This window comes from Ailuropoda melanoleuca, chromosome 10 (assembly GCF_002007445.2).
Source record: "Ailuropoda melanoleuca isolate Jingjing chromosome 10, ASM200744v2, whole genome shotgun sequence".
In the NCBI taxonomy this organism is placed as follows: domain Eukaryota; kingdom Metazoa; phylum Chordata; class Mammalia; order Carnivora; family Ursidae; genus Ailuropoda; species Ailuropoda melanoleuca.
Genome location: NC_048227.1, coordinates 100,099,571 through 100,170,564, shown reverse-complemented (window position 1 = coordinate 100,170,564; position 70,994 = coordinate 100,099,571). Strand labels below are relative to the sequence as shown.

The following is a 70,994-nucleotide window of genomic DNA, read 5'->3' as shown; positions in this document are numbered from 1 at the left end:
TCCCGTGCCATTTTTCACACACATAAATACACAAACATACATAGTAACAAAAATAGAAATATTTCATCTTTACTGAGGTGTTTTTCGACTTCACTGAAAAATAAATAATGAACATCTTTGTGCGTTGACAAATATACCCCTCCAGCAGATTAATGGATGCATACTTTTTTAGGTGGGCAATCCTATCTTTTATTTAACCAGAGCTCTCTTCTTGCACATTTCTGCCATTTGCATCATTTTTCAATTACCAACAGCACCACAGGAGACATACTTGCAACAAATCTTTGCACCTCATTAACCATTTCTCCGCACAGATTCCCAAGGCATGGGCATTCCAAGACTTTCGATACATTTTGCCAGATTGCTTTCCAGAAAATATTATAATTGTTCCAGTGTTTGCCAATTTTTATAGGTGATAAATCACTAAAATTTTTTTCATGGATTTATTAGGCATTTGAGTTTTGTATCTTCCTATTCATATTCATTGTCCATTTTTATAGAGGTATCTCTTATTTTAGAAGTCTTTATATTATAGGGATATTAACTTTTGTGATATGTATTTTTTCCCAGCTTTTTATTTGCCTTTTATTGAAATATGGTGTTTTGCCTTAAGCTCAGACTCAGTTAGGAATGAGTTTGATTTTGGAATGAATTTGGCTAACACTCCTGCCCTCTCTTGGCCTCCTTCTGCTTCTTATCTTATGGTCACTAAATGGCTGCTGTGGCACTAGCGATCAAATCTGTGTTCCAGGCAAAAGGAGGAAGGGTGGAGGAAGAGACAACACCAGCTGACTCTTGCTTATGCCCATTAACCAGAACTGGTCACATGGCCACTCCCAACAGCAAGTGAGGGGCAGGCAACATAAAGAACGGGAGATGGGGTGATGTGAGAAATTCACACTGTCTGCCATAGAGCAGTTTTCAGATTTATGTAGTCAAATTGGTCTATATAGACCATCTTCATTTACCATGGTTCAACTCAAGACTTTTTGACTTTGCAATGATGTGAAAGTGATAGACACTCAGTAGAAAGCATACATCAAATTTTTAAGTCGGATCTTTCCCGGGGCTAGAGATATGCAAACAAACTCTCTCACGATGCCGGGCCGCTGCATTAGCTCCAGTCAGCCTGAGACCTGGGACACCCTGACAACCATTCTGCACCTATACAAACATTCTGTTTGTCACTTTCAATATAGTAATTCAACACAATACACGAGACATTCAACACTATTATAAAACCAGCCTTTGTGTTCGATGATTTCTAAGTGTTCCGATCACATTGAAGATAGTCCAGGCTAAGCTGTGATGTTTGGAAGGTTAGGTGTATTGAATGCATTTTCTTTTTTTAAAAAAGATTTTATTTACTTATTTGACACAGAGAGAAAGAGAGAGCAAGCACAAGCAGAGGGAGCACCAGAGAGAGAGGGAGAAGCGGACTCCCTGCTGAGCAGGCCAGATCCCAGGACCCTGAGGTCATGACTTGAGCCAAAGGCAGACGATGAACCGACTGAGCCATCCAGGTGCCCCGAATGCATTCTCAACTTACAGTGAATTACCAGGACATGACCCTGTTGTAAGTTGAGGAATATCTGTATTTATTTCTCTGGTTCATGCTTAGAAAGTTGTTCCTCAACTCAAGGAGGTTTCCCAGTACCAGTTACCTATACTTTTTTTATATCGTTTTTATGTTTTCATTGTAATATGAGATAGAAACCAAATCAAAGAATTTTCCCCCCAAATAACCAGTTCGTTGTCCCCATATCATTTTGGAGGCTTTCTCTACTAATTTGATATATGTTTGTTCACTAAGCTATTAGATATACTTAAGTCTAAGTCTTACTTACTGTTCCAGCCCATGGATGCAGTCAGCTATTCCTGTCTACGGCTAGTACTTCAGTTAAGGTAATATCATACATTTAACACTGTAGACTTTTCCAAAATTTCTTGACTTTTTTGAATGTTTATTATTTGGATGAATTTTTAAGCATTCTGTTAAGTTTTTTTTTTAAAGACTTTGTTTGGGGGCTCCTGGGTGTCTCAGTCGTTAAGTGTCTGCCTTCAGCTCAGGGCGTGATCCCGGATCCCTGGGATCGAGCCCCACATCAGGCTCCTCTGCTGGGAGCCTGCTTTTTCCTCTCCCGCTCCCCCCGCTTGTGTTCCCTCTCTCGCTGGCTGTCTTTCTCTCTGTCAAATAAATAAATAAAATCTTTAAAAAAAAATAATTTGTTTGTTTGAGAGAGAGAGAGTGAGTAAGGAAGGAGCAGAGAGAGAGGGACAAGCAGACTCCCCACTGAGCATGGAGCCAGACATGGGGCTTGATCCCAAGACCCTGAGATCATGACCTGAACCAAAATCAAGAGTTGATGCTTAACCAACTGAGCCACCCAGGCCCCTTATTCTGTCAAGTGTTTATATGATTCTATTTTGATTTCAAGAGGAATTGCATTAAATTTGTAAGTTGAGAAGAATTGGCAACTGTACAGTTAAGATTGGGGGAACCAGGGATATGATGTCATCCAGCCTTCTTTCCTGTGTGTCAGTAAAGTTTTATGATCATCACATAATGACATCTTTATTTTTCTTCTCTGTTTTGAATTTTAATCAGTTATAGCTAATATATAGGAAAGCTAATTATTTTTATAAGATTGCTTTTACAGCTGACTATATTACAGAACCCCCAGTTTTTTCTAGAAGTTTTCCTTACTTGTTATTCATCTACTTTATCTGCCAGACCCTGAAAGAGAGGTGTCACGTGCAGCTTTCCGATTGTTACCTGGCTTCCAGTTATGGTTCTTACCATAGTTTTCATTACACAGTATTACATTGGCATTTGGACTCACGAGCCTGATTAATGTGATTCTTCCCGGAGAGATAAATCGGCTCTCACTCTGCTGACAAAACCAAGTTTCAGAGACAGCAGCGCTGAGTTGGCAGAGCTACAACATAAGCCTTCTTGGAATTTCTACCTCGTCAGTAGGGCATGAATTTCTTTTACATCATCTCCGTTAGATGTTAATCCAACTTCCGCGCCCGAAGTCCTAGTGATAGGAAACAATATAATTCAAGGTCCTCATTCCATTCGGGGGACATTTCAAAAATTTTAAAGGTTTTTATTTGAAACAAAATCTACCTAGTCTATCTTTTCCCCATGGTTCCTGAGAGGCTCTACCTCTTTCTCTAGCACTTACCCTCAACTCTTTTTTCCTAGACAACATGGTTAAGATTTCCTACCTCCCAGTCACTGTCCCCTACACCTGCCCTGCTCCCTGGGATGCTGAGCGGCCAGTCCTCACTAAATGGTCCAACTAAAGGGTCCGTGTCTTTTTCACAGGAAGCACTCTAGGCCAAATCTCCCCCATCCTGCACTTGGTTATTTTCTGCAAATTTGATTTGTCTTTGTTAAAGCCCATTTTATTTGTTTTAGACTTTTGAGTCTGCCTAAGCCATCTTAAGACATTTCTCTCATTCATCTCACTCATTCAATAATGAAAGCTTCCTGTTCTGTGACATCTGTAAGATGCAATAGGCATGCCTTCCCGGGTCTAGGTTCAAGTTGCTTACAAGTATGTTAAAATGGCCAGGGTCAAGGAGAGAGACCTGCAGCATGGCCTCGGGGGTTCCTTCCAGGTGATACGTAAATCAAGACTCTTTGGGTACCAGGTGCTCAGCCAGCTTCAAAAACAACCAACCTTATTAATAAAGTTATGAAATGAGGGATTTTGTCAAAAGTCCTCTGAAATACGAGTACAGTAGTATCCAGAGTTCTGGTTGACCCACCAGGCAAATGGTCGTTTACGGGCGCAGCACTGAGTGGAACAGGGCAGACAGGGAGAGGCCAAGACCTAGCCTAGGATATGGCCCTGGAGTGACCTACGTAACAGGCTGGGGGTAGGGGTGGGAGCATCAGAACTCACCACAAGTAAAAATGGGAAATATAGAGGAGACTGGGGGTTGCAGTCAGTTAAGTGTCTGCCTCTTGATTGCAGCTCAGGTTGTGATCTCAGGATTGTGAGATCGAGCCCCGCGTCCAGCTCCAGCCTCAGCAAGGAGTCTGCTTCTCTCCCTCCCCACACTCGTGCTCTCCCTTTCTCTCTCTATAATAAATAAATAAATATTTTTTTAAAAATGGGAAGTATAGCCAGCTGCTTGGCTCCTGGCAACCATGTGGGTCTTGGCTTCCAGCGGGTGTGTGAGCGGGAAAGCATGTGGCGCCATGTGTACAAGATTCAGTGGTTTACTCGAGTGGGACAATTTTATGAGAGAGGGTGCGTTTTTCCAACTCCGGCAAAGAGGCATAAGGGGTAGCGACCGCACCATGAAAGACTCCTCCAGGGACAGTGTGGCAGCCAGAGGAAGGGGAGCTGAGTAGGACACCTTAGAGGACAGCTTCAGGACACGCAGGGAGAGAAGAGCAGAGTTTCGAGAGAGAGGGATTGGCTCAAACAAGTGCTGCGGATTGGGCGAAGCAGGCAGTAGGTGGGGCTCCTGCTGGGCAGCGTTGCTGGCCCACAGATGACTGTCTTTGGGTCTGATGATGATCCCGGTTCACTTTGCTTTGGCCAGGACCAATGGACCATGTGACATGAAACACAGAAACCTCTGCAAGTGGAATCGCCTGGAGCCAGTTGTCTGAGAAGCTGAGGATGTGATCGGCAGACTGAATTCCTCCAGTAGCTACAGCTCCCAGGACTACAGCACGTGGAGCTCCTTTAAGACAAATCACGTGTGAGATAGGATGTGCCTAAGCCAACTGGTTGCTCCACGATCAGAAGTCAAGATGGACCTCCTGCTGGATCTGTCATTAGGAGCATTTGAGTGAAATCCTTCTTGGACCCAAGATGATCTGCTCCATGACCTCAAAAGGTCACTCCCATTTCCATAAAGTCATGCAACTCTGAGAAAAGCAACCAAATAAGGATAAATATATAGCAGGGCTTGAAATAGTAAATCTAATTCTACTGTAAGTCAGTCTATTTTGGTTTCTCAACTATACCAATTCAGAATGTGCTTTGGGGACGCATTTTTCTTCCTAATTGACTGGAATGAAGTAGATTATTCATGACCATTTTGGTCCCCGACCCCAAACAAATAGCTCTCTTTCTTCTCTCTTAGAATGTGAAGAATAGCTTTAAATTTGACATGGGAAAGTGAGACATTATTTTTGGCTTGAGTAGAATGAAAGCTTCGACCCCTGAGTGGAATCTGGTCTTCACTCTTCCGACCACCCAGTAGATTCAGATGAACGACAGACTGGAGACATGAAATTTTAGATCTGCCCTTTAGCCGCAAGAGAAAGGCGAGGCACTGCTTTCTACCCTCTAAACAGAATAACCTCGTTTCTCCAAACTGAGCTAGAACCAGAATTTGGGGGAGTAGAAACAATCCTAGTGACCAACTAGGTCAGTCTTTCTCAAACAATAGTCAAAGGTACACAGGATACTCCTAAACAGAGGGTTCTTCGGCCAAATCGGTTAGTCACTGCTTACTGTGTTCTCTTGACGACTCTGAGAAGCCCCAAAGCGAAGAAACCTGTTATATTTTGTTTGCCAAACTTATTTGATCACAAAATCTTTCCCCCCCCAGGTAACACCTAGCAGCTTCTGGAACTGGCACGCTATGAAAGATACTTTCTTAGTGCTGATCTGTGCTGAAGATTGCTGATCTATGCAATCCTCCCTCTTATGGAGAAGGCAAAGGAAGCCCATATTAAGAGATATGGAGACAATGATGCCCTGTTACTGGCAGGGTTGGCTTCCAGACTACTAGTCCAGGTTCTTTCTACCTTTGTACCTTGGTCGTAGCTTTGATGTATCCCCTAGCACATTTTCATTGTCTGGAATTTGAGGTTTATTTATTTATAGTGCACTCTGCCATGAATCCATCAAATGCTTTGAATGTTTTAAAAAGGGCATTGGGTCCTGGTACGGTTGACCTAAATAAGACATTATTTTTTAAATGGCATGTAATTTACTATATGGTGAAATATTTTATTGTGCTATATAATTACATTCTAAGAGGTTATTACTTTTATATGCAAGAATAAATCAAAGCGGTCAAATCTCAGTAAAATATGTTACTAAAATGAAAGTATACGGCCCAGTGAGAAGTAATGGTAGGCACTTCTTTCGTAACACAGAGAGAACAATAGTTGGTGAGCCAAAATTACAGAAAAAATGGTTGCAAGGCCACAGACGTATTCTTTTAAATGTAAATTCAAGGAGTTTAAGCATGCTGCACTCTTCAGAAGCAACATTTTTCTGACTTATTCTCTGAATTCCAGAGGCGCTTTGAATCTCTACGCACTTCAGCACCACACACTCGTTTCTGACACTCCAGCCCTGGAGACTTTGAACTTTCTCCCATTTTTTTTTCTGTCTTAATACAAGATAGAGTACCCTTAGGTGGGATGTTTTAAAAACTGGCTCCTAGCCTCTGAATATCATGTTTCCAAACCCAATACTGGCCCGGGTGGTACCATGTTGTGGACCAGAACAGGCGGCCCTTTCCAGAGGCAGTGGGTACCCTGCACCAGGGCACCAGGCTCAGTGAGCGGAACACAGGCTGGTTTCCAGCCCCTGTCCTCTGGGATGCAGGCCCATGTGCTTATGAACAGGTCACACACTAAAGGCAGGGGCCCTATCTTCTTCCCTCCCTCTCCTCCAGCTCTCACCTATACTCACATACAGACCCACCTATCGACCCAGCCTTCGTCCCGACCTGACGGTGTGGACTCTATTTATGGACTGTGGACCTCTCAACTCTTCTCGCTGACTCAGCACCAGAAGCCCCCTGACTCTGTCTCAGCTGGGCTCCTGATCATGGTCTCTTCATTTTGGCTGGGTTGTGCCTTTGCATTTAGCGGTTACCATCTCTTGGTCTCTGGTTCTGCGGAGGGTCAGGATGCTGTTATCCACGGGCCAATCTCTTGGTGGTGCTAGGCTTCCCACCTGAAGTACTGAACTCCCTCCTCTTCCCTGGATTCTGGAACACCATGTTAATTGCTTAGACAGCCTATTTCATCGCACAACCAGACCACCAGGACTGCAGACCTCTCTTGCCAGGCCCCTGTAGGCATGTGCTTTGTCCCCCAGAACAAACCTGCTCACTTCTGAATCATTTGTGGAGCTTCCGTTGTTGAGCCTACTTCTGGGAAATAGCCCCTTCCCTCTACGTTCCAAGACCTGGACTGTCCAGGCTCAGCACGGGTGCAGACCAATCTCCTGGGCATTCTAGATCCACACGGTGCAACTACAGTTGAAGTTCAGAGGAGTGACCTGAAGCGCCGTGGGGGTCACAAGCAGGAAATAAAGATGTTGCTTTAGTTCATATTTTACTTGTTAAGGCAGAAAGTAGAAGAAACGTGGTTAGGAAGAATATCAACCCCAAAGGTGGAAACGGAAAGATGCTTTGATGAAATTGTCACTGACTTAGAAAATGGAGGGTCATGGAACTCTAACCTCCAACAAGCCAAGGGCTATGCGTCTTTCCTTCACAGGGTAAATCCAGCGCGAAAGACCATGATAGGTATTCAGTTAAACCTTGCTGAATGAACGAGAACTAAAATCAATCTAACCATGGTCTTTGGTCAGAAAAGCTTCAGTAGTTTATGTAGTCTTTATCTTTAATACATCTATGAAGTCTATAATCTTTAATACATCAGGAGAGAATAATTCAGAAAAATAAATACAATAAGCCCAATAAGCATTAATGAAACATATGTGCCTGTGTATGAAATACTGGCAAAACGAAATGCATAGATGGAAATATATTTGACTTTTGGCAATCTTAAAGGGTTTTCTCTGACTGGGACACACATGGGACTAAAAATAAGAACGCCTTTTATTGCCAGAATACTTGACAATTTACAAAATGCTTGAACACATGTGAGCATATTTGATCCTCACAAGACAGAGGAATGTCGTTAAAGGAAATTATATGCATCGCTCTTTTATAGGAAAATATCTGTGGCTCGTGAAATAGAGCAGCTTTCAAAAAGATTTCTGGTCTGTCATTAACAGTAACAATCCAGCTGCTAACGTAAAAGAAGATAGGAAAGATACTCTCTACCATAAAGAAAAATTGAAAGGAGGGCAGTTATAATGGCAACTTGCATTTACTGTGATGAAGACATACTTCTATTATTCAACCCAGGGCAGTTATAGAATACTATTCTAAGAGATAAGTAATGAGATGCTGGAAGTGAGTAATAAGAAGCAACATTTGAGGGGCGCCTGGGTGGCTCAGTCGTTAAGCGTCTGCCTTCCGCTCAGGGCGTGATCCCGGAGTCCTGGGATCGAGCCCCACATCAGGCTCCTCCCCGGGAGCCTGCTTCTTCCTCTCCCACTCCCCCTGCTTGTATTCCCTCTCTTGCTGGCTGTCTCTCTCTCTGTTGAATGAATAAATAAAATCTTTAAAAAAAAAAAAAGGCAACCTTTGAAAGTCAAGTCTCAGCTCACTATGAGGAATTATTACCATACTTCACACTTCTATTGCACTGTATCGATTGTAGTGCACTTCAAGGTAGCTATGACTCTGGTTGTCCCGAGCCGATATTGGGAAGAATTCAAGAGGCTCTGATAACATCAAACTGGGGGATACAAATTTGGCAAGGGCCCTCAGCCAGCCTACCATCTCTCTGTGGGACATATGCTTCTCGCTCTTACTTCCTCGCTATCCAAGAGTGTTGCCATTGGATATCCTGTTGAAGAGTTTGGTGAGTTACTCTGGAAACCTACATAATATTTCTACTGAAACAGAAAAAAAAATCTCTCTCTTTAAGTGATGTGACACATTTTTAAAGTATTTTTATGCTTTTTCTTCCTTTTTTCTCCTTTTCATAAAAGTAATGTAAGTGTCTTGCTAATTTTTTTTCAAACATGACAGAAATACTTAAAACTGTTGCTTTAATCAGCATTTTGCTTATGAGGACAGAAAGATGCAATACAATTAAAAAGTTTCACTTCCCCCCTTCCTTCAAGGTAACCTCTGTTAATAATTCCACATAAAGCCCAGCAGATCTTTCCTCCTGTGTGCACACTTAATTAGGCAATAACTTTTAAAGATCTCTGCACTCTATTTTTGACAACCATCTTATATCAAGTAGCAGTGAGAAGAATGACCAATATATGACGCTTATCAGGTTTTAAAAAAGAATTCAGCCTCATATTTTAAACAGGGAGAAATGGAAGCTCCAAAGAAATGTTTTAAAAATAGATGGGGAAAAAAGCCTGTCAGTGTTTGGAACTAGAGAGAGCAAGGGTACCCACATTCTGGGAACTGTAATGCTAACAGGCTTTCTAGCTGTCAAAACTTGAAATAGAATCTACAGGGGCCCAAGCTTTGAAATAAGAATGTGGTCAGATGCATAGATGGTATGGACTTTCAGCTGACTAAAACAAACACCAAAATAGCAACAGTCTGTCTCAAGATGAGCTTGCTTTCCCAGCAGCCTCTTTGCTTGCAAGACATTTCTATTACATTTTCCTAAAAGGGAATCATGCTTCCATTGAAACAACAGTCCTGCTCACACCGCACAGAGCACCACACTTCTGCAAATTTCTGACCACGGCCCAAAGAACAATCCCTATCTTGCGGAGACACCGTGTTCCAAATATCTGTCAGTCGCCTGTCTGGAGCTTGCATCACACATTCTTGGAGAAACCAGTCTAGGTAGGATTTGACGGTCCTGAGAGCAGGCCAGTTAATTCGATTGCACCGGAAGTACCTAACTGTGTGAACCGCAGAAATAGGAAATCTTGGTTAACATTGTCTTTCAAATGCGTTTTCTTTAAGCGTCCTAATTTGGGATGCCTGGAATGTGGTTCTAATCTCAAACCAGGAGAGACTATGGACTCTAAAAAATAAACTGAGGCCTTCAGAGGGGAGGGGGGTAGGGGATTGGGATAGGCCGGTGATGGGTAGTAAGGAGGGCACATATTGCATGGTGCACTGGGTGTTACATGCAAATAATGAATCATGGAACATTACATCAAAAACTAAGGCTATACTAACATAACATAATAAAAAATCATTTTTAAAAAATACACAAAAAACAAAAAATTAAATTAAATTAACTGAAAAAGAAAAACAAACAAAAATAATCTCAAGGCCAGGGACTCCCCATCCTGGCTTCATGCAGGCTTCCCAGGCCTTGGAATCACTGTCTTCCCAAATCGGGAACAGAGCAAATTGCAGGAGCCTAGGGCCAGTGAGGAATGGGGTTGGAAGCTCCCCACACAATAAGGTCACCTTGTCCAATGGGCTCAGTCTCTCCTCTCAAGGTGTGTATCTGACAGGGATCCTCAAAGTGCAAATTGCCCACCTCCTCAAAGATGACCCATTGGTTTGCTTTTGTTGCCTCTTCGCCCTCTGCATTCTGGGAAATCGAGTTTACATGTAGGAAGGAGGAACGTTGTCCTTTACTTTGGGGGTTAGAATGAAGGCAGATGTTTGTGAGCTGCAGCCCTTGGAACAGAAGCAGACAGGGGTCCAGCAGAGGTTGTCCTTACTGCCTCAAAATGGAAACAGGCCCTAGAGCATAGGAAGCCGTAACATTCCTAAATGTAAGCAGGTATTCTCTCTCTTCTGTCCCTTACAGTAAATCGTAATTTAAGCATGTATTCTCTCTCTTCTGTTCCTTACAGTAAATTGAAATATAATTCTTAAAATAAGAAATTTCTGTGGTTTTGTGGGTGAGGGTGCAGGAAAGAGACCGGCAAAGATGGGGAGTTAGGGAGCCTGTACATTTTCTCTCTGAGCAGTCTCGGGAGAAGAGAATTCCAAGCGTTAAAGTGGACGGTGTGGCTTTGAGAGGTGTGAACTGTAAGAGTGAAGCAGGGAGATGACCTCTCTAACCAACAGCATCAGCGTCACCTGCGAACTTTAGACATCAAAGCTCTCAGGCCCCACACAGACCCACTGAATCCCAAACTCTGGGAGTGAGGCCCTTCTGGGGAATTCCAGTTATCAAGCTCAAGCTTAGGAAACACTGGGTGATGGATAAAGACTTGGACAGAACTGCTTTCATTCATTCATTCATTCATTCATTCATTCATTCATTTATTTTCTATTTACTTTTTGACCCCCCTTCACTCATTTCTCCTACCCTTTACCCCCCGCCTCTGGCAACCACCAATCTGTATTCTATGTCTATGAGCTTATTTTTTTGTTTGCTCTTTTTTAAATTTTTATTTTGTTTGTTTCTTCTTTTAGATTCCACATACAGGAGAGATCAGACGGTATTTATCTTTCTTTGTCTGACTTATTTCACTTGACATAATGCCCTTGAGGTCCATCCGTTATGTGGCAAATGGCAAGATTTCATTCATTCGATGGCTGAATAATATTCCATTAAATATGTATACCACAATTTCTTTATCCATTCATCCATTGATGGACATTTAGGTTGTTTCCACAGCTTGGCTGTTGTAAATAATGCTATTGTAAATAACAAGGGGGTATAGCATTTCAAGATAGCGTTTTCACTTTCTTCAGGTAAATATCCAGAGTGGAATTGCTAGATCATATGGTAGGTCTATTTTTAATTTTTTGAGGAGCATCTGTACTGTTTTCCATTGTAGCCGCATCAATTTACATTCCCAACAACAGTGCGGGAGCACAGCCTCAGTGACACTTGTTTTCTCGTCTTTTTTTTTTTTTTTAAGATTTTATTTGACAGAGAGAGACACAGAGAGAGAGGGAACACAAGCAGGGGGAGTGGGAGAGGGAGAAGCAGGCTTCCAGCGGAGGAGCCTGATGTGGGACTCGATCCCAGAACGCCGGGATCACACCCTGAGCTGAAGGCAGACGCTTAACAACTGAGCCACCCACGAGCCCCTATCTCTTGTCTTTTTAATAATAGCCATTCTAACAAGCGTGAGGTGATTCTCACTGTGGTTTTGATTTGTATTTCCCTGATGATTAATGATGTAGAGCATTTTTCATGTGTCCATCGGCCAGCTATGTGTCTTCTTCGGAAAAATGTCTATTCAGATCCTCTGCCCACGTATGTGGGTTTTTTTCTTTTTGCTATTGAGTTGTATGAGTTCCTTATACATTGGATATTAGCCCCTTATCAGGTATGTGATTTGCGAATATTTGCTCCCATGCAGTAGGTTGTCTTTTCATTTTGTCGATGGTGTCTTTGCCGTGCTGAAGCTTTTGGCCTGTTGTAGCCCCACTTATTCCTTTTTGTTTTTGTTGCTTTTAGAAATAGAGCTGCTTTTATGTCCTAGCTCTGCTTTTTAACAGCTGTGGGAGTTGAGTAAGTTAATTAGTCGGAGTTTATGAAGAAAATTAAATAAGATTACATATTTGAAGCCCTTAGCACAATGCCAGACATATAGAAAGCACTCAATAAATGTTAGCTGCTGTGACCACCCTTTTGTAAGAGGGAAAGGAGAAAGGATGAGTCCTAAAGACCGAAAACAAGTTAGCACAGCATTTACCAGTTTAAACGGCCCTTTCAGACCCTGTTCTTGTGTTCCCAAGCCACCCACAGTTTAGATAAATTCTGTGCGGTTTCATCAGAACAGAGCAGTCATTCTCAACCTCACTGATCATCCAAACCGCCCATGGAGCTTTTTAAAAAAATATTACTTATTTATTTCTTTTTGGGCAGAGGGAAAGGGAAAAAGAATCTTAAGCAAGTTCCACATTGGGCGGAGCTCAATCTCAGGACCCTGAGATCATGACCTGAGCTGAAATCAAGAGTCAGAACCTGGGGCGCCTGGGTGGCTCAGCAGGTTGGGCGTCTGCCTTCCGTTTGGGTCATGGTCTTGGAGTCATGATCTTGGGGTCCTGGGATCAAGACCTGTGTTGGGCTTCCTGCTCAGTGGGGAGCCTGCTTCTCCCTCTGCCCTCACCCCACTCATTCTCTCTCTCTTAAATAAATAAAATCTTTAAAAAAGAAGTCAGACCCTTAACTGAGCCATCTAGGCGCCCCTAATTTTTAAAAATATTTTATTTATTTTATTTTATTTTTTAGAGAGGAAGTGAGAGAGCCCCCTGTGGAGCTTTTAAACTGCCCTGCCTGGACCTTCAGAGCAATCATCTTCAGCAGTAGGTCCTGGGAATCTATAATGTAAAATCTCCCATAGGCAACGCTGCAAAACAGCTACTGGAATGGAAAGGTATGATAGCTAGAGCTAACATGTACTGAATATCTGTTTGTGCCAGGCACTATGCTAACTTCTTTATTTACATTGCTTCCTTTAATTCTCACAGCAACTTATAAGGCAGGTACTGTCAGTTTCTTTTACATATGAGGAAACTGAGGCAAAGAGCCTAAATAACTCAGCCAAGTTCACATAGCAGAGAAGGACTTAGGACCCGAGCCCAGGTTTGAGCTTCTAATTGCAATTAACTAATGCATTCATTTACTCATTGACTCAAAATTTATTATGTGTGACCAGGTAAGGAGTTGAGAGCCAGAGAATCTAAAATTGAATAAAAATCTCCATCCCCATCCCCAAAAAAGTACATGGCTTTTGTGCGTGTGTTGAGAATGAACAAATGACAGATTGTCTCATTTAAAAGATGATGTCATGTGTCGGTGTTTGAGATGCTGAAAAGATTTTCTGACTTCCAGCCTCTTCCTTTCAGTGACCATTTATAGAATCCACCACCGTTGGCAAATCAGCCTCCCAGACTGTGAGGCCCAGGCCCGTCTGGGGGCCGCCAGCACCAGCGTCTCCCCGCAAGAAGGGCTCTAAGGCGGTCCGTGTTAGCAAGCCCCTCAGGGCGGTCCTCAGCTGTCCCCGCTGGGTTGTCTCACTTCAGTTCAGTGGGATAGCCATCCACCTCTCTTGATAGGTCCGTCAATCAAAGCGCGGGGAAGGAGGTGTATCACAGCGGAGCTGTCGGGTTGGCTCTTTTCCACGGATAAAACCTGTCACTTACACCTAAAGTGAGCACTGTTACGAAATTTCCCAGCAAAGTACAGAGAGAAGACAGAGACCTGCTTTTTAGAATCGTGAAATATTAGCGCTGGTTAAATCCCTGGACGTAACGGAACGCTGATCAGAAACCGAGCTCCAGGGTCTCGAACTCGGCTGGCCCTGGGCTCCCGGCTCAATCTGCTACCGCTCACTGCCTCCTAGAGTCAGAGCCGAGCACTGTTTCAGATAGACACAGTATTCTGGTGCAGCGGCCATCACCTTGGGGCCGGCAAATGGTCCAACCTGGAGGCGGCCTGGGAGGACTGCACCCCCACCCCCCGGGGCTGGGGTGGGGACACCACGTGCAGCCACCACATTTTCCTCCTCCGGCGGCGGCGGAGGAAAGGGGGTCTGGGGTCAGCGGCCATTTCCCCGGACGAGTATTCAGAACGCACAGGCAGAGGTGCTAGCGGAACCTTTCTCCTCCGCTCGTTCTCGCTTCCCCTCGAGCCCAGTTGGCGTCGGACGCAGTAGTGGAAGCTTTTTAAACATGGAGACGGCCGGTCCCGGATCTGGGCCGTCGTCCTCGCGTCTCGAGGCACCGGGATCCGCAGACGATCCGCTTTTCCTGGTGAAAGGTGTGGTGTGGTGAGGTGCTGGTGTCGGGGAGAGCTCTTCCGGGGCCTGCGCTGGAGCCGCTATTCCCACACTCAGCCCGCGCTGGGAGACCTTCCCTGGGGCTGCCCCTGAGTTCAGCTGGTGGGGATCGGCCGTTCAGAGGTCGTGCGGGGTGGAGTCTCCCCTGGGCGCGGGGGGCGAGGGGCTGATCCGGCGAGGTATTCCGTGTGCTGCATTCCCCCCATCCCCTCTACAGTTCTCTCGTGCCTTCCCCTTTCTAACTTCCACTAGCTTGTTTCCCGTCCCCCCTCCCCGGCCCGGGAGAAACTTCAAACTGTCCCCGGGAAAAGGGGAAGGGACCCTGGGCCAATTCTCAGCACATGGGAACGATCCTGCAGAATGATCTCATGAGGTCACGCAGCTTTAGCACCGCTGTCGTTTACCTTTGGCCAGAGCTGCCTAGCTTTCGTTTCTTAAATTTCAAAAAGTGACTTAAACTGTAATTTAAGAAGTGTCTGAATTTACTTGGGTATGTCTTAACTTAAGGTTTCTTTTTTTTTTTCTTTAATCTCTCTCCTCACACTCCACGCCCCACCCCCAAAACTCTTGGCAGGTGGAGTTTTCCTTGGTACTGTGGCTGCAGCAGGAATGCTAGCCGGATTTGTTACAACATTATCATTGGCTAAAAAGAAAAGCCCTGAATGGTTCAATAAGGTTTGTGACACGGAAATCTACTCGTAACATTGTTACTGTTTGCAGATAATTGGCAGCTGTTGGGCATAGGAGAAGTAAAGAAAATGTTGGTGGCCTTTCATATTGTCTTAAGAAGTACACCTATATACACCTCATAGATTCAAGAAGTGTACAAATTAATCAGTGGTGTTTATTTTCATTTAGAAAGAAGTATTTAGGGAAGTCTGGGTGGCTCAGTTGGTGGCTTAAGTGTCTGCCTTCAACTCGGGTCATTATCTCGGGGTCCTTGGATCTAGCCCCATGTGGGGCTCTCTTCCCAGTGGGGAGCCTGCTTCTCTCTCTTCCTCTGTGCACTCTCTCTCAAATAAATAAATGAAATCTAGTTATGTGCTTTCTTTTTCTTAAATTTTAACCGAACAAGACTTTGTAAGTTCATCCAGTACATTTCCTATTCACAACATGACTAAATCTAAATCTGGGTAATTCCCTATCAGTTGTAAGAGGCCCCAGTATTTTATGTACCACGAAGAAAAAAAAATGACTCCAGTTAAATTCTTGACACAATACTGATTACCAGAGGCGTTTCTTTTTAATTATTTAAGTAAGCTCTGTATCCAGCATGGGGCTTGAACTCATGACCCCAAGATCAAGAGTCTCATGCTCTACTCACTGAGCCAACCAGCCACCCTCCTGCCAGAGGCATTTCTATTTCAGAAATGTTAAATTGTTGAAGTGCATCTTATCATTGTTGAAAAACATGGGTCAGCTCCTTGAACCCAGAGATCACACATACTTTGTGCTGCTGCAGCCCTGTTTCCCAGAAAAGTACCTGACACCTGATTGCTCAGTCCATTTGGGTTGAATGACCATAAGCTACTTAAGGCAGAAAAGTCTTACTGCATGAGCAAGATTGAGTAATCACTCATGTGGTCATACCCTCAGTTGATGAGGATTTTTCTCCTCATTGACTTGTAGTTACTTGTTTGCATGTGTTATCCTGTCTCTGCCCTCTCCATCCCATATGGTTTATTTATCCATCATTTCATTGCTTCAGATGTTAACTTGGGATCTTTTATGTGTCAGACATGTGCTACTTAGGTGCAAGAGATACAAAAATGAACAAAACATCTGCCCTTCAGGAAGCTAGCATCTGGTGCAGGAGACAAATATTAAATATTGACACAATTAACTATATAATTATAATTTGATGTTTGCTTGGAAGATCAGTGTTACATGAAAAATCATAAACCAGTCGAGTTCCCTCTCCACTTATATTTTTAATAATCTGATATCATACTTAAGCACTGTAAATACCGTAAAGGAAAAAGACCACATTTAAGGTGCTTTTGGTCCCCATCTGAACACTCAAGGCTTAAATGGTACCCAAATCACTGTGACGAACCTTGTGGTCATTTCCCCCCGTATTATAGAATATTTTCAGTGCAGAACTGTATCTTGTAGAAGGAATCATAAAGCCTAACTGAAAGTGATGCTTTAATAGTAGAATTTGTGTTGATTTCTAAGCCTCAATTGCCAGGTTAACCTTTGGGTAACAGACCTTTCTGAGAATCTGATGAAAGCTAGGGATTCTCAGGAAAAAAACACATACCCACATTTACAACTTGGCATTCTATTTTGTGGTTCTAAGATTTGATTATCACACATGCCCTATCAAACACAGTGGTTTTCAAGCTATGGTCCAGAGAATCCTAGGGATCCTTGAGACTCTTGGGGGTCTGTAAAGTCAAAACTAAATAGTCATAATAATACTGAGACATTTGTACTAATGGTATAGAAGCACGTGGGGGTGAAACTGCTGGTGCCTTAGTGTAATCAAGGCAGCGGCACCAAACTGTACCAGCAGTCATTTTGTTCTTCGTTACTATGCATCTGTAGTTTAAAAAAAAAAAAAAAAGCCCTCATTGCATAAGAATGTCCTTGTTATAGCAGTAGAATTTCTGATTTTATTAAATCTTAACTCTTGATTATACCTCTTTACTATTTCATGTGAGGAAATGGGAAGTATGCATAAAGCACTTCTGATTTATACCAAAGAAAGACATTTTTCTCCAGGAAAAGCAATTGTGTGATTAAGTTGCATGCTGAACTAGCTGCTTTTTTTCACGTAATACCATATTTTATTTGAAAGAGCAACTGACAAACTAGTTATTCCGAAGTGGGTATTTTGCAGACATTTTCTTCAAAATGAACAAAATGAGCCTGTGTCGTCTCTTCAAGCAAGCACTTGTTGGTATTTGTTGCCAATGATAAAATTGGAGCTTGCGAGTGAAAATTAGATCTTAGAAAACTTGTATCTGCCACTGTGAGCTTGATAGGTGCTTATACAGAAAGGCTTTTCTGATGAGATTGGTAATGATATTAATGATGTGAAATTTTAAATATTTAATAAGTGGTGTCAACATTGGAAAGATCTCCATAACTTGGTAAATCAATATTTTCAGAATGAGCATAATGCATGGATAAAAGGCCCATTTGAAATACAAAATAGACTAATGGATTTTAATGTCACAAAGTAAAAAAATTCATCGGTGTGACTTCAGATTCCAGAGTGCACGCAGTTTTTTGGGAAGTTTTGGTGGCACATCAAAGAAGGAAGGCTATTAAAATATTTGTCCCTTTTCCATCCATCTCCATAAGGCTGGATTTTATTCAGATTCTTCAGTCAAAAAACATATTGCAACAGATTGAATACAGAAGCGTTTATGAAAATTCATCTGTCCTTTGTTAATCCAAACATTTAGAAGATTAATCAAAATGTAAAACATTGCTTCTTTGCACGAAATTCTTTTGTTTTGTCAGGTAGTTGTTTTCATAAAAATAGGTTTATATTAATCTATACTGGGTTTATTTTTAAATGAATTAATACTTAAAATTTAAGAATTTCTTAGTTTTAATTTCTAATATATTAAATATTAATAAGTATAATCCACATAATCAGAAGTCTTTAGGATCCAAGTATAAATGGATCCTGAGACCAGGAAGTTTGAGAACCACTGTTCTGGGTGGTTAAATATATTGTGTAAAGTTTGCCTCCCCTCTGGGGAAACATCTGAATCAGAGCATTACTATTGATCCAGACTCTGTTTGAGAGGCTCAGAGGTTCTGGAGCAGTTAATGCATTTACACTTAGCAAGCGCCAGTTTAAGAATACCACTTAGGCAGTGTACTTTAGAGTCGCTGCCTGGCAGTTTTCTCTGACATTAGTAGTGATAATAATTTCTAGCATCTGAATGCTTACCATGTGCTAGCTGCTGCTGTAAGGGTTAGGGTTCACTGAACCCCCATCACAACCCCAGAGATACTGTTAGTATGTTGTCCCCATTAAACTGAGGAACATGGATTAAACAACTTGCTCACCCTGGCATTCTTTCCATCTTTGATTATTTTTGGAGAAGAAATTATACTATTTTTAGCAATTTTTTGTTTAAATAGACTTCTGTCCACTAGCCTGCAATCTAGGCATTAATTATAATACAGATTCAGAGTGCAGCTCAGGATTTTAAAAATGATCAGCTTTTACTTGGGGACTGTGTGCACTGCTGCTATTTCAGGAGGATGGTCATCATTTCTTTGAGTCTTAACTGCATTGTCTTACCTGAGTATCACACTAGAAAAGTGGGAGTGGAAAGGCAGTAGTAAATGTTGAACAAACATTCATTTTTCTTTATCCTTCATTGAATAAACAGAGGGAGGTGTAAGTGGTGGCTTTTAAAAACACATGTACATATGTAATACGTATATAATTTCTGTCCTTCCCAAGGAAATAAGGAATTTTTAACTTAAGTCTCTAAAATAAAATTTAGGCACTTAAATTGACCCTGTTTTAATAATATTTGGTTAGTGGTACTGCTTCTGGATGAAAATTCAGGCCAGTTAGAAGTTAGTGAATTTATAAGAGGTCTGTGATATCTAGTGAACCACTCTGAATTTTTAGCAACATGAGAAAAGGGATAAGAGAGTGTTGTTTTGATCATAGAAAATAACTAAAGAAACAGCTCTTGAAAATCTGGTTGGGTCTCAGGTATATTACAAACAGGTGTTAAGTCAGCAAATGCTTCGTATCTTCAGGGTCAGGGCACCGTGTGAGACATGAAGATACAGGTAAACCAAGCATTTCTATGTGCCACCAATAAGATTCGTAATCATAACACGCACTACAAACCTTCAATGGGTTGAGCAATACAAAGAAAATTATTCTAAAAAAGAAAGGCTTGAGTAAATGGAAATTTGATTCCAGAAGGAAGAGCAAGCATTATAAATTTGCTATCTTAACCACATTAGCTAATCAGTTTGATGACATTGTAATGGAAATACCAATGAATGGGACTCAGAGATATCTTGACAGAATGTTGTAGGGCTTTTCTGGGATAACTGATAGGCAAAAACAACAAAGAAAAGTTTTGGAAAAAAATAATCAGTAATCTGTGCTTTCAGTGATGGGGTGGGTATTCCCTTTTGAAGCATGCACTGCATTCCTGTTCTTCTCTAGGCAAGTTTGTATGCAGATAGTCTGAAAGTTATTCAGTTATAATGGTTATAGATTTTTACCTTAATATGATACCTTGAAACCCAAGAGGAGAGTCATTGTTTATTTTCTAGTTTCTCATGAATAACTGCCATACGCTGGGTTTCTACTATGTGCCTCACCTCTTTGAGGAAGCCCTCCTAAAGCTTCCTCTAATTGCAACAATAGATTAGGTCTCCTCCTCTGGGACCATGGTGCCCTATGTGTATAGTTTTATTGCTGCACGTTCCATTTAGATAATAATTAACCTTTATATGTCTGTGTCCTCCCCCTGCAGTGACTGAAATCTTTAGCAGAAAGAAGTTACTCTATTTACCTTTTTCTCTCCGGTACCTAGCACAGCTCCTGGCAATGCCCTGCCTACTCAGATACCTTGTCAGTCAGAGAAGTTGTGGCTTAAGTCACAGTTATTAAGTAGCAAAGCTGCTTTTTGAACTTGGGTTGGTCTGGCTTGCCACAATTACAGTGATATTCAGAGAGTCATGAGTTTCAAACACTACCGAAATAATTACTCTTTCCGAACTGATGATTTTTCCTTTCTGTCTTCATTGCAGGGAAGTATGGCTACAGCTGCTTTACCAGAGAGCGGGTCTTCCCTTGCCTTACGAGCCCTGGGTTGGGGCTCACTTTATGCATGGTGTGGGGTTGGTGTGATCAGCTTCGCAGTCTGGAAAGCTTTAGGAGTTCACAGTGTAAGTAACTACAATCCTGTAATTGGTATCTGGAATGTTTATTCTACTTTCTGTGGTCTAAATATGCCTGATTTTCAAGAAGTGTGTGTGTGTGTGAGTGTGTGTGTGTGTGTGTGTGTGAGAGAGAGAGAGATTTATACCCCAAGCTAAAAAGCTGTATATTGGGAATGATCGGCTTTTTTTAAACTACTGGTAGGAAGTTCTGTGGACCAGGCTGTGTGTTAAAGGTGAGAATTGACAGTGGTTTGGAATAGGTGGCAGTAAGGGAGTTGATGAAAAGAGGTTCTGGATATATTTTGAAGGTAGAGTCAGCAAGGACTTGTTATACATTGGATGTGAGAGGTGAGAGAAAAAATGAAGTCAAGGATCTCCAAGGCTTTTGGCTTGAGCAGCTGGAAGATGGATGGGGACCAGTGTGAGAGGAGCATGTGTTCAGGGATAATGTTAGGAGCTCAGTCTGGCGCCTATGAGTTTTTTAATATCTGATAGATAGCTAAGTGGAGAGTCAAGCAAGCAGTTAGATATAGAAGTTTGGAATTCAGAGGAGAGGTGCAATGTCAAGATGTAAATTTGAGACTCTTCAGTACATGGGTAGTATTCAAAGCCAGGAGACCATATGAGCTCACCAAGGCATTGAATGTAGAGAGAAAAGAGGTCCAAGGAAGGAGCTCTGGGCACTCCCAAGGTTTAGAAGTTGGAAAATATGGAGCAAATTAGCAAAGGAGATTTCTCTACCAAAGGAGAAAACCCAGGAGAACCGGGACAATGGTGACTTGGATGTAGGTGAAGAAGGTGTATAGTGGGGTTAAATCATGTAAGATCAGACTCAGGAGTTCGCCAAGTTAGCAGTGCGGCGGTCCTTGGTGGGTGAAGCCTGAGTGGAGTGGATCTAAAAGAATGGAGGAGATAGATTGTATGTATAGACATGTCTTGAGTTCTGCTTTACAGGGAAAGAAAGAGATGGGGTCATAGCTGGAAGGGGGACTGAGATCAAGGGAGGTTTTTTTTGTTTTGTTTCGTTTTAAGTTGGGAGAATTACTAGCATGTGAGTATGCTGAAGGGAGTGATTCTGTAGAGGGGGAAATTGCAAGGGAGGAGGAGTGATAAGTAATATTATTATAAGCATTACTGAGTTTTTCACATTTGGTTTAATCATAACTGAACATAAGCATTATTGTACTTTTCACTCAAAGTATACTGATAGACAGATAGATGTTCCTTTTCTTCTAGTCCTTTATTTTTAAAGACTAACCTTTATTTTTAAAGTAACTTTGCTGGCTAGTAATTGTTTATAATGATAAAGTTGTGTTTACTTGGCAAAGTTAGAAAACCTGTGACTGAAGATTTTGGATGATTTTTGTTGTTAACCTCAGTTTTGCTTTTGACCAGTATAAAATCTCTCCTTCCATTGCAGGCATTGTACCAGACATTTTAGACATAGCAGATTATTTAATCTTTACAATAACTATGAGCTAGATAGTAATATCCCCTATTTTATAAATGAGGAAATTGGGACTCAGAGAGGTTAAGTCACTTGTCCAAGATCACACAGCTTGCAATTGACAGGGTCAGGACTCGGACCCAAGTCTAATTTACAAACCTAGATTTTTTTTCCAGTGTTACCTCCCCTAGCTAAGATAGGAAATAAAGGAGTAGCTGGAAGGGGCCAAAAGGAGGGGAAGAAGGTAGTAAATTTGGTTTTGAGCGTGATTGGTTTTGACTGTGATCCACACATTCTTGATAATTTGACAGGTTTTACCGGGTATCTTCAATGTGGGCCTCATCTCCCAACATTGTAATTAACATCAGTCAGGTGTAGGACTGTCCATTCTTTCCTCATACAAGAGAAGACCTCCTTTTAGCCTTCATCTTCAGTAGGAAAATGCTTAGGGATTATAATGATAAAGCAGGATTCATTTGTATATATAATATGAGAGCAGTTATTTGAAAACAAGTAGAAAAAACTGGAGGGAAATATGTCCGGTAGAAATGTGTGGATGAATTATGGGTGTGGGGGTGAATTTTTTATTTTACTTTTCTGTATGTTCCTTAAATATGTATTGCTTTAACAGTAATACTACCTTTTTTAAAAAATAGTGCTATATTTTATTTTTATTAATTTATGCTAAAAATGAAGCACAGTTGCCTAGAAGTTCACAAAACTTTGACTACATGTGAAATATACTTGAGGGTTTGAAAACTTAATAAGGTCATTAAGCTTTTAGTTTCTATAAAAATGATGGTCTGTTAGCAATTTATATTGACTTCATGGAATTGTTAGATGATGTTTCCAGAACTTAGTAATGTAGGTCATAAACTGAGTAATAAAGTTTTAGATATTTTAAAATATAAATAGCCTTTGAATGAGAAGAGTCATAATGAATCGATCCAAATTTTCATAGACCAACAAAATTAAGATATTTAGATTAAGTTATATGCTCAAGAACTTGGGCTTTATGGGTTATCCGGTGCTATTCTAGTTTCTAGATGTGAACTTCTTTGTTTTATGGCACCAATAGGAGGATTATGGCCTAAATAAAATAGTTGGGCAAGAAAAATTATTTTCTGATTGGCACTACTGAATACAAGGACACTTGGAATCTTTTTATATCTTCATGTCTTTAAAACATGAGACTACAGGGGTGCCTGGGTGGCAGAGCGGTTAAGCGTCTGCCTTCGGCTCAGGGCGTGATCCCAGCGTTGTGGGATCGAGCCCCCCACATCCGGGTCCTCCACTGGGAGCCTGCTTCTTCCTCTCCCACTCCCCCTGCTTGTGTTCCCTCTCTCGCTGGCTGTCTCTATCTCTGTCAAATAAATAAATAAAATCTTTAAAAAAACAAAACAAAACCATAAGACTACAAATATACTGTCTCCCTACCTGTAGGTCATTAGGAATATCAGTTTGATCTCCATATCTGAGAAGTCTCACAGAAAAAAATGAACCACAGATAATTTTTCAAGGGCACACCTTTTAAAAGCAGTTGTGTTTATTAATTTGTTCATTCAAAAGACATTTGTGGGCCTACCCTGAGCCAGGCACTGTGCCAAGACAGGGCTCCCCAGTAGATCGTTATTATGGAAGGCTTCAGTTTTAAGACTCTCTAAGCAAATTCTTACTATGTGACCCACTCTGAGCCTTGTGGAGAGCAGTATTACTTTTCAGTTTTCATTTAGAGAGTTTTGAGGATAATTGTGAGATTGCCCTGAGTCCTGGGAAATGTTAGCTCTCCATGATTAAAGAAAACAATCTTCATCAGAAAATGCTGGACAGAAATGGTCCAGATCTATGCATTCAATAAATAAATGATATGATCATTCTAGATAAATTCGGGTAAATCAAAATCAATCCCAGTGTCAAATAATTGTTGGTAGCAACCTTGACTCCTCATTATGAAACCCAGTCCAAAAAAAAAAACAGGGTGCCATCTGCTGGCTGAAGGAGAGCAGTTCACATTCCCTATTTTAATTCACAGCTACATCTGCTGGCCTGAACAAGGGCATGCTGAAATGCTTAAAGCTCTTCAGTTTCTTAGAAATAATTTGGATTTACACTCTGTTTATCCATAGTTATTGTGGAATTTCATTTCACAAAGAACATGTATAATACATCAGATATAAATTTATATTTTACACAATAGTGTTATTTAATTAGAGCTTCCAAAAAGGGAGAGCTAGTGGAGGCTATCTTGTCAGCTGACTGAAGCCAGTAGGTGTGCCCAGGATTTAAGGTGGGAGCCTCCCTGCCTTCGTGTACAAACCAGTCCAGATTCAGTGTGGGATCACCTCACCAGTTCCAGCCTGCTGAACAGCACTGAGAGCCAGCATGCAAGGCCTGATTGCTCAGTATGGATTCATCAATTACTTTGAATTATGGTATTTTATCATCTGATTATGATTGAGGTGGCATTACTTTTATAACAGTAACTTAACTGTGAAAAGAATGAGCATTTACTATGGGCCTGTGGTCCCCTAATGCAGTTAATGATCCCAGATGATCCCAAATGATCCTGGGAAACTGCTGTGTTCAGGCCAGGTTCACACTGTGGCAGTATGGTTAGATTCTTTTTATTAGGGGCAAGTATTTTAAGTTTAAAGTAGTTAAAATAAATGCTTGTCAGTGAGTAAATACGGATCTCTAGAGATAACAACTAGTAATTCCCCAATTATCAAAAGAAAAACCAGGGCGTCTTGGGTGGCTCAGTTGGTTTAGCATCTGCCTTCGGCTCAGGTCATGATCCCAGGGTCCTGGGTTCAAGTCCCGCATCGGTCTCCCTGCTCAGCGGGAAGTCTACTTCTCCCTCTCACCCTCCTCCCCACTTGTGCTCTCTTTCACTCACTCTCTCTCTAATAAATAAATCTTTTTTAAAAAAGCACCATGCCACTTACAATTATTTACATGTTACTCAAGCACAAAGACTTAACTTTTGTACCTTTTCTTGTTTATGTTAAGTATTGATACTTGAAAGGATTTCTGAAAAGATGAGCGTATTTATGGTTAGACTATTTTGCCTTTTTTTTCTCCTCTTAGAAGGAAAAATGTTGGATGTATAAATAATTCCTGATTGATATGACTGGGGGAGCTTTAGGGCTTTTTATGCCTGTGGACTCATCTTGTTCAACATTTGTTGGAGGTTGAGGCTGTCTCAGAGTACCGATCAGAATGACCATTGCTAACATTTACTGCACCTTGTATTTAATATGTTCATGATACCTGGTGTAGTTAGAATTCACAGATAATGTACAATTGTTGCCCTCAGAGGAGCTTAAATCTCAATAGTAATAAAACCATGAATGAAAACATTTTTATTTTTTTTTTATTTTTTATTTTTTTTAAAGATTTTATTTATGTGACAGAGAGACAGCCAGCGAGAGAGGGTACACAGCAGGAGAGTGGGAGAGGAAGAAGCAGGCTCCCAGCGCAGTAGCCTGATGTGGGACTCGATCCCCGAACGCCGGGATCACGCCCTGAGCCTAAGGCAGACGCTTAACGACTGCGCCACCCAGGCGCCCCTGAATGAAAACATTTTTAGTTATTGTGAAATACTTTAAATCGTCCAGAGACTTAAATTTAAAAATTAATTTGTAAATAAAGGGAATTTTTAGTTTAGTTTGTTTTTTACCATGTAGGAAGAGGTATTTGTTTTTATTTACATATATTGCTTACTTTTAAAGAAAAACATGTTTAGGACCTATCTTTTTTAAAACAAAGATGACTTGGTGTTTCTTTTGTAAAATTATGTACTCATTGTGAAAAAAAAAGAGTGTAGAAAAGTACAAAAAAGGAAACAAAAACCATCAGAAATCTTACTGAGTTGTAATCACTTATTACAATAAAAACATCCCTTCAGACTTCTGTAAGCCTATTCATATAATTGTATATAAATGTTTTACTGTTCTATTCTGGAACCTTTTTTCACTGAACAGCCACAAGACCATCTTTACACAGTAGAGTGTATAAATCTCCATCACTTTTAATGGCTACATGGTGCTCCATTATATTATAATTTACTTAATCAGTCTCCTGCCAGTAGCATTTAGATTGTAATTTTTCACTATTAAACCCCATAGTGAACCTCTGTAGGCATGCATCTTTTTGTACTTTTCTTGGTCAGGAAATTTGTCCTAAAGACAGATGATGTTGTTGAATCCAGAGGCATTTAAAAAATGTTTTTGATATCCATTGTTAAGTACAAAGTTTATACATTTAGAAGATATTGACAGTGCATACAGGTTTCCTAGCACCCTCGCCATTAGTGGCTTCTGTTACTTTGAAATGTTTGCCAATCTGATAGACTGAAAATAATCTCTTTCTTCCCTTACTGCCTCTCTCTGAAGTCCCTGCTGCTCTGAAGGCTTTTATGCAAATAATCTGATTAAAGTCTTACACATCTCTCCAGCCCCTGTGTTGCCTCCTGATCTGCTGATACAGGTTGCTTCTTTCTCAAGATCCCAGGCTTCCTTTTTCTTAAAAAAAAAAAGTAGGGGCGCCTGGGTGGCTTAGTTGTTAAGCGTCTGCCTTCGGCTCAGGGCATGATCCCAGGGTCCTGGGATCGAGCCCCATGTCAGGCTCCCTGCTCTGCTGGGAGCCTGCTTCTTCCTCTCCCACTCCCCCCTGCTTGTGTTCCCTCTCTCACTGGCTGTCTCTCTCTCTGTCAAATAAATAAATAAAATCTTTAAAAAAAAAAAAAAAGTAGAACATGTAAATAAAAAACCTCTTAAATATTTCTCCAAAAATTGGTATTTGTCTTTCCTATTCTAATAAATATTCTTTAAGAGAAGTAATATTATATCTTTCCTCTAGGTCAATTGGATTCATTCTAATAAAATGTATTTTTTCTGGCGCTTTTTTGGTAGCTCCTGCTAAGTATACTTTTTATGTTAATGTTTACGCTCATTTCTTAATGACCTTATGACCAGCTCTGAGGACTTTTGCTAATTACAGTAAAATATCTTTCTTTTGACTTTTTGCTAATTTCAACATCTAGTAGATGTTGTATTAAATATGTTTATTCCTACACCATTTTTAAGTTATTCGTCTCAAATGAAGCAACACTATAGTGAATGCTAGAACCACATATGTAAGTAAAACTATGAAAAAGCTTAGAAGTTTTTAACGTCTAAGATTTCTAAGAAGGAAATTGACTGTATGCTTTGTACTTTTCTTTGGTTTCAGTCAAAGATTAAAAACAAATCCGTCTCCTGGCAAATTGTTTAATGGTAGCCACTTCTGAGGGATCTGCAGGGGAAGTCTGAAAATTGACTGAAAATATGTCCCTTCTGGGGCGCCTGGGTGGCGCAGTCATTAAGCGTCTGCCTTCGGCTCAGGGCGTGATCCCAGCGTTCTGGGATCGAGCCCCACATCAGGCTCCTCCACTAGGAACCTGCTTCTTCCTCTCCCACTCCCCCTGCTTGTGTTCCCTCTCTTGCTGGCTGTCTCTCTCTGTCAAATTAATAAATAAAATCTTTAAAAAAAAAAAAAAAGTCCCTTCTGCGTCCTTGCCTAATCTAATTTGAGAGCTACCAAACACCTCTACCAGTGTCTGTCCCCAGGAAGCAAACTTCAGTTCCTTACTCAGATTACCATAATGTCAGCAGACCCAGCTTCACTTCCACTTCTTGATAGTACTTACGAGAACGCCCAGAACAGAGTCATAATGATCTTGCACAGATAGTTCTGTCAAGCTGAGGGCCTTCAAACAGCGTAAGCATTGAGGAATATATTCCTGGAATCATTTTTAAATTAATTGGAAGTGGCACTGTGCATCACTTAAATTTAGGTCTGAGGTGACAGGAACATCTCTATAATCCTTATTTCCCATTCACCACAGCTCTAATGGGTGAGGCATCTGGTGGTAAGAGGCACTCTATGTAATGTGGAAGAGCGATGTGATGACAGAGAGATGGAATCATAGGCCCTTCCTCAGTTTAAAATGGGAGATAATGACTAATGTTGTATTTTGTTTTCTGGCGGGTTTTTTTTGGCCTAAGCCAAGGGGCAGGAAAAAAAAATCAGCTTTTTTGGCATATTGCCAAAATATTTCTTCTAAAAACCCACCAGTTTCCTTTTATAAGTAAAATAGGGCCCCAAGCATTTTAAAAAGTGGGAATGTGCAACAATTACTAGAAAAGGTAAGCTCTGCCATGAAAGCCTTCTTGTTCCAAAGCCTGACACAAATCAGGCTTAATCACCTCAGGAATGTTCCCAGCCTTATTCCACTGGAGGAAAAGTATCCTTGATTTCATTTGGGTTTCCTTTTTCTTTGTCCTTATTTCTAACACCGAGCATAGAAAATTGGACTCACATGAGCAGGTCTCTCTAAATAAAGCACTGTGGAGTGAAGACCTGATAGCCTATGCTTCCCCCTGTGCTTAGTTGTAAAAGGTATCTATTATTGGTTGGTCACTTAGAAATATCTAAGAATCTATAAAAAAATTTTATGTGTCTATGTTCATATATTTATATATATTATCATTCATTTACCAGTATATCCGATAATGAAGTGGTCTCTCAAACTGAATTTTCCTTACTGAAATAATTTCTAACAATTTTAAGAAATCTTTTTTTTTAATGTGCTGTGTATCTTTCCACAATGTAGACTTTGCTGACCATGATTTCACTATTTTTTGATGGCTCAGATATATCAGTTATTGTTTGCCTCTTGTGCTAATGGATTCTGGCCTTTAATAGTTCTTTATTCTTTCTGTAATTTTTCTCAGTCCTAGTTTGGCTCTTATTTTTTCCTTCCCACTATCCCATTTACTTCTGAAATGCTGCTGTCTTATTTTATACATCTTATTCCTCACTTTGCCCTTAAATTTTCTCCTTCACAGGGTCCATCTGCCCCGGTGGCTTCATCCACACACAGAGGGCTGCCAGGTCTGTGTCTCTAGTCGACCTCTGAGCTCCTTGCCCATAGACCACTTGCCTGGACACTGATGCTTGGATGTCCTGCAGGCGTCATGTGTGTTCCTACCTGAACTGTTATTTCCTGCCCCTCACCCCGTCCCCACCCTGCATCCTACTCCTGGAGCGCTCACGGTGAACGGCAGCATCATCCACAGAGCTGCCCCGAAAGACTGTGGATTCTGGATTCTGTTCATGACGTTTTCTTGCTACTGTATCTAATCACTCACCAAGTCTTGCTTCTCCCACACTCCCACTGTCGGAGTTGGAGGTATCTCCCTGTCCCAAGATTGTCACGACGGACCTCTGCTCTCCCTGCCTCACTGGCCTCTCCGTAGTCCTTGCTGCACACTTTGAAAGAGGGCTCTGGCCTTCATCTTCCCCAGATTTCTCCCTGCATCTGTACCACTCACTCTGCCTTTTTCATGTCACCATGGGCAAGATGTCCATGCTGCTCCCAAAGGCCCACCACGGCCATCTGCCAAAGAACCTTGCTCCCAGAATTGACCTCAGCCTTTGCTGATTGTCAGTTTTCCATCCGCTGCAGCGTGTACAGACACATTCCAGTTCCTCCCGCCTCTGCAGATTCTCTCTTGATGTTCCTCATCTTGCTCCAGCCATCAGCGCACTCATTGCCTTCCCTTCCCTAGAACAGATTTCCGGAAAGAGCTGCCGTGGTCACTGCCTGCACTTCCTCCCCTTTCTCTCCTCAGCGCAGCTGCTTTTCCAGCTGCAGCGGAAGCTGCTGGTCAGTGTCCCCAGTGTCCTCCGTGTTGCCACACCCAGGTCTTCTCTCCATCACCCTATTACTTGACCTCTCAGCAACATTTGACACAGTTGAGCATTCTGTCCTCCGTGAAACTCTGTCTTTGGGCCTCTGAGACACCCTTGACCTCACTGGCCATTTTTGCACATCTTTGCTGACTCCTTTCTGGCAGACCTCTAAACATGGGGCTATCCACTGGCTTCATATTTGCACTCTTGTGTTCTCCGCCTGTGCTCAGACCCTCAGTCCTCTCAATTATAGTCCTCGGCATTTTAAAACAATCTGTACAATCTGATGTCAGATTTGCCCTGAAGCTGCATGTTGTACATCATCAGCTGTGTGTCCCAGAGGCACGCCAGCAACCTGTGTCGTATCAGAACCCTCGGTTTCCTCACCACCTCTCCTCCTGGCTTGCTCTTCCCCTCTTCTTTCCCATTTCAGTCAGCATCACTCCCATCCCCCCAGTTCAAGCCAAAAACCCAACAGAGACTCATCTTGGCTTCTCTCATATTCCCTTCCTTCCCTTCATGTCATCTATGGGCAGGTCCTGCTCGTTGGCTATGCTGCTAAACACAGCCTGGCTCCTTTCCTCTCCTCCACCACCATTCACCTTTTGCCCAGCATAGGGAAGGTTTCCTGGCCTCTCTTTGACTTCCCCTGAACTTTTCCTCCACACAGCAGCTGGAGATATCTGTAAAGTGTCAGATCACATCACTCCTCTGCAAAACTCTTCAGTGGCTCCCAGTGAAGAAGTCTTGGGGGATGGTGGACGCCTGGGTGGCTCAGTCGGTTAAGTGTCTGCCTTCAGCTCAGGTCATGATCCCAGGGTCCTGGGATCGAGTCCTGCATTGGGCTCCTTGCTCAGCTGGGAGCCTGCTTTCCNCCCCCCCGTCTGCCCCCCCCCCTGCCCCTTTTTTCCCCCCCCCCCCCGTCAAATAAATAAAACTTTAAAAAATCTTTAAAAAAAGAAGTCTCGCGGGATGTAGCCCCACCTGCCCGCTGGCCTCCTCTTGTACCACACAGTCACCCCTCCCACCCCTCCCCACGCTGCCCGCCCCATGGTACACCGGCTTCCCTCCTGAGGGCCCTTCCTCCAGCTTTTGCGGGAGACTCCTTTCCCGGGTCTTCGAGTGGTGGCTCTGTGTTGGCACTTAGAGTTCCAACCCAATTTTATTTCATCTCCTCAGAGAAGCTTCCCCAGACCATCAGGTGTAAAATAAAGTACCCTCTTTACTCCCACCACTCAGTTCCTCTCTGACAGTATCCCGTGTTCTTCTTTACACAGCACTATTGCAAAATGAAGTTATATTGACCATTTTCTTGTTTTATCTGTCCTCACAAAAAGAATGAAAATTTTAAGAAAATGGAGACCTCATTTTTCTTGTTCATTGTTGTATCCTCAGCACCTGTAACAGTGCTAACACAGAGGATGTGTCCAGTAAACACCTGTTGGATGGAATCTGATCATGTTTTCTGCCATTTTCAATGGTTCTCTCCTCCCTTGAGAATAAAATCCAATTTCCTTGGAATGGTTTGGTCCCTCTGTAATCTGGCCCCTACTTATTCTTTAACCCATTGGTCCTTAATGGGGGCATTTTGACTTCCCCTCCGCATAGAAGAAGGATATTTGGCAACATCCGCAGACAGTTTTGGTTGTCATCACTGTGGGGGTGGTGCTGGCATCTAGTGGACAGAGGCCAGGATGCAGCTCGAGAGCTTGCACTGCACTGGCTCAGCCCTGCAAAGAGGGACCTGGTGCAGATGTCCTCAGTGCTGCGATCGAGGGTCTGCCTGGTCCTGTCTTTGTTGCACTCAGAGCTCTCGCCTGCTGAAAGGCCATGTTCTTCTAGCCTCTGAGCCTTTGTCTCCCCTGAACACTTCCTCTTCCTACTGTCCCTGCTGCTGGCTCTGTTCTTTGTCAAATGGGGTCTTGAGGCAAACTGATCTCTAACTGTTCCAACTGGGAGTTAATCTGTTCTGGCGGTTTTGAGATTGTAAAGGTAACTTAAGTTTTAGGTAAATTTAAGTTTTTACCTAAATTGAAGGTAACTTCCATTTACAAACATATTCTTCATGTCATTTTTTTTAGATGAGTAGAACTGTTATTGAGGACTATGGTATTATTTCTATTAATCCAACTGCATAGAATAATTGGAGTGAATTAATAAAACCACACCTATGCAGTTAGAGCCTGTATCCATAAAATTAAGCTTTGTCAGTTTTTAGCTACAATTTGGGATATTTAAACACGTACCAGTGAATTTGTTTGTTTTTCATGTTTTGTGCTGCATTAAAATATTTCCTTTTTAGTGATTAATATACGTGGCTCTTTTAAGTGTATCAAAAATTATGTGTAGATGATTCCTTTAAAGAACAGAAGTGAGATTTGGGTACTTTATTAGATGAACTTGCCAATTCCTGATATGATATTTGAATACCGTAAGTGGAAGTTGATTGCAGTGTTTTGACTTGACAATCTGCCTTTGTTCTATCAGGAAACAAAGCTTTGTGGCCCTACTTGGGTTCCTCCCCAGCATTCCCAGTATCACTGACAAAGGAAAATACTTTAAGGTTCTGGTATTTGCGAAGACCCCCACACAAGGATTACAAAGTTATATAGATTTTAGTAATATGAGCAATAGAATCACAGCCCACTAATTTGTTTTAAAATTACTATTTGCATTTTATGATTTTTAAATCACAAAGAAGACTTTTAAAATAATTATGTTTATATAATGCTCTACTTGCTGGTGAGTTTATAGCTTATAATATTAATTAATACTGCTTTCATTGCAGCTTCTCTCTCTCTCTCTTTTTTTTTTTCATTTCAAGGGTTTTGTGCAGTGGTTATTTTTTAAAAGCTTTCCAAAGAACAAACCATTTTTTTAGAGGATGAAAATATTCTCTCTGCCATTAAATATTTGTTTTCCTGTGTTTCTAGCACTGTAGAATTTCTTTCTTTTTGTATGTTCTGACTTGGTAGGTATTGGCTTTAGCTTTGAAAACAGTTAAGAAATCTTTTAGCTTATCCATATCTTTATCTGAAATTTATACATCAGCCCTGCGAAGAACCCCAAACAGGCACCTACACATTTTATCTACCCCTTACTTTAGAATTTTGGCACCAAGTGGATTCTCCAGCTGTGCCTTTCCATTTCTCTCACCTTTTAGCCCTCTAGCCTTACTTCACTGGATTCTATACTCATTCTTTTCTACCATGAATATTTACAGAATTCACTTACCAAGCTCTGTTCTAGAGGGTGGTGACATGCTCTAAGTAAAAGGTGATCTCTTTGGAGTGACAAATTCATAAGTAATTACATTTAATAGTGTGTGATAAATCCTACAATGGAGAGAGGTACAAAAGACACTGGTGGTATAGGATTTTTAAAAGTCACTTCTGCTTGGGGAGTGTAGAAGATTGAGAGGATGAATTATTTGAACCAGACTCCCCGATAGAAAAAGGGCAGGGGAGCTGGGGATGAGAGTCTAGGCAGAAGGAATAGGATGACTTACTTGCAACAACTGCTGGTCCAGAGACTTGCTGGTCCTCTTCATTTCCTGCTTCCTCCCTCCTAAGTGATGTAATCAAGCATAATCCTGCCATCAGCTATAATATTATGCCATATTTTCAATAATTTGAGTTAGGTTTTCCATTCAAAAGGAATAAAGAGTCACTGAAGACAGGTTATTAGAGAGCTGTCTGGCTATATTTGGTTTCACATATCTTTGTGTAGACCCAAATCTACTCTGGAGGTCATGCACATCTCTTTGTCTTTCTTAGTTCTTCCCTTCTTATCTCAAGACTTACTGTAAATAAAATGCTGCTTTGTTTGAGGTATTTTTATTTTGGAGTGTTTTATTTTCTCAAAATTGATTTAGTTGTGGCTGAGGGGAAAAACTGAAGAGGCAGCTGTCAGAGATTTTATTCCTGAAGAGGTTCAAACTCTAAAAAGAAGATTACTTTACAAAGAACTCATCTAGCTAAGAGTCTTTATGTGCTTGAATTTCTTCCTCAAGAACACTTATCTTGGAAAATGACTCGACTGGTAAAAGGAATCATTATAGGAGGAAGGTGGGAACAGGCATCAGGTTAAAACATTTCAATTATGACTGGGGTAAAACAAACTATCAAAAGTTGGTCTTTTAGGGGCGCCTGGGTGGCACAGCGGTTAAGCATCTGCCTTCGGCTCAGGGCGTGATCCCGGCGTTATGGGATCGAGCCCCACATCAGGCTCCTCTGCTATGAGCCTGCTTCTTCCTCTCCCACTCCCCCTGCTTGTGTTCCCTCTCTCGCTAGCTGTCTCTATCTCTGTCAAATAAATAAATAAAATCTTTAAAAAAAAAAAAAGTTGGTCTTTTAAAAGGATCCCTCTAACATGTTAGCTACCATTAAATAAAGATGATCATTTAAAAAATTCCAGTTTTCAATTTGACAAATGGTTACCGTAAATCTGACCACCATTGTGGAGAGAACTCATTTATGTGGTGCTCTCACCATTTTGTGTGTCATGGAGTTTGTGACCCCATACTCTCTAACCGCGGTGTCTGGTCCCTGCTAGAGTGCTGAGTCACGCTGAAACAGGATTGCAGGAATCCCACTAATAGCCACACTTTTCTACCCCTCACCAACTCCTTTACTTATTATTCCTATTTTTCTGGACTGCATTTCAGTGGCAGAAAGAAAGAGAATAGCTTTCTAAGTCCTAAATATGAAATACTCATTTTGTCACGATTTGGTGTTCTGAAACTGAAATCCTTTTGTTTGTTTTCTGACTGGGAGGGGGCTGGGAGTGCCAAGAGCCCTATTAGGGAAGAACAAATTGCTCTCTTAGAAGGAAAGGAGAACTTTGAGGAATGATTATTATATGGTCAGAATTCTGTTTCCAAGTGGAGGGAAAGTACCATTTTTATTTGGACTTCTATAGTTTACTGGGTTTATTAGGGTATATATTTATATTTCATCAGATGTAAAGCTGCTATCTCCTTAGTAACTTCCAAGGAAGTTTATAAGATTGACTAGAGAAATGCAGAGGAGGGCAAGATATACTGATGCCCTGTTGTGTACTGGGCAATATCTGTTTTACTGTTTAAATCAATTATCTGATTTGTGTGTCGGTCAAAATTTGCCATTTTAAGGACATTTAAGATATATCTTCATTTTAATAGAAGGCTATCTCCCCACCTTTCGACTTAAGAAGTTGTTTTTAATCAGGACTCTGAATCACAAGCTTTCCTTTGGCATGAGAAAGAAGTTAACAGCGTCTTGCCGTGAGTTTTCACTGTTGGACTAGCGCACGGTCGGCCCCTGCCCCTTGTCAGCTGCTGCGACTTCCCCACAGGTGTGGGTCATGGTCGTGACTGGTATAAAGGCAGTGGAACCTTTCCAAATAGAAAGTTCTCAAATTGGACACAAGATAAAACAGGAGTCCCACTTCTACAGATGCAGAGAAATGGTGAAGGCGGCCATTTGGAGACAGAGCACACACATCTTATTCTTCCGGCAGGGATACAGATCAGAAAATTTAACCCCATTTTTATCTGTACTTATTGGGATTATTTTTACTTGGCATCTGTAGCAAAAATAGAAAATCAGTATCCCAGGGATTTGGGTTGGCCCATTATACACGTTAAAAATTGCAGAGAATTCGTGTTTATAAAACTTTCACTTCAGAATTCATTTGCTAGAGAAGCTCTTTTCCCACCCCAGGAACCTTCCTGCAGGCCATCGAGATGCCCCGCCGGCCGGCCGCCTCGCACAGCCGCAGTATCGGGCTGCGCGGCCCTCCAACGCCACGGCCTTGCGCAGCCGCAGTAGTGCCNGCCGGGGGGGGGGGGGGGGCCTCCCAACAGCCACAGGCTTGCGCAGCCGCAGTAGCAGGCGGAGCGGGTGTCTAACGGTTACCCGCAGCGTTCCTTCACACCTCAAAGCTTGTCTGCCGCTTCCCTCTTTTCTCTTCCTCCACCTCTCGAGTGAGTCGCCATGAGCTGGGCTGTGGGCGTCCTGCGGGCTGGCCGGAGAGTGGGCGCTGGGAGAGTGAATGCGCTATGTCCCCGCCGGCCGGCGGACCTCCCGCTCACGGGGGCATGGGCCGTCACCCCCGTGTCTGAGATGGCAACCATCAAGTGTGAACTTATCAAGAATTTCACTTCCGAGGAGGCCGTTCATCACAACAAGGTCTCCATTATAGGAACCGGATCGGTGGGCATGGCCTGTGCTATCAGCATCCTATTAAGGGGCTTGACCGATGAACTTGCCCTTGTGGATGTTAATGAAGACAAACTGAAGGGTGAAACAATGGATCTTCAACATGGCAGCCCTTTCGTGAAGATGCCAACTATTGTGTCCAGCAAAGATTACCTTGTCACTGCAAATTCCAGCCTCGTGGTCATCACAGCAGGAGCACGCCAGGAAAAAGGGGAAACACGCCTTAATTTAGTCCAACGAAATGTGGACATCTTTAAATTAATGATTTCCAGTATTACCCAATATAGCCCTCGCTGCAAACTGATTGTTGTTTCCAATCCAGTGGATATATTAACTTATGTGACCTGGAAGTTGAGTGAATTTCCCCCAAACCGTGTAATTGGAAGTGGTTGTAATCTGGACACTGCCCGTTTCCGTTTCTTGATTGGGCAGAAGCTTGGTATCCACTCTGAAAGCTGTCATGGGTGGGTCCTTGGAGAGCATGGAGACTCGAGTGTTCCTGTGTGGAGTGGAGTGAACATCGCTGGTGTCCCTCTGAAGGATCTGAACTCAGACATAGGAACTGATCAAGATCCTGAGCAGTGGAAAAATGTCCACAAAGATGTGATTGCTAGTGCCTATAAGATTATTAAAATGAAAGGTTATACTTCTTGGGCCATTGGCCTATCTGTAGCTGATTTAACAGAAAGCATTGTGAAGAATCTTAGAAGAGTGCATCCAGTTTCCACCATAATTAAGGGTCTCTATGGAATAAATGAAGAAGTATTCCTCAGTGTTCCATGTATCTTGGGAGAGAATGGTATTGCAGACCTTATAAAGATAAAGCTGACCACTGAAGAACAGGCTTGTCTGAAGAAGAGTGCAGAAACACTTTGGGGAATTCAGAGGGAGCTCAAGCTTTAAAATTGTTTGAAACTACCTTTCTGAAGTTATTGAAGGGATAGTAGTTACAGGGTTGTGTATGTCAATTTTTTTTTTTTATAAGCTTGGATTTCTAGAAGTTGGAAACAGGAAAGAAAGTAGAGTGAGTTGCCTGTTTGTTTAGTCCCCCAGCTTTTTTATTCAGCATCCAGATGTCAGGATTATTTTTTTTCCCACAATTCCTAAGTGATTGCATCAGAGGATGTATTTTTGTACCACTGATATAGCAGTACTTGCTCTGTGTGTGTGTGTGTGTGTGTGTGTAGTTGCTCTTTGGCCCAGAAAGGATTAGGGTATAGGTGTTTGTGTTACAGAAATGATAAGTTTCATTAAGTACATGTTCTTTCATTCTGGATGGCTTATACTTATTATGTTCATTTATATACTGTTTTTAAGACGATGTAACTTCCTCTACAATATAAAAATAAATGTACATACAGAAGTACTTTCTGTAATGGAGTCATCAGCTGGGCCTTAAAGGCGTTATAAAATGGGAGCTACGAGTAGGTCCTGTTTGTTGAGGGGCAGAGGGGCACATGGGCACATGCACACACATGCTCATATATGGATGCCAGTGAAGCCGAATCATTAGGTTCAAATATGAAAATAAGAGTGATCTGGTTGGTAGCAGTTATAAAGTGTTTAATGCAGTAAAATATAAAGCTTTTAGAAAGAGGCCTGACAGGCAGAGATGGAAAGTGTTATTGCCATTTATTCAGCAGGGAAGGGAAGCATACTTAAATTTTGGAGTTGCTAAAAACAAAGCCTGACTTAAATTATTTTAGAACTGCCTCTGAGAACCTGACCTGTTAGCACGTTAAATCAGGGAGCATGTTACAAACTGTTCTTGTTAGGCCCGGTCTTATCAGCAGAGTGGGCCCTGGCCTTGAGATGCTCCAGGGTCATCCCTGTTGCTCAGTTTACTTCACATGAATAGAAAGCTTTTGTTTTTGAATTTTGCCCTGTTGTTAATCAGTGTCATAAAAATTGGTTATTTTAATGAGTACTTCAGGGATTATATTTCTCAGAAAGTTACACATTCATTTTTTATTCCTAAATCAATTGACTTTACTGTAGATTCTAGACTATATGCGTTTGATACAATGAGGGTTTAGGAGAAAGTGAAGATGCTTGTCAGACCTTTACCTAAATGATGTACTAATAACTTAGAAAATAAGAGTTTTTAAAAAATCTATTTTAGAGAGCAAGTGAGCACAAGCAGGAGGGGCAGAGGAAGAGGGAGGGAGAATCTCAAGTAGACTGTGCTGAGCGCAGAGCCTGATGCAGGGCTCCATCTCATAACCTTGAGATGATGACCTGAGCTGAAACCAAGAGTCAGATGCGTAACCGACTGTGCAACCCAGGTGCCCTGAGAAAGATTTTTAAATTCATGTTAGCTTTCCTAATGCAATTGAATATTAAATAAATAAAATGGTGTGTTCAAACATATCTCAGGATCCATGTGGATATCAGCTGGACTAATCCAAATTGAAAGGTACCAGCATCTCCTCTCTAAAGCCAGTCCTGGGATGCCTGGGTGGCTCAGTCAGTTAAGCGTCTGCCTTTGGCTCAGGTCATGATCCCAAGGTCCTGGGATTGAGTCCGTCACTGGGCTTCTTGCTCAGTGGAGGGCCTGCGTCTCCCTCTGCCTGCTGCTCCCCCTGCTTGTTCTCTCTCTCTGACAAATAAATTAAAAAAATAAATAAAGCCAGTCCTGCTTAGTTGAATTTTATCGAGTAGACATAGGACAGCAGTCCACCCTAAAAAAATGACCCTTTACCATAGTGATCAGGGCTCCCATACTATTTTATTGGAAACATCTAGAAATGTTCTGATTACCCAGGAAGTAATATCATATAATGGGACTAATTGATGTACTGAGCTCTCTGAAAGTGGGAAGAATGGTGGTTTGGTTGTTCCAGCTGATTCTAAGAGCTATTTAAGCTTAACTGCACAGAGTTCCTCTTCCCCTTTGTCCAGCCCTCGAGTTTTTATTCACCATGTTTCAGCCAAGTTTAATGTAATTTTGAAGGGGATCAGAGCATGCCCTAGATCTGTTTTGTAATTCTCTTCACTGTGTCAGTCAGGATAGGCTGAGCTATACTACAGTGAAAAACAGTCTCCAAATGTGTGGCTTAAAATAACAAAGGTTTATTTCTCTTGTAAAATCCACTGTGAGTTAATACTTGAGTCTCTAGGGGAGCTGTCCTACACAAGGTGGCTTCGTACCTCAGATTGTTTTGATCTTGAGGCACCTCTATAGTAACACAGGTTTCCATTATTTCCATGGAAAGGTAAAAGTGACCTGGAAACAGCTGCAATTAAATTAACTTCAAGAGGATGGAGAAGTAGAACCCCTTTATATCTAGAAGCACATGATTCCTGCTTATCAGTGAACATTGACAATAATCTGCCATACCATTCCAAATAAAATGGTAGCCATGGTAAGAGTATATGTGGTTTCGAAGTCCTTTTTAGTGAAAGCTGGTATGTGATTAGAGGTTATAGAGGTACCAGCTCTTTCCAGGTCACAGAACCAGATCGGCTGTGGTGCAAGAGCCCTAGACATCATCCAGTCAGTTGTACTTAGAAAGCATGTCACCATGGCTGGGTTAACCTCCCTGCCCTCTGGTTTCTCATATGTAAAGTGGTGGTTCTCATTTCTGCCACATAGAATTGTAAAGACTAAATAATAGCCTGATGCTTGGTACAGTGCCTGGCACCCAGGTAATCTCAAATGGCAGACATTTTTATTCCTGTTCAAATAACAATTATAGTCTTACTCTATTTTATGGAGAAGCTGAATTTCCAAGTTCTTCAAAATTACTCATGGCACCATAATTATTGACATATCCAAAGGCTTTCTCATCATTTGGTCCTATAGAGCTTTCATCATTCTACCTCCAGCACTGAAGTCCTGCAAGAGGCAATTGAAGCTAAATGAGCTAGTCAACGGCAAAAACATTTTACAACTTGAGCTTTTAATTCCAATAACTGCTTATTTTTTTAAGAATAGATGCTGTAAGGGTTTTCTCAAATTAATTGGGTACGTCTCCTGAGCTTTTAAGGAGTTTTTCAGCACACCATATATTAGACCAAAAGTCTTCATGTTGTTTTTTTCCAGCCAGGACATGCATGATAAATGTGCAGCAGTATCCCATGTCTCACTCCCGGCATACTGGCTATATGGCCCTTCAAAAAGCTGTTGCAGTGTGAATGAGAGTAACATTATTAGAGGCATAATCTTGAATCTATTCTAATATCTAAAAAGTTGTTCATACCCAGTCTTCAGAATGTCCATATTAGTGACAAAGTACTTATAATAGGTTTCCCAGCTGTCATGACATTGTATTTGAGAACTGCCTTAGAAAGTAGTACTTCCTAATAATACGGCAACCCATCACAGTTGGACACAAACATTGGGACTTAAGGATAAGGTTCTTGAGCAGTGGGCTCATTGCCCCGGGGGATGCCATTTCGGTCTTAGTCTTTGTGGAGAGCAGCCCCTAGAGTTGTGCAGTACACAGTGGCCCTGCTTGGAAGGGTAACCCTTGACCCATAGCCAGGGTCCAACTCTCCCTGGTCAGAGGAAAAAGGGAAGAGGAGGGAAGAGATCCCAATGTTTGCAAAATGCTGCTGAGTAAAACTGAGTTGCTGGATGGAGACTAGTTCCCGGCATGCCCCATCCTCCCCAAATTTTTGGGATATAGGGTAGGGAATGGTTTATAGCGATAGCTGTCACTGTTATTGTGGAATCCAGTACATTAGTGTTCTAATCAAATTTGCTTAAATTAACCCCGAAAGCTTTTCAAGCACATCTTTAAGCAGGAGAAGGTTCTGTTGGCCTGTGATAGAGTATCACTGTAAGACCAACACCTCTGAACTGCATATCAGAAATTGACAGAGGTGAAAAAACCTGAACGTTTTCATTTCCTATCCATATAACAGAAATAGGCCAAACTTAATAACCTGCTGTGGAACCCCTTTGTTTAAAGCAACATATGAGGCCCTGTTTAGAACTGAAATGTGGACTCTGGGTTTCCATTTCCACAGCTGTAAAATTAAAGAAGAGGCCTAAATAGTGTTCTTTAGCCACTTGCCTCACTTCCTTGACCTCTCTTTGAAGCCTGTCTATTCCTGATTGGCTCTTTTTCAGGTAAGATTCCTCTTGGGGGTTCAGTAACTCATTTATGACTCTGGGAGCAAGTAAATGAAACAGTCCTTGGAAAATTAATGGCAAGAAAAAAGATCAGTCCAAGAGGAGGAAATGGGAGCACAGCTCCCCACGCGGAAGTAGAGCAGCCACCCTTTACCCCTCCCCAGACCTCATCTGCATTCCCCAGCTTCTCCCTTCTCAGCAACGGCCTTTGTCCCACATCCCTGAGAAGGTGAAATGCTAAATGATTCTCTTCATGTCCTCACTCTCTGACACCCCATTTGAAAACTGTCATTAGGTTTAGTTGTGACAGATGTTCAGCCAATAAAGGTGAAGAGAAAGTAGGTAGCATGTTGCAGACCCTGGCCAGAGATGTCTTTGAACTGAGAAAGTCTATGCTAGAGTCCTCAGTGGGGCCATGTAAGTATTTTGGACAAACCAGCTCTTTTTGTGGTCACGTTAGATATTTAGAATCTGCTGCCTCCCCGCAAATAGCAGTTCCCTGTGATTATGACAACCAAAATGGCAACACATGATTTGAGAACTGCTGTTTGAAATTACAGTTTCCAATCTCTCCCCAGTACTGCTTCTAGTGGACAACCTCTCATGAAGGATTCGCCACAGTACAAGCTGGAGAGTTGCATGGAGGATGGGGCTAGGGAGAGACACACGTGCTGTGAACGTGTGTGTCTTGAGTGCTGGTGTCTTGGACCCAGACACTGAGATGGCTACATAGAATAGGTAATCTTATGGATCTTCCAGTGTCAAAATACGTAGACCAAAATGATACTGAACTGTAAAGTAATGCTTTTAACTAACCTACCATATTATTATATATATCCATGTGAACTTTGTTCTTGGAACACAGCACTGACGGTGCTATAATGACAATAGCTAATATATGTTGAGTACCACCATGGGTTAGGTGCTGTTCTTTCATCCTCACAGCCCTATAAGCTGGTAATGATCTCCGTGCTACACACGTGGCAACTTCCGCTTAGAGAGAAGAAGCAGTTCTCCCAAGTAGTGGAGTTAGGATTTGAACAGAGAGGTGTATCTGATACCAGAGTCTGTGCTGCTCATAGCAGTGCTGCAGGGACGGGGGCGAATGCCTAGGAATTGACAAGTCCTGAGCATGCCACACTTGCTGAATTTAGAAACAAGGTAAGGAATCAGCTTCAAAATGAAGTGAAATAAAAAAAAACAAAACAAAACATTAGCCGACTCTCAAAATAACCACTCCAAGAAATGACTTTGTGTTGGAATGAGTCCAAGGTGCTTCACAGATCTGATGGAGGGGTTCTGTATCCTTGAGAAAGGCGGGTAGGATATGGCCGAGGTGAATACTGTAAGGCCGCGCCGTAATGCTGACGTGATAGCTTCACAACGGGACCAGATGGGTTAAAACAATGCCTCAAACGGCGCGTAGCTGGGACCATCTAATGTAAAGACTGTCCAGCTCCCGTGATGAGTGTTGCCTTCCCATAGGGCAGCGCACTCTGGAGCCCGGTGCTCCGGGTCGACACTGCATCTTAAAGATCTTCCAACCCTTGCTCCAACTGTCAGGTTCCAGATCCGCCTCTGCCAGTATAACCTCTGCACAGACTCTTCAACACTGTCTGGTACATGAGAACATTCTAGTCTATTTGCCATCCACTGATTCATTCTTCATTAACCTCCTACTGAGTTTCTTCTCTCCACTTCTTCCTTTTGGCTCCAAAATTCTTGGTATATTTAAGATAAACAGACTGCCCCCCCAAAAAAAGACCCAGAACTCCCATTCTCAGCTGCATCTTTATATATGAAAGCCAACAATACATAGCATTCTTCTGGTAGGAAATAAATATCATGGAGGGTTAACAATTTATGCTGCTTTCCAGATTCAGAATGGGCATTTTATGTTACAGAAAGCTCAATAGGTTAATACCTGGAAGAAGAAAAAAGGTGTCTCGTTTCCTTTCAAGGTAGCTAGAGCAGTCTTTACCTTTTATTGTACCCACAAGTTACAAAGTATCATTTGGGCAGCAACAGGGTCTCTAATTGCTTTAGTTCTTTTCCTTTTTTAATTTTGATAACTGATTTTTTTTTCTTCTTTTAGATGAAAGACTTTCGAAGTAAAATGCAATCAATATTTCCAGCAATTCCCAAGAACTCCGAATCGTCTCTTCAGTGGGAGGAAGCATTGAAATCCAAATGAGATGAGCATGGTGGGGGAAGTCTAATAAAACAATTTTCGTGGAAAGGGTGGCTTTGGAGATGCCACAGAAGCGAAGGGACTCCCCATTTATCGTCAGGAGCATGGGCATTGTTGACTGAACCCATGGGATGGATGGCGTTCAGTGTCCACATAGGCCCACGGTCCGTGTGCTTTCCTTTAAATTGATATGGGCGTGTGTGTGTATTAAGGTTTTCCCAAAATTAGGAAAATTCTTTAAAAATAATTATATGAATAACCTCTCTGTGGAGACGATCCCAAGGGTAATAGCTTCTGTTTATAACCGCTAAAACCAAGTTTTGTACCTGAAAAAAAATGCATAATAATATACGATGGAAAATCTTTATAGATAGACTCCTAACAGCACTAGTACCTAAGTGTGTCTAATTAAATGAGTTTCCACAGCTTTTCTTGTTGGTATGTAATTGTCAGGACTTGGAAGGCTTGCTGCTGTTAGGCCAACTCCACAGTGACAGGTTAATGGGGAAACACTGTATGTCAGTTAGCTGATGAGCTCACCTCAAGGCCCTGTAAATTCTCAGAGAGAAGAAGCCAGTAACAGATTATGATAACCTGAAAAGGTAGTCATGCTAAAATAATAATGGTATTGTGGATATAAAATGTACTTTTTTGAGAAGTTGGTTCTGTGTCCCTACACACTGACTAATAGTTTGTAGTTTTATCTCGCTTGTTAATGTAAAAATAGGCCATTTATCACCTGTCTTATCAAATATTTTTAACCAGAAAGTTATGTAGGTATTGAGTCCCAATATTAAGTAGTTAGTACTGCCTCCTGATGGATTCTTAAACACGCTTCCAGCCCTTTCCTGTCCTCCATGATCTCTTAGAGAAAACAGAGGATAATGTCTACATTGCAATTACTTTTACTGGAGATGAATATTTTTTAAAGAAAGTACTTTAATATGTCAGTATATCCCGAAAAGTATGGTTGGATATCAGTAGTGCAATTTCTTTGTTATTACTTAGGCTCTAATTAGCAATCAGGTTTAATAAAGTACATTTGAAATTTTTCTGTTATAATGAAACCTTTTAGTTCTAAGGAAAATTTTCAAATGAAATGTCAAGTGCATAATGTAACATTTTTCTCTGGACCACGTTACCCTGTTAAATTTGCTGTATTGTTAATTAATTAAACAGGTGTAAGCAGCATCTGGGATTCATACATAACCTGTTAAAAATCCAGGACTAAAAGGAAAAAACTGTGGAATTTATCAGGGCATATGGAGTAGCAAAAACTCTTCGCCCAGCTTTCATTTTTAACTAAATCTCTGCTAAGAAAAGCTTTCTAGCCTCTGAATGGGATGAAGGAAGGAAAGACAAGAGCCAAACTGAACAGGCTGTGTCCATATTATTGGCCTGAGTCTAGGAGCATGGTGGGTATGCTCCGTTCCCACAGGGCCTGGCACATGGGAGGCCTGAGGAATGAATGTTTAGACACGTACTTCTGTGGCATGCCTCATGTTTACAAACCCTTTTCATTTATGTGTGTTGTCCTTGAGGGATGGCGAGGTGGTCCCATAAGAATGATCGTGAATCGCCTGCAGAGGGAAGGTTGACGGGCACAGAGTCCCTAGACTACACCAGGCATAGGCTCTTTAAAAGCAGAAATGAAGTAACAAAGATGAAAATTTTAAGGAAAACAAGCTATATGACTGAAGTGGTATTTTTCTACAGTCAGAACTCAGATATCAGAAGATTTAGTCATTTGTCTATTTCTTTTATACCAGAGGCATATTGTTAAATTGGTTAATGGAAAGGAAAAATGTTTAACAGATAATGTTATTCTTTATGTGAAGTACCATCTGTGTATTGAGTTCTGAATGTTCCTGGATATGGAAGAGAGGAAATGTTATGGAATTGCAAGTTTGCCTTCTCTGCTGTCTTTATCTTGGGTAGAGTATGACAAACATAATCACATTTATCTCCAGGAGCATAAAGAGTTTTAATCACCCTATTAACCAGGATGACATTTTTCACAGACTTAAAAAGGAATAGAACAGACATTATCTCCCCATAAGCAATCCATTTCATGGAGTCTGAGCACTAGAAATTTTTTAAAGGATGGATAACACAAGCCATTTCCATTTCACGCGTAAGCCAACATTAAGGCGGCTTTCCATAAGAATGTTGCTTACACTGGTTGAGTGTTAAGCTTTACGTTTAGAATCTCAGCACCAAAAGAGCTATTAGAGAAAGCAATATAGAGAAAATGTGATGGGCAGGGAGGGGCAACTTCCCAGGCCTCCGGATTCATTCACGAAAAAAACCCACATGGATTCCAGGAAGTTATTGCAGCCCCGTAAAAACGTATCCATGGGCTGCTGTTATCTTCAGAGTCAAAAAGATATGATTTCTAAACAACCCTAGAATGAAAAATAGGGCATGGGAAGTGCCTCTCATGATGCTGAGCTGCCTATCTCTACAAGAAACGGGGATTCTAATGAGCCGGAGTTTGAGTGAGCCGCCACCAGGCCCAGCAGCGCGGAGGCATGACCGCAGGTGACCCTCCTTCTGTTGCACTGACAGGCCGACGTTGGAAGAACCTTGCTTAGTGCTCAGTCAAAAGGTGGCACCTAATCACCTTGTCTGTCATACATTCTGCTTCGTTTCATGGACAGTATGGGACTCAACTTGCAAATTAATCATGCAACCTAAGGGGAAAATATAAGAAATTAAGAAGAAAAAAAAAAGCCCATGGGGACAAAAGTAATTAAAATCCACTGAATTTAGCTATTTCACTTGGGGCAAAATTTAATCTCTCCTAGGTTTGGTTCCTGGAGAATGTTGTATATTGTCACCAATTTTCATGTGTCTTCTTTAAAAATAAAGCAAATAGTTAAGTATAAATTAAAATCAGCCAGTAAACTATAAAATTATTTCTCCAAATAGTTAAATTTCTCACAAAAGGCAGTAAAATACAGATTTTTATAGTATTTTATCATATTCAAGTGAGATGCTTTTCCTTTCTGCCAAGAGTCATTGAATAATATGTCAAGTATTGGGGTCTCTATATTAGTGTTATCAGGATTAATTATCAAAGGCTGTGCTTATATAAGAGGAAAGTAAGCATCTCTTGCAAGCAGTGACATTAATCTGTAATAATGAGTGAAGCTGTTAGCAAATTTTGTCTGATAGTACCTAACTCAGTTTGGGAGAAAATTAGACCAAGATGCACATAGAGCTCAACTTTTCTGCCCAAGTAGGAGTGGAGTGATTCAGGACCGACTTTGTATTTCTCATAGAAGCGTGTCTCATCATTTGGTGAGGCATGATCACTTAGTAAAAAAGAAAGGAAACAAAACAGTAGTGGACACAGGCAAGAGATGGTGTGAATGTTCTCAATGACAGAAGGGTAAAGGCCATTCTTTTTTTTTTCTTTTTTAAAGATTTCATTTTATTTGAGAGTGTGAGTGAGCATGGTGGGGGGGGGGGCGCAGAGAGAGAGAAGCAGACTCCCTGCTGAGCAGGGAGCCTGACATGGAGCTCGATCCCAAGACCCTGAGATCACGACTGAGCCAAACGCAGATGCTTAGCCAACTGAGCCACCCAGGTGCCCGTAAAGGCCATTCTTCAAGGACTCTCTTAAGAAGCTCCATCAGACAAGCCCAAGTAGCTTGGCACATCCACACGGCACCTACTATCTGCTCTTCTGAAACCGACCCTGCCTGATGCCTCGGCGTAGAGCGGGAGTCCAGGCCTGCAGCCCGACAGATGGCCCCCCACCAGACATATCCAGGGGCCTGCCTGCAACTTGAGGCTCCCGACCACAGACTCAGGGCTCCAGCCAGCATGGGCCCACTGTCTGATGAGAACACAAGTGGCCACGGTGACTTAGAGATCCTTCCGTTGGGATAGAGGTTACAAAGCTTAAGAAAATTCTAGTGTCGTAAACCTCAGGCAAAAAGATATGAATGATTGAGTGACTGAGGAAACCCTTTGCTCTGAAGCTTGCCTGTGGGCCAGCCCCAACTCTTCTCACAGATTTTTATTACAGATGATCATAGTAAAGTATCTGTGGGAACAACACCTCATCGAGCCTTCCACATCCCTGTCTAAGAGGAAGACTCCTTTTATGCGACACAGTGAGAAGGGAGGCTCCTCCCTGGTGGTCAAGACTACATGGAGATATGGCCCCTGGACCTTGTTCAGGCTTATCCGGAGCCGGAGGCAGGTAGCCTTTCAAGCTGGGGCTCTCACTCAACAAATCAACTTCCGTAGCCGTTTTCCCTGTGTCTTTCCAAATCTCTCTCACATACAAAGATGTTCCCATGGCAGTTGTCCACATTCGACATCTCTGATACGTGGACTGACAATGAGTTGCAGGTGGGATCCGTATTCTTCACAGGAGTACCTTTGCTCCAACTTCTCAGTATTCCAGATATTACCAAAGGAGCAGGGAATGAAGGGCTGGGTTAAACACAGGTCCGGTGAGACCTTAGAGAAGCACCTGCTCCCCGACAGGGAAGCCAGCATTCATTCCTGCGTAGTCTCTTCAGGTTCACGACCAGACCCATAGTGGGCCCTTAGTAATTACAGGAAGGGAGGGAGGTAAAGGAGGAAGGAAGTGGAGAGGGAAGGGGATGGGATAGCCAGGAGGAAGGAAGAAAAGAGGAAGGGCGGAGGGGAGGAAAAGCAGGGGTGGGGTGGGAAGAGGGAAGTCCTCACTGGGAAAAGGGCCCCTGCATCCAAGACCACACATCCAGCTCCTGGTGAAGCTGACCAATGACCCTCCCCTTCTCACCCATGCTGCCCACATTGACCTCAGCCACCAAATCTCAAGAAAAATAAAAATCACATCAGAATGACGAAAGATGAGTATCTGCGATGGGTCCTGGGCCCTTGCAGGGGTCTTCTGACCAGATAGTTCAAAAATTAAACATTAAAAGCAAGACCCTAATGCATTTACCACGTCTGACATACTGGGCAGGAAGAAACAGAGAAGATGTGCCCGGCCACGGAGAAGAACCGTGTAGAACCTGGTCAGGCTCCCAGGAGGAATGATGGGGGAGCGTTCTCTGAAAACACAAGCTCCAAGAACAAAAACAAAAATCCCTGGCTTCATTTTAGAAACTTCACTCATTTTGGAGACTTCACTCTCTAGCAACAGTGTGTAGACATAATCCTCCCTCATCTCCGGCGGACGAGTGTCATTCTGCAGCTTGGGACCCCGAGCTGCAGCTGGACTCCGAGGACCCGGGAGCGGGAAGGGTGCCCCCGCGGCTCGGCTCACCTGGCCGGAGGTCATTCGCCGAAGAAGGGGACCGAAGCCACCCCGCCAGCCACTTCCCCAGGAACCTGACATGCCCTAGCACGAAGTCGAGTAGTTCTGCCTCGTCCAGTCCCTGCGCGCCTTTGCTGTGAGCCTCAGCGCCCGTGTCACTGCCCAGCCAGCGGCTGAAGCTCTTGGCGCTGTCACACAGGAACCGCCTGAGGCGACAGCCCCGCGGGTCCGCCGCTGTGCCTGCCGGAGGCCGTGGGCTTATCCGCAAAGTCGGGCCGGCAGGTTACCGTCCTCCCTCGCAGTGGCCACGTGCGACGCCACGCTCCGTGCCTGGGCTTTAAGGACGAAAATTAAAACCGCTCTCCACACACACGACAGGCTGTCTTCACGGGCCCTGAGCCGTCCCGACCCGCTGCGCTGACTTGGTTCTCCGTGGCTCCGAACATGACATCCCCCTCTCAGAGCAGCTGTTCGCTGGCCCAGGAGCTGGGTCCCCGCTCTGGTCGGTGCTCCAGCCCCGGGGTGGCCAGCCACAGCGCAGGCCGGGACGCAGGTCGCTCCAAGTGCCTGTGTGGGTTCGGTCCAGCCCAGAAATCATTCCTAAAGCCCCTCGGTAACTTCAGGCGAACCGCTGCTAAACACAAGGCCCCACAAGGAGGAGCATTGCTGGTCCTGACGAGGGTGCACGCGCATCCCTGACGGCCTCCGCTCCTCTCCTGTCTTCTGACCCACCTGACTCTCTCCAGGCGCTCCTCCAGCCCCTCCACGAACACCTGGCAAAGCAAGACAGGAGCATGATCCTTTTACTCCAACCTGGGGGCAGTCTGCCCCACGCCTTACCTGGCAGAAGGTCAAGGCTGGGGTCAGGGCGGTCACAGTCCTTGGGTTCTTGATCACTTCTCGTGTTTGTCAGGTGTCCTGCACCACCTGCTGCGGAAACTGGTTCACATTGATCTTCTCCAGGGTTATTCAGGTGGAGCCTACCCCAGGGTCAGGCCTAGCTCTCCAAAAGGAGACTCAAGTGAGCCGCATGTTGGCAGCTTAAAGTAGCCTTAGCTTTGTCTTTTTCAGAACACGGGCCGTGGATGAGGGATTTTGCAGGCCTCTGTGGAGGCTTGTATTCTGGGATCCCCCGTGTGGCCCATGAGCTCTGCCCAGAGCCCTTCCTCAGCTAGCAGCGTCCTTCCCGGCCCTGGGGAGTCCCTTCCCAAACCCCGTCCTTGTTCACACTGAGTTACTAAGAGTCTGTTCAGTACCGTGATAGGCCAATAAACATTTTCTCCGCAGCTGAAACTCCTTTATGACAAACACCATGATAAACATTTAAAAAATTCTTCACAATCACAGAGTACCCATGTAAGCAGGCTGTCCTCCCTGAAGGGGGTCTCCCGGAGCTGGTCAGGTGAGGGAAGATCTAGGTCCCCTCACCTGGGTCCTCCCCCACCTGCCCCCACCCTCCAAATGCCCTCCAACCCTCCTCCAACCTCCCAACCTTAACCCCAAGCCCAGCCCCTCCGCTTACACCTGAGATGACTTTGGGCAAATGACCCATGCAGGCCCAGTGTCTCCATCTCTAAAATGGATGCAAGCAGAACCCCCACAGCACTGTGTCCTGGGAAGGGCTAGATGCACAGCGTGCGTCACAAAGCAGGACACTTGATCTGACCATGAACAACAGCCTGGGGCCCTCCTTCAGCGTACTCCTAGTCACCCCTTCCTCCCATGCTTGGGTCTCCGGATCTGACCCTCGGGTGAAAGGCGGGAGCCCTTTCTGGCCTGGGCTTCAGAGGCCACACCCGCTGGTGAGCCACATACTATGAGGAGACGGTCCGCTTTCCGGCCTGGCACGTCCCCTGAGCACTCGGGGACCGCTGGGCAGCCACAGGGGGAGCAGGGAAAGACTCGGATTGGGGAAAGGAAGGCTCCGTGCACCTTCATTACTCTGCCTAGACCCATGGCTCTCAAACCTCACTCGGAGCCCTTGTGAAAACCCAGGTCCTGGCCCCAGCCTGGAGCCTCCAATTCAGTGGCCTGGGTGGGGCCTGAGAATCTGCATTTCTGTCCAGTTCCAGGGGATGCTGACCTGCTGGTTCAGGCACCACAGTGAGAACCAGGGCCCCATTCTGTCTCTCTGAGGACCGTGCTAGGGAGAAGACGTGTCTCAGGAAAGCACCTTTGCTGGTCCTTCACTCGCTACCACAGACCACCCTCTCAAGCTCCTGAGAAAGCCTCACTTAGTCCCTAACATACAGTTAAGTCATTCTGCTTTCATCTGCCCACAAAACACATGGGTGGCGCTCACTCTCCCAGCCCTGACTCTGCCCCTTCCCCTCCCTCGTCACCTTAGACTCGTTCTCCTGGGCAGCCTGGCAGGACCTCACTCTCACCCGGCTGCCGGTGTACAGGGGGCACCTCCACTCCCTGCCCCGGGTGGGGGCACACGGACACCAGAATCCGTACAGCACCACAGACCCCCAGACACCCTCAGGGGAGCATCAGAAATGAGCAGTGAGCACTTGGAAGTGGCTGGCTGGTCTCAGTCCCCACCTGTTTACGATATAATTGGGGAAGGAGACAAGGTCACGGTAAATAACAACTAGCAGAGATGGGGATAAGAACCCCAAGGGGAAGGGACAGTGAGGACGAGAGTACTTCCCCCAGACCTGGTCCGAGAGGATGAGCTGGAAAGGGCAGGGAAGGGAGGGCCTTGGAGCTGGGTGCAGAGGGCAGGAGAGGCTTGCAGGAGGCGTGGGCCTTGGGCTAGGAAGTGAGTCAGTTTATCCAAGGCCTGGGCAGCCAGATGAGAAGTTTGGGTTTTGCCTAAAAGCAATGGGAAGGCCATGGAGTTTTCTGAGCTTGTGACTTTAGGAAATTGGCATTTCCATTCATTCATTCCTTCATTCACTCACGTAAAGCAGAATTATTATTAAGTTGGCCGGTGGGTGCTGGGTGGGGACATAACCATGATTACAGTCCCTCCTCTAAGATTGGATTGGAAGCCCACCCGGGCCGGCATTGGGGAGGCACCTACCTCGGGCGGCCAGCAGGAGGCGCCAATGACCCGAGGCACCGCTGAGCCCCGGGGCGAGGGACCCGCGGGGTGCGGGTTGAGGATTGCATGTTAATAGATCTCATTGGCCCTAACTTTCCTCCTTTAAAATGAAAGCAGCTGAGAGCGCCTGGCAGAGCTGTAACTGAGCGGGACCCCGCGTCCTCTCTGGGGTGGGGTGTCTGAGCTGCCCGGTGGCTGTGGCCCAGCACAGCTGCCCCGGGCCGGGGGAAGGTAGGGCCCAGTCCCACAGGGGGAGGCGCCACATGCCTGTCCAGCAACTTCTGGCCGCTGAGCACGGGGTCTGGTTCCGTACTCCGGGGTCCCACGGCGGGGACAGGGGCGGAGGATTGGGCGAGACCCACTTAGGGAGGAACAGCCATGGATCCAAATAAGAAGAACCCTGGCACTTGCGTGGCATTTACCATGTGGGAACTGTTCTGAAGCCGCGCATTTATAAACTCATTTAACCCTCATCAACGCCCCAGGAGATGCAGGGGAAACTGAGGCCTTGGGAGGGGATGGAACTGTTCCCAAGGTCACAGGCTGGGGATCAAGCCAGGAGAAATAACCCACCCAAGGTCACACGTCTAATGGACGCCACAGCTAGGATTCCACCGCCTGTCTGACCTGCAAAGCCCCCTCTCCCCTTGCCCTGGCAGTCCCCCAGCAGGGAAAGACCATTGCAGCGTGCAAGGAGTGCAGCTGCAGTCCCCAGGGACAGAGCACAAAGCCAGTGATCCCCAGACCACCGTGCCTGGGGCCTCCGTAAAGGCAGCAGGGAAAGCAGAAATCAGCTGAAGAGTTGGTAAGTGAAATGCATTTAGTCTCCTTGCTGGACACATACAGCTTCACAGCAGACTGGAAACCAGGCCCTAACGTAGAATTCTCAGGGGAGCCTGCCCCGCCCTAGCCCCTTCTCTTCCCTCAGCCCGGCCCACCCCTCAATGCCAGCACCTTCCCCGCACACGCATGTGGACCCCCGGCCCACCGTCCAAGTGTCCTTGGCACCCCACTAGCCACCCTTGCCATGCCTCGGTCGATGAACACCTACAGGGCAGGCCTCTCGGAGAGGACGGCCCAGGACTGGGCTGGTTAACCTCGAAGCCTCCGCGCCCCACCAGAGCCCAGGCTATCTCTCAGGGGTGCCCTGTGTTTGCTTGACCCTGCCCCCTCTAGCCTCGGGCTGTGAGAGCTGGACCCTCCTGGCACGTTCCTCCCAGGCCCCTGTGATTGTCACCAAGTGAACACAGTACCAGAGAGGCGCTGATGTCCCTAGGGTACTAATGCACTGCTTGTGACTTTCTTCTCTTTACTCGGATAATGAAGCTGACCCAGGCTTCGGGTTTCCATCCTTGCTTTAGCTACCAGAAAGCTCGGCGCAACGCCGAACCTTGAGTCATAGCAATTTTATCACCTTCCTTGCTTCCTCCTCCTTCCGCATGACTTTTCCATTTTCTAGTCCCATTTTAGCAATCTTGCTGTACACATGCCTTTTACTGGATGCTGCCTCAAATCCTTTTTAGAAGCTGACAGGGTGTAAGTTATAAGTAAAAAAATAAATACCGCTGAAATCTTCCCATTGTAGCTTTCTTATTTCTGGAGTTATCTGAAGGCCTCGCATGGCGTTTGTGATAAATTCAACATAAAACATTTGATGCACTGACACGTTTTCAAAATTCCTGTTTCTGCAGGAGACCCTGGGTTGCTGTAATCCTGAACTCACAACTGAAAACTTTTCAAGGGAAAGCAGTTTATAAACATTGTTACTTTGGGCAGTGGCTGTTTGCAACACCTCACCTATATCTTCACAAGTATTGTTTAAAATTTGGGGATTATTCTTGGCGAGGTGGGAACAGCTGAAGGAGGAGGTGGGGAAACGTAGCATAGTGTCATTTCTGGTTGGAGAAGAAAGGTCTTGGGGAATTTCTACTTCAGCAGAGAGATTCCCGTGTTGTTCCTTTTCTTTCTGCTGCGCTGAAAGGGACCAAAGGAAGGAGGGACGTCCCGGCTGATAGGATAGGGCGGGCGTGCAGAGAGGTAAATTAAGGCTGTGATTAACTCTAAAGGGAGTTCTGGTTCTAACTGAGGAGAGACCCCTGAGCTACCAGGGTCAGGACAAAGGCACCTTCTGACCTAAGGCTGGGGAAAGTGAGAAAGGGACGATGGGCCTTTGTTACATGCTTCAGTTTTTGAAATCTTAGCCTGTGAGATTAGATACTTTACCATTTCATGCTGTCAGTATTTCGCAGCTGTAATAGAAAGCAACAATGAAATGGAATAATCTAGCCCAGCATAGAATATGCTAAAATAGCATGGAGTCGAAAGTTGTTCAAAAGAAGTAGTAAGCGAGCACATGTGCAGAACTTGCCCCTGACAGATGGATCTTTCACGAGCTTTGTTCTGACCTCTTCCCCTCAACTTCTGCCCACACCTAATTTGGCCCTGCTCGAACCCTCTAAACCCTGGGGTCTCTATCCCCATTCCTGTCCCCTCTCGACACCCTGAACTTGAAGAGTGACCCTCTCCCTCAGTCACAGGCTGGTTCTTCCGGCCATGATCCTGAGTATTCACCCTGGTGACATCTCCTGCTTCCGTCCCTGGCCTCCTGGCCCTGGGTCCTCCCAGCTCTGAGCTCACCGAGGCTCGCCGAGAAAGATGGAAGTCTCCTCCTCTTCTGGGCTACGTGAGCAAAGCCCCTGCCACTTGCAGAGGCAATCCCTAATCGCTGGCCAAATTTTGAGAGAAGCATAGTCCTAAAAAGAATCTACAAAACCAGATGTATTAAGGGCTGGCAAAAGCCACAGCTCCAGGAAGCTTGGCCATGCGGTGTTCTTCTCAATGTGAAAAGTGTCATCAAACTATTTACCTGCAGTTACCACTGAGCGCTGGGGTTTGGGTGGTTTTTAAAACCTCCTTTAGACTCTTTGTACTGTTTGATTTTTTTTTTCCCCTTGTGAGCATGGGTCACTCTTCTAACTAGAAAAAGTGATTAAGCTTTTTTTTTTTTGAGAAAAAAAATTATTGCCTACAGTATATTGTTGATCTGAACCCCACACAGTCCCCAAGTCCAATCCCTCGTGGGGAAGGAGATGGGCCCCAACTGCCTCCTTTCAGAATCACAGCTTCTACCCCCTGGAAGCTTTCCCCTGCGGGTCCTGCCTGCCCGGGCCCCTCAGATTAGATGAAATCATCGGTCTCTCCTGTTTTCTCTGCCTCTGGAGTGGAGCCCCCAGCTCCCCTCTGGACATTCCTGAACACCCAGGAAATGGAGACTTCACAGACGTTATCAAGTATGATTGGTGTCTTAAGAAGAGGGGGAGAGACACAGACACACAGGAGAAAGCTGGCCATGTGAGGCTGGAGACAGAACGTGGAGAGATGTGTCTCCAAGTCATCGGATGTCAAGGATTTCTGGGAACACCATAAGCTAAGAGAAAGGCATGGAACGGAGTCCCCCTGGAGACCTCAGAGAGAGTGCGGCCCTGCCCACACTTTGATTTTGGACTTTTGGCTTCTAGAATCAATTTCTCCTTGAGGAAGTACCTTTCCATTGTCTGCAGCTGCCCCAGGAAGCGGCTCCCATGCGCCGGTTCGCTCCACACCCACCAGCAGACCCAGAGCCACCTATGCTGCAAACCCCCATCCCCCTGTGCGGGTTTTCCGGGCTGTCCCTCTCATGATGCGCCAGCTCCCAGAGGAGCTGGGTCCACGTCGCTCTCCTCTGCCTCCCCGTGCCTCCCCCCGCCCACGCACTCGGCACTTTGCATGCAGTAGATGCTGAGCAAAGGCCCTCCTGTTGACGACCCAGTGGGACGCGGAGGTCAGCCTCTCCTGCCCTCCTCTGATGCACCGCGAGGACTTTCCTTCTAAGACCAGTGCACACTTCCACCCTCATCCCGGCCGCCAGCCCCGTGCACGGTCTTCCCACGTGTCGGGGTTCCCAGGGACTCGGAAGCCCTCTGGCTGCAGGGCACGCGGCACGGGCCTGAGGCTGCCCTGCGCTCGTCGTCCAGCAGAGGGCGGCCGAAGCCCGGGCCCAGTGGCCGCGGCGTGCATCCCTCGGGCGGCGCCGTCGGGGACGCCGGGGAGCGGAGCGGGGTGGGGCGGCGACTGAGCGTCTCGGGATTGGGCGGCCGCGGCGCAGGCTCCTCGCAGCCCCGGGGTGGGTGGGGGGGGGCGGTGGCGCCCAGCCGCCGCCTTGGGTGCCGCCCTGGTCCCCGGGCCCCGCCAGGTCGTCCGCGAAATGCGCCGGAACGAGGCCTTGCTCTCTTTCCATCTTCCGCCCCATCCCCTAGACCGGGGCCCACGGGGCACCCTGCAGACCCCCGCGGCCCAGAGGCGCGGTCACGGCCGCGTGCTCACGTGTGTCGCCCCCACGCTGGTCTCCCCCCACCGGCCAGGTCTGCACGGAGGTCCCCGAAGGTGCGCAGGGTCTGTGTGCCCCTGACAAGGCTCCGGAGTCGCACCCGACCCAGCGCACTGCCCTCCGCGCTCTCGGACGCTCTAGGGACCCTCCCTCTCTGACTCCCCGCTCCGCGCAGGGACGGCCCCTTGCGCTGCCCGGGCATCGAGGGACCCCGGGTGCAGGGGCAGGCCCACCTCTCCTACCGATTCTTGGCGTCCCAAGCCGTCCTTCTGGCAATGTGAGTTTTCACGTGCCCTTTTCCAGCTGTTTGCCTTTGAGTTGATTTGCTTCCCACCGGTAACTACAATGTTCAGGGTAGAAAAACGACAGACGAGCGAATAATGAGTGAAAAAAGCCACCTGAAATCCCAGCTGCTGCCCGAACTATCTCGGCGGATCTGCAGCCACGTTTTGCCCCGTGTGTGTACGTGTGCGTGTGCCTAGCGAGAGATACATATTATTTTTCCAAAATAGGAATCACATCCTCTGGCTGACCTCTGTCACCTTTTTTTTTTTTTTTAAAGATTTTATTTATTTATTCGACAGAGATAGAGACACCCAGCGAGAGAGAGAGAGAGAGAGAGAGAACACAAGCAGGGGGAGTGGGAGAGGAAGAAGCAGGCTCATAGCAGAGGAGCCTGATGTGGGGCTCAATCCCACAACACCAGAATCACGCCCTGAGCCGAAGGCAGACGCTTACCCGCTGTGCCACCCAGGCGCCCCACCTTTTTTTTTTTTTAAGATTTTATTTTTTTTTTTGAGAGAGAGAGCGCGTGCACTTAGGGGGAGGAGCAGAGAGAGAAGGACAAGCAGACTCCGCACTGAGCACAGAGCTGGTCAGGGGGCTCCATCCCAGGACCCCAAGATCATGAGCTGAGCTGATATCGAGAGTCAGATGCTTAACCAACTGAGCCACCTGTCACCGGCTTTTCCACTCGGTGCAAGGGGAACGTCTATGAGAGGGCTGCAGAAGAGGCCCCAGGCCCTGCCCAGCGGAGGGCTCTCGCTGGGAAGTTTCTGGAACAGGAGCGTCATGGGCCCTCAAGGCCAGCATCGCTCACACCCTCTGTCAGCTGTTGGTGAGGTCTCCTCCCCACTGCAGCTCCCAAGGCTTCATTTGGTCCCTTCCAAGAGCAGTCTGAAGAACACCCCATTCCTGTACCTTTTCTCGTCTTCCCTGCCCACCTTCCCGGTGAAACAGCTCTGCCCTTTGTCCAGTGCTGCTTCTTTCTTGTGCGAATTTAAATATAAGCAATACAAAATGAATCTTCCTGACATGTCCCTGAGTGTGGGACAGGAAGATGGGCCTCCAGATCAGTGGGGTGGGGAGGGGCGGCGGGGGGGTGTGATTCTGCCCCCCTGGGGACATGTGGCAATGTCTGGAGACATTGTTAACTGTCACGAGGGGGTATTGCTCCTGGCATCCAGTGCATGGAGGCCAGAGATGCTGCTGAGCCCCCCATGATGCACAGGACACCCCAGAAATAATGAGCCACCCCAAATGTCAGTAGCGCAAAGGTCCAGGACCCCTGCTCCAGATACTGGCAACACCCTCCCTTGGGGTCCACGAGCCTCCCAACCTTGGTCTGCCTGCAGCACTGCCTGAGGGGCCATGCCTTGACTGGTCACTCCCAGGCCCTGTCCCTTCCTCCCCAGACATGAAAGGCCTGGTGACAAAGAAGGGCGGGAGCTGGAAAGGTAACAGAAATTAGGGGCCCGGAGCCCTCGGGGAGGTGGGGAGGAGAATCACTCAGAAGCAGATGTGCCCTGTTTTGCTTTATTTTACTGAGCGCGGATTCTGATCATTTTCTCAGTTTGGGGGGTGGGGTGCGGGGAGGAAGACATGACTCACTTCAGCCCTTTTGACTGCAGAATCCCAGAGTGTTGGAGCTCAATGCAACCAGAGACATTTTCTCATCCGACCATTTCACTTTGCACACGGGAGGGAAACAGGACCGGGACTCAGGTGTTCACAAAGCCCCTGTGCCTCAGTTTCTCCAATTACAAATAATAGCATCTCCCTTTCGCCAGGTACCACCTGTGCCTCGGGCATGTTCACACACTCTCTGCATTACCCATGACAACCCTGGGATGGAAGCGTGACTCACCCACTTCATAGGGGAAGGCGCTGCGCCCCTCGGCTCCAGGTGGCCTCCCCGGAGCCCCAGAACCAGCAGATGGAGGAGGAAGCCCACCAGGGTCCTCTCACCCCAAACAAGACCAGGCCCCTGGCTCTCAAACTTGGCTGCCCATTAGAATCCTCTGTGGCTTTAGAAAATGCAGATGCCCAGGTCACCCTCAGAGATCTGACTTCATTAGTCTGACGTGCATTCCGGGCACTGAGATTTTCAAACGCCCCCCTGAGGGGTCCAGGTGCAGCAGGTGAAGGGAGCCCTCTCGAGCGGACCCCTGATGACCCGTAGCGCACGGCCTGGGTTCACATCCTGGACGTGAAGTGAGCGCAAGGAAGGGTCTGCTTCACAAGATCTTGAGGTCTTAGGGTATTGATGAGGGACCAGGAGGCGAGCTGAGGACAAGCCCTGCAAGCCCCTCCCCACTCCTGGGTGGGACAGTAATGTTCTTCCAGGAAGCCCCCAACAACCTTCATGTTAATGTCTTGCTAGAGGGAAAACCAGTCTTAACTCGACAATGGCAAGGCCTAGGCTATCCTGTCTTCTTTAACATATGAAAGTACTTTCTCAGTCTCCCTTTTTCCTTACCCCCCCAAATCCAAGGTATATAGTCAGCCACCCCTCACAACCCGGGGCAGCCGTTCTTTCTGCTCAGGGGTCCTGTCCCCGTGCTTTCATGAACTGCCATTTTGCACCAAAGACGTCTCAAGAATTCTTTCTTGGTCATCGGCTCTAGACTCCACCCCACTGAACCTCACCTTATATTCCAAAACCATGTCAATATCTTCTTGGTAAAAGCCCCTATTCAGTGTGTCTAGCAGCATTACGATTGGCTTCATATAAGGTTTCTTTCCATCTGAATACTGAGGTCCCCAAACCTGGTCTGTTTTGAGGCCTGCGTTTTCTGGCTGCTCCTTGGATGTTTGGAGGGTTGATTTAACAGCTTAAATACTACCCCTGGGCTGCAGGGCAAGGGGCTAACCCAAACATCCCAGCTCTGTGTGGGCAGCAGGGGGGCGCAGGCCTGGGAGTCACAGCCCAGTGTTTACCAGCTCAAGGCACCCTATGCCCTGGGGACACTTGCACCTTTAGCAGAAGGTCTGGAAATGGAAAGGCCCTCGGAGGAACAGCCTGCCAGAAGGGGGCCAGCTCAAGGCACCCTATGCCCTGGGGACACTTGCACCTTTAGCAGAAGGTCTGGAAATGGAAAGGCCCTCGGAGGAACAGCCTGCCAGAAGGGGCCAGCTCAAGGCACCCTATGCCCTGGGGACACTTGCACCTTTAGCAGAAGGTCTGGAAATGGAAAGGCCCTCGGAGGAACAGCCTGCCAGAAGGGGCCAGCTCAAGGCACCCTATGCCCTGGGGACACTTGCACCTTTAGCAGAAGGTCTGGAAATGGAAAGGCCCTCGGAGGAACAGCCTGCCAGAAGGGGCCAGCTCAAGGCACCCTATGCCCTGGGGACACTTGCACCTTTAGCAGAAGGTCTGGAAATGGAAAGGCCCTCGGAGGAACAGCCTGCCAGAAGGGGCCAGCTCAAGGCACCCTATGCCCTGGGGACACTTGCACCTTTAGCAGAAGGTCTGGAAATGGAAAGGCCCTCGGAGGAACAGCCTGCCAGAAGGGGCCAGCTCAAGGCACCCTATGCCCTGGGGACACTTGCACCTTTAGCAGAAGGTCTGGAAATGGAAAGGCCCTCGGAGGAACAGCCTGCCAGAAGGGGCCAGCTCAAGGCACCCTATGCCCTGGGGACACTTGCACCTTTAGCAGAAGGTCTGGAAATGGAAAGGCCCTCGGAGGAACAGCCTGCCAGAAGGGGCGTCTCTGGCGCTGAGGGAGGGGTGGATGACTGGGGCAGCTCAGGGGCTTTGACCCCACCACCCGCCCACACGTCTTCTTTCAAGTCTGGGACAAAGGAACACACAGTTACAGAAGACTTCCAGGGCCTGCTCTTCCCTAGAGTTGCAGACATCTGCATCCTTGCCCTTCAGCCAGAAGAGCACTTGAAAGCAGACGGTGCAGGGGACCCCGAATCACCTCATTTAATCCTGGCAACACCCCGGGGTGGCTCCGAGCTGGCTGCTGACTCAGTTGCCCGCCTGTCTGCTCCCCCAACCCTGGGGTGCTGGTTGTGCCTGAACCCCAGTGGTGGCTCCATCAACATATTGTGACGTGTCTGTGCCCTTGGAGCTCAGCCCTCCAGGCCTCTGTCCAGGGCAGGAGTCCCTCTGTCGAGGCCTCACCCCACCCACCGCCCCCCGTCAGCCTGTCAGTTTGGCCTCCGTGTTCCAGCTGTTCTTGAATTGTTCCATCTCCCACCTCAGCCAGTTTCCTTTAACTGCCAACCTTCCTACTTTCTGTGGAAGCCCCAAATGCACAACTGTGGCCAGTTATCAGACCGCTACCCTTCTCCGCTGGCTGAAACTCTTTTGATGTGTCTGTGTCACCAGTTTATTTCCTTTCTTCACCTTCCCAGCTCTATCTTTACAGGGATTTTTACATAAAAAGGACTGCTCCCTTCTGCGAGTGTTCATGCCTGGGTTTGCGGTGTGTGCGCGCACCTGCGTGAGCCATGTGAGCATGGGGGTGTCTTAACTGCTGATGAGACCTCAAGTGTGGTTCCAGGGCCAGCAGCTGGAGCACCTGAGGACCAGTGAGAACTGCAACTTGAGCCCCACCCGGAATCTATTGAGTGGGAAACGCTGGGGTGAGGCTCGGGGGTCTCTGTTTTAATAAGAACCACTGACCTTCAGTATAATCCAGTTTTTTTATGATCTGCTTAAGGCAGAACTTACGATCTGCTTTGTTCAGATACGACCATGTGCACAGTCAGAGCTCTGATGTAGTTGGAGAGGGGTCAGTAGACTTTCCCTTTTTCCAAATTTCTCTGCTTGTGATTTAACGGGTAAGACAGGCATGCGTGTCCCTGTGCGTGTGTGCTCACACACTCATTCCCACTCTCCTCGGATTTTGAGAGGCCTCTCCTCAGCCCCTGGCTCTATTCCACGGGACATTCAGTCATTGAGAAGAGCAGGTCTGAGTCTCCCGACTTCACAGCAAAGTAATGGTTTCAAAGAGAACGGCCGGAGAAAGCAATGATTATGTCAAAGGAATAAAACTGTGATGGTGGAATTTCAGGCTCCTGGCTGAGTGGTGGTGATGGTGACGTGGACGTGATGGAGGTGGAGGTGGCAGTGATGGTGGTGGTGGTGGAGGTGCTGGTGGATGATGGTGGTGGTGATGCAGGTGGAGAGGTGGTAGTAAAGGTGGCGGTGGAGGTGGTGATGATGGAGATGGAGGTGGACGTGGTTGCAGTGAAGGTGGTGGTGGTGGAGGTGTTGGTGTTGGAGGTGATGGTGGTGGCAGTGGAGGTGGTGTTGGTATTGGTGGTGGGAGTGGTGGGTGTGGTGGTGATGATGGTGGGGGTGGTGATGAAGCTGGTATTGGTGGTGGGGGTGGTGGTGGAGGTGATGGAGATGATGGTGGGGGTGGTGATGAAGGTGGTGTTGGTGGTGGAGGTGATGGAGATGATGGTGGGGGTGGTGATGAAGGTGGTAGTGATGAAGGTGGTGGAGGTGTTGGTGCTGGAGGTGATGGTGATGGAGACGAAGGTGGTGGTGGTGGTGCTGGAGGTGATGGTGATGAAGTTGTTGGTGGTGGTGGAGGTGATGGAGATGAAGGTGGGGGTGGTGATGAAGGCAGTAGTGATGAAGGTGGTGGAGGTGTTGGTGCTGGAGGTGATGGTGATGGAGACGAAGGTGGTGGTGGTGGTGGAGGTGATGGAGATGATGGTGGGGGTGGTGATGAAGCTGGTATTGGTGGTGGGGGTGGTGATGGAGGTGATGGTGATGGCGGTGGAGGTGGTGTTGGTATTGGTGGTGCTGGTGGTGCAGGTGGTGGTGATGGCAGTGGGGGTGGTGATGAAGCTGGTGGTGGTGGTGGTGGTGGAGGTGATGGAGATGATGGTGGGGGTGGTGATGCAGGTGGAGGTGGTGTTGGCCTTGTCGGTGTCACTGGTGTGGGTGATAAGGCACCAGTGCTGCTTACACAGCAGTCCCTCAGATCATATTACCTGCTCCCCACTCCTTACCCAACAGGTCTGCCCTGCGTGTATCACAGTGTGTGTGTGTGTGTGTGTGTGTGTGCGCGCGTGTGTGTGTGAGACAGTGCCCAGGCACTTGGACTTACAACGGGCATGCGTCTGCCACTTTGGCTTGAGGGCCTCCGAAGTTTACAAAACCCCTAAAGCTTTTAAAATAAAAATAGGGGTTAAACCATTTGGATCTTCCAAATTAGAAAGAATAAATGAACCACCCAGCTGTAGTTATAGGCAATTAATGTGATTCTGGGAGGGCTTCGCTGCAAGATAATGGAAAAGCTGATTATAAACGAGCCAGGAGTAACGAGGGAGGTCAGAGTGGTCCCTTAGCTCTGAAGGAGAAGCCGGAGCTCGGCTGCATCCCGCGCCGGCTGCTCCAAGGCGCGGGTCTCCTTCCACCCTGGCTTCCAAACCCAGCTGCCCACTCGGACCAAGGCCGTGGGCGGGGTGGGGCTGAGCCGGCGGTCACCCGGGCTGGGGAGCCGCCGGAGGGCGGGCGCCTGGCCTCCTTTGTGCAGCTCCTGCAGCTTCAGGAAGAAAAGCCGCTGAAAATAAACCAGAGAAGGGCAAGGAAAATGAGGGCAGAAAGGGAGAGAGCAAGAGTAAGGTTCCCCATGAGAACAGACTAAAAACAGGACTTCTGACCTGGAAAGACACCGGCAGGAGCAGGGAGATGGGAGAACATGTGTAAGGAGCTAATGGACGGCTCTTCACTCCTGCAGGAGGAATCTTGAAACCACACGGCACGACCACTGACCACCATGCTCCTTAGGCCGACCCCGTGGCTTGCATATTTGAGTTTCAATTTTATCCTTGTCTTCAGTTTTTTTCTTTTTTATCACTCTCCTGGGTCTTTTAAATACATATAAATTTTATGTTTTGCTTTCTTATGTCCTACTGCAAATTCTTTTTTTTTGTTCTTGTTTTCTTTTTAAAGCAGACTCCAAGCCCAGTGTCAAGCTCAACGTGGGGCTTGAACTCACGACCCTGAGATCATGACCTGAGCTGAGTCCGAGAGTCAGATGCTTCACTGACTGCACCAGCCAGGTGCCCCAACAAATTCTTTCCTAAAAACAAGTCAGAGCAGAAGGAACAGACAAACCAACAAGTCTGAAGCACCGTACGCTCGGAGCGTCTACCACGAGCTGACCCAGGTCACCAGGCACGCTGCGGTTCGGGTTGAGCTAGAACAATCTTGAACCACAGCCTTCTGGTCTTCAGAAACTGCAGTTTGGGCCACGCCTTGTCTCTGGAGACCTGGCCAGCAGCCAAAGGGGCTTTGCCCTTTGTATGTCAAACCTCTGGGCCTCCTGGTTGGCAAGACCTGCTTTCTGGCCCTATTCAGCCCTGGAAGGAGCTGTGTCCTCAGAGGCAGGAGGGGTTCACCCTCTTCCTCCAACAATCTGGCTGTAAGGAGCACTCCCCCGCTTCCAGCTCCCCCCATGTGGGAGGAGCACTGTGGGATCCTTATGGGCTAGCCCTACCCTTGGGGGAACAGCCACTTCCCCTTCAAATCCAGTGTTGCCATACTGGACCTTGTGAGTAATTCATGTGACCCACGGTGGCCTTTATGTGGTAGTGCGTGTGGCTAGGTTGGGAGTGAGACTTTGAGAACTCCCATCCACAGCTTGCAAAGCAACAGCACCACGCAGTGGCTAAGAGCCTGGGTTCGAATCCCAGCTCCTCCGCGATCCCTCCTCCTGGCTGGGAGACTGACTTAGCCTCTCTGCACATCTGTGTCTTCTGTCAAGTGGGGATGGTAATACGCCTCCCTCGCAGAGTTATGGAGTATTTAGAGTTAAGAGATGTAAAGCGCTTGGTTCAGTGCCGGGCATGATGCAAATTACGACGATGATCATTTTTATTATTATTTCCCTTGGGTGGCATGTGCTGGCCGGCTGGCCTGTTGGAGAAACTGTACCACTAGTACCTTGACTGGGGTTCAAAGCAGGGGCCATTAGAAGCTGCAAAAGCCCAGGAACTGGGACATTTGCCCTGTATGACCCCGGCCCCAGACATCACTGGGCTGCAGAGGCTGTCCACGTGCCCGGTGCTGTCACCCAGTCCTGCCACAGTCTTTCCCTGTGGGACACCATGTTACCACCTCCACAAAGACCGAGGCCATATGGGTCCTGGACAGAGGAACCAAGACCTTGGCTTAGGTGAAATCTAGTTTTTGAAGTTTCTTTTTATTTTGGTGCCCACGCTCCCTGTAGCGTCCATCTGTCTCGTCTGTAGCTACTTTGTTGTCTGAATCCGTTTTCTATATTTGAGGAAATCTTTATGCTGAGAGTCTTGATTCGAGTCCCAGCTTCCCTTGCAGCTAGGAAGATCTGCTTTCTGGCCCATCCATCAGACATGACAGTGCAAGACCTCAATTCGGAGGTAAGCCACGTGCAGGACAGGCTAGGCTGGGGGCTTCTGTTTTGCTGGCCCTGGTGAGGCAAACACACCCAGTTTCAGGGGAAGACGGTGGCTGGGGCTGCAGAGCCCACTGTGAGCTGCCAGGTCCAGTTCCCAGGGAAGAAGTGGCAGCTGGTGGAGGCTGAGGTGGCAGTGGGGCTGAGCTCTGGACATCTGGTGCGTGCAGTGGTTTTAGGTGCTGAGGCTGGAAGGCCAGCCTTGCTGTTTCGCCAGCCCTCTCGAAGCTTCTGTGGATCAGCCAATAACTAATCACGTCCTTTCAGCTTAAACTAGTCCGGGTGCATTCTGTTGTTTGCAACCAAGCCAACTGAGTGATAAGCCACCATTTATGGAGCATTCACCCCGTGCCAGGACCACCCACTGGGCACTTGATGGCGCCTTTCCACTGACTCTCACAACCCCCTGGGGACACAAGCCACTGATTTCCAAGAGTCGAGCTGCCTCATGTGTCAGTCTCAGACCAAGCCATTTGGGGCCAGTGATAGGTCTCTTCAAGGAAGACAGAAATTTGCAGTCTTCAAACCTAAAATGGACTTCAGATCTTCTCTAGAAGGGACTGAAACCCCGAGATGGGCACTGGAGCTACCCAGGCTCCCAAGGGTGCTCCTTGGGCCACCTGGAACAAGCTGGATGTCCCTGGGTCATCTGCACCCCAGCCTCCTTCTCAGCCTTCACCTGGTGGGTCCAAGGACGGAGGAACCTGGAGCCCGGAGGCTTCTCGGGAGGGGCAGCCCCATCAGACCTCTGAATCTGGGGCTCAGTGCACCACCCAGCTGCAGGCAGAGGCCTCACAGCTGCTCAGAAGGGACGCACACTGCCTTAGAGTCTGTGTGCATGCTGTGCGTATGTGAGTATGTGTCTGTGTGTGTGTGTGCATGTATGAGAGACATGTGTCTGTGTGTGCATGTATGAGAGACACATGTCTGTGTGTGCGTGCAAATGTGTCTTTGTGCATGCATGTGTGTGCATGTTTGTGTGTGTGGTGTGTGTACACGTGTGTGTATATGGGGTGTCCATACGCGTGTCTGTGCATGTTTATGCACGTGTGTGTGTGTGCATGTGTGTGTAAGGTGCTCTTTTTCTGGGCCCTGTGCTTCACTTCAGTTCCTAATTTTATGACATCATCAGAAGTCTTCACTGAATACTCGGGATGTTCAATCCCGTCTATGCAGAATCCGGGGCCACTACCACCAAAGGGACAGTTGTACTCATCCTGTCCTTCAGATGACCCCTGTCCCAAGTCAAAGTCACAGAACAGTTAACGCTGTGAACCACACTTTTTAACTCCCTACTTGCTTCCTTCGAGCCACAAACAGAACCTAGGTTCTGGAATCAGATAGTTGTTTTATGCTCGTACCTTCTGATGAACACACAGTGAGCATAACCACACTCGTGTACCGAGCACACTCGTGTACCGAGCACTCTCTGTGTGCCAGGCACTGTCTGCCTGCGGGGACGCTGGTGTAAAAGGGAGAAGGAGAGCATCGAGGTTATGGAAGGGCCCTGAGGTCTCAGCCGCAGAGAACGAACGGTTTGACTGGAGGCTGGCAACCAGGGAGCGAGGCTGGCTCGCTCAGGAGGCAGCGACCACACAAAGCGCTGGGGAAAGAGCCAGTACTCAGGAGGACGAGGACACTTGGATGTCCCAGCGGTAAGAGAGCTGAGTGTGGCAGGTGGTGGGTACCGGACAGAATTCATGCAGAGTGCAAATGCAGACCCTTGCTCAGAAATTATTCAGAACTTCCAGGCGGCGACAGCAGAGTCAGAAGTAAGCCTGGGGCCCCGCGGGCTCAAGATGGGGCGCCGTGAAGCCGGCCCTGCGTGAGGACGGTGACGAGAGGCCGGCAGGGTCAGACCGTGACGTCTTGGATGTCCTTCCACCTGCAGCGGAAGCCACGGGAAGAGCCCGAGCTGCAGCAAGCTCTGACGTGGTGTCCGTCCTTGAGTCATGGCCTGGCTGCTGGGAGGAGCCTCCGAGGGGGTGAGGGCAGGGGCAGGGGGAGCCGGGGGTGTGGCGTGGCCTGGGCCCAGAGGAGCGGAGATGGCGGGAGGACGGCAGGTTGTAGAGAGAGTTGCTGGACTGGCTGCAGGCGATGACGGGACAGAAGCTGTGGAACCCTGCCTGACTTGCAGTTCGAGGTCTCCCCCGCCCCCCGCCAGCCCTGTGGGAACACGGCCGGTGCCCTCTCCCGGGGAAGCGGCACCTTTCTCGTGGACGCCCTGCCTCTCTCCTCCCCGAAGTCTCATCCCAGCTCCCGCGCAGCGACAGTGCTTGCTGGAGACTCGTCACAGCCAGAGGCCGTGCTGCCAGATGCTAAATCTCCCCCGGAAGAAATCCGAAGACAAAATGTGCGCAGCCACTGTCCAAAACCAATATGTACAAAACGGCACAGAGCCGGTTAGAGCAGCAGGTGCCGCAGCGGTAAACGCTGGAGCCCGACGTGTTGACTTTGGCAAGCTCCTGCGTGTCTTGTCGTGGAAAGAGAGTGTATCGAAATTGAAAACTGGGACAAGACGGCTCAGCCAGGCTCCCCTCTCTGACTGCCATCCAAAGTGGTGTTAGGAAGTGCAAGAGTCACCATTTCCCGAGTGCCCGGCACGCGCGTGGGAGGGTCAGACGTCGCCGAGACTTTCCACACGCGATTGGAGTCAGTCCTTCCCACAGCCCTCTACTTTCCAGATGCTGAAAATGGGGCACAGAGGAGCTGAGTGATTGGTTCAAGATCACACAGACACTTAAATGAAGCCCGAATTTAAAAAACCAGGTGTTTTATGTGAACGTTAAAATGGGCCTTAGCCAGTCACCAGAATCCTGGTGCCCTTTGCGCGCGGTTGGTGTGGGTGTGAGCATGGGACCCGTCCTGGCCAATAAGATGGAAGAGAAAGCTGAGGGATCAGGGACTTCTGGGAAAGAGCTTCTTCCTGATAGAAAGGGCTGAACAATTCGAGATGGACTCTTCCACCTCTCCTCCCTACCTGTGGGCATGTTGTGGGAAGGTCAGGTGTGTGGCCTGGAGCAGCCCTTTAAGATCCATGAGGTGACAGGTATAAAGCCAATGTGTGGAATGTGTGATCGCTGGCCTGTCGAACCAGCCTCGGGACCTCCCACCTCCAGACTAGTTGTTAAGCAGTAAATGTCTTTATGGTCGAAGTCACTGTTACTCAGGTTACTCTATCAGTTATTTTCAGTTGAACACCGCCTAACATAAATCCTGGGATGGTCTAACTTCAACGCCCACCATCTTTTTCCTGTACACTCTGATGCTTACATGGGGGTCCAGCTGTCATCTGCTGTCCATTGTCAACCTAATGCCCAACAATTACAGAAACAATCAGATTTAGACACTGGAAAGAAACCTGCCAGTTTAAAGAAGGAGAGGTGGTCAGTTCAGTGAGATCAGAAATCTCACTTCTGGCCTTAATTTTTCTTGGCATGAATCCTAGCATCACAGAACCTCAGAGCTGGAACACACCAAAACAATCATCTGGTCCACCCCCATTATATATGGTGACATTGAGCCTCTGGGAGGTTAAGACTTGCCCTGAGGCCTGCAGGAAGCATCAGCCCCCAGACTGGAACTCCGCTCTCCTAGCTGGCTCTCAGCCAAGTGATCTTTTCCTTGCTCTCCACACAAACTCTTTATCGACTTGGTCCCAAACTCTGATTGGCCACTCATCTCAAATCAAAAAGAAATTCTCAATTTAATCACATTCTGGTGACAGGATAAACCTTGGTATCATTAACTGACGTCTCTTTCACGTGTGTTTCCTTGTTGTGTCAAGTTATCACTCTCTTCCCATGAATTCAGCAGCACCAGAAAATTAAAAAAAAAACCCCAGATGCAGTGGGAGAGGGTGGACAGTGTCCAGTTCTTGCTTTTTCAGATTAAAATTGGTTCTTGAAGGTCATCACAGGGACAGGTGTCTTGAAAGCAAGCGCTGGGCATTTGGAAGTTGAGAGACTAAGCCCTGATGGGATTCAGTCCCCAGTGTGTGCCTCAGACCATACGTGCTAATTCTTTCCCTCACCTCTGGGTCATTATTACCCTGATTTTACAGACATGGACATGGAAGCCCAGAGAGGTTAACTGGCTTGTCTGAGGTCACAAAGCTGGCCATTGACAGAAATAGAAATTGAGTCCTTATTAGACAGTCCCATGGCACCTGGGCTGCTCCACACCCCTCCACTCTTCGCCACTCTCCCCTCTCCCTCCCCGCCCCCGCTCTTCACCACACCCTCACCCTGACCTGTCTTCACAGTACAGAGGCAGGAGCCTGAGAGGCCTCCACCACATGGAAGGGGGAGGAAAGGGGGTCAGGTAGCACTGCCACACTCACTGCATCACAAACCACCAAGGTCCTCAGTGACACATGACGGTGAGCTAGGTATCCCTGCTCCACTGGCTTCATGCTTGCCCACATGACTCGCTTAGGCTGGGAGAGGACCTGGTATGGAGTGGACACTTGGTAAATGCAGTGGTGATGATGATGACAATGGTGGTGGTGGTGATGATGATGGTGGTGGTGATGGTGATGGTGATGATGATGGTGGTGGTGATGGTGATGATGATGGTGGTGGTGATGGTGATGGTGGTGGAGATGGTTATGATGATGATGGTGGTGGTGATGGTAGTGGTGGTGGTGATGGTGATGGTGGTGGTGATGGTTATGATGATGATGGTGGTGGTGATGGTAGTGGTGGTGGTGATGGTGATGGTGGTGGTGATGGTTATGATGATGATGGTGGTGGTGATGGTGATGGTGGTGGTGATGGTTATGATGACGATGGTGGTGGTGATGGTAGTTGTGGTGGTGATGGCGATGGTGGTGATGATGATGGTGATGGTGGTGGTGGTGGTGATGAGGGTAGTGGTGGTGGTGATGATGGTGGTGATGATGATGGTCATGACAATGTGGTAGTGATGGTAATTCTGTGAAGCACTGGTTAGAACTCTGGGTGCTCAGGGTCACTCCTGAGCTCCTGACTCCTCCACAGAAGGAGAACTTTCTTCCAGAAAGACCTTGGTGCTACAGAGAGCCTCAGGCTTGCAACCCGAGTAGCATCTCCTTAATCTCAGTCCAATTACACAGCAGCTGGCCCAGGCCTGAGTGGCTCTCTCCTGGCATTTACCTGCTCCTGGCATTTTGGCTGATAAACACAGAAGATAACTCTTCAAAAACATTAATGATATTATTATGGAAAATAAATAATCATCAGTGAAGACATCACAGAGAAATGTGGATTAAAATGAACTGTGTGAAAGGCTTTCCATCTTGTTATTTCTGGCATGGGGCCAAGACTTGAAAAATAATGAGGTGATAACGAGGAAAGAGAAAGGCTGTCATCCCTCCGTCACCTCCTAGGCTTTCTGGGGCAGGTTCAGGCCTCTCCTCTCTGTCCCCAGCGGGTTTCCTGGAGCCTTAGGTAGCCAGGGCTGTCCTCCCCCAGACGAGGTGGGTTGGGGATGCTGCTGTGGTCGCTAGAAAGGAGAGTGGGCCACTGAGAAGCCCAGGGACATTCCATTCAAGGGGGAAAGACACTTTCCAAACACATAAATGAAATGATTGCAGGTACCAACATAACGCTTTAAATAAAGTAAAGCAAGCCAAAAAAAAAAAAAGGGTAAGAGAACATTGAGGTGGGGCAAGGGGTGTTAGGGGTTGAATTGTGTCACCCCAAAATTCATATGTTGAAGTCTTAACCCTTTGTACCTCAGAATGTAACCACATTTGGAGATTGGGCCTTTAAAGAGGTGATTGCATTAAAATGAGTTCAGTAGGAAGGGCCCTAATCCCCTATGACTGGTGTCCTTATAAAAAAGGGAAATCTGGACCCAGACACACACACACACACACACACACGCACACACATGTACACAGACCATGATGTGGCCGGAAGCCGTCCATTTACAAACCAAGAAGAAAGGCCTGGAACAGGTTTTCCCCCACAGCCCTCAGAAGGGACCAGCCCTGCTGCCATCTTCACAGACTCCAGGACAGAACATGCCAAATGAGTCCGTTGAACTCCAGACTCTTCAGCAGCATTTGCTGTTCTTTGCAAGCGATCAGCACGTGTGGCTGCGGGCTCAGGGCACGCAGTGCCACCAGCTCACCATCCCGCTGCTGGTGGCCTCTGCTGTCGCCACTGGGGAAGCCGGCTCTCAATTTCCTTTCATCTTTCTCCAACACTCAAGCCGTATAGTGATAAGAAAATAATTTCGACAAGGGTCAAGCTTGTGGATTACACAATAATGCTCGGTCCATTACTTTGCATAAAGCCGGGAAATGATCGCTCTGTACAGTCCAGCTGAGCACGTGCTCAGCATGGAACACCCTCAGTGAGTGATTTAGAGAGCAAGATTGATCCTTTGACGGGGGCGCACATTTCCGAGTCCTCGCCATATACCGTTAGGTGAATTATTTCCCGTTTGACACACTCAGAATAATGGCTGGGCTTTCAGAGCTGCACCTGCTCCATCTTCGCAGTTCTGAGTCCGGCCTCTCTCAACACCCCTGGTCCCAGGGAGGCAAGCTCTTTCCGTTT

General features: G+C 46.1%; 2 protein-coding genes across 4 annotated transcripts; both read left to right on the top strand.

The window, feature by feature from the left end:
• Nucleotides 1-14,295: 14,295 nt before the first annotated feature.
• TMEM242 (transmembrane protein 242) lies at nucleotides 14,296-44,269 on the top strand. Of its 3 annotated transcripts, none has more exons than XM_019795115.2 (4): nucleotides 14,296-14,518; nucleotides 15,112-15,212; nucleotides 20,292-20,429; nucleotides 28,761-30,481. In XM_019795115.2, the coding sequence occupies exons 1-4, from the start codon at nucleotides 14,431-14,433 to the stop codon at nucleotides 28,818-28,820; spliced, it is 387 nt and encodes a 128-aa protein (XP_019650674.1). In that variant the 5' UTR covers nucleotides 14,296-14,430; the 3' UTR covers nucleotides 28,821-30,481. The 3 variants fall into 3 exon arrangements, with proteins under 3 accessions (XP_019650674.1, XP_019650675.1, XP_002915164.1); XM_019795116.2 differs by lacking the exon at nucleotides 28,761-30,481 and adding an exon at nucleotides 27,103-27,325 and having other exon boundaries at nucleotides 14,302-14,518; XM_002915118.4 differs by lacking the exon at nucleotides 28,761-30,481 and adding an exon at nucleotides 42,983-44,269 and having other exon boundaries at nucleotides 14,372-14,518.
• On the top strand, nucleotides 35,440-37,938 carry LOC100483734 (L-lactate dehydrogenase A-like 6A). The gene has a single exon (XM_002915119.4). The coding sequence runs from the start codon at nucleotides 35,583-35,585 to the stop codon at nucleotides 36,708-36,710; it is 1,128 nt and encodes a 375-aa protein (XP_002915165.1). The 5' UTR covers nucleotides 35,440-35,582; the 3' UTR covers nucleotides 36,711-37,938.
• Nucleotides 44,270-70,994: the final 26,725 nt, after the last annotated feature.

What these genes read in the sequence shown, in the direction of transcription:
- TMEM242 (XM_002915118.4), top strand. Translation starts at nt 14,431, where the DNA reads ATGGAGACGGCCGGTCCCGGATCTGGGCCGTCGTCCTCGCGTCTCGAG. An exon ending in TCCGCTTTTCCTGGTGAAAG is followed by an intron (nt 14,519 to 15,111) that starts GTGTGGTGTGGT and finishes AACTCTTGGCAG; the next exon opens with GTGGAGTTTTCCTTGGTACT. An exon ending in GCCCTGAATGGTTCAATAAG is followed by an intron (nt 15,213 to 20,291) that starts GTTTGTGACACG and finishes TCTTCATTGCAG; the next exon opens with GGAAGTATGGCTACAGCTGC.
- LOC100483734 (XM_002915119.4), top strand. Translation starts at nt 35,583, where the DNA reads ATGAGCTGGGCTGTGGGCGTCCTGCGGGCTGGCCGGAGAGTGGGCGCT.